Genomic DNA, 72,089 nt, shown 5'->3' with positions numbered 1-72,089 from the left:
CAGGAGATCCGCACTGGTTTTTAGACGATTTTTTGAAGTTCAAATTGGAGTGAAAGATTCAATACTACCCACCTCATCCATAGAATGTGGTCATTTTGCATGTATGACATCTGTTATCAATTAGTTTTTGTGCCATAAAAAAACCACTTTGTGGTCAGCTCAGCACTCTGTGTGTCCACAGTTTCGGCTGAGCTCGGGCGGCTGGTTCTTCTTGTCTCACTAGGCTCGCCCACACCTCTCTGGTCAGCTGTGGGTGGGTGAGGAGCTGCTAGTCTAGGGTAACTTGTCTGTGTTCCATATGGCACTCACCTCTAGCAGGCTAGCTTGGGCACAGATACCGGGCAGGGCTCAAGACCACTGGAGGGCTATGCTTACAGTGGTTCACCATCACTTCTGCTGCAATCTATCGGCCAAAGCAAATCACAAAGGCAGACAAAACTCAAGAAGTGGGGAAATGACCCCATCTTTTGCTGAGAGGAGATTCAGTCCTGATGACGGGGTTGCCAGTTCTAAGTCTTAGCCTCAAAAGGGCTTGCACACTCCTGCTCACCCTCTTTCTTGAGATCTTACCACAAGAGAAAGCCAGTGTTAACCTGCGGGAGAGGTTAACCACGTGGAAGAGAGCCCAGTGGTCCCTGCTGAGACCATCCTAGACTAGCCTACACTTTGCCAATTCTCACACGTGACGGAGAGTGCAACAAAGGCCAGCAGGGCTGCTGCCCAACCCACAGGGGACCACAGATACACGAGTGAGCTGAGTCAAGACCACAAGTGCAATCATAAACTCTTATTTTCAGTTTGGCTGTGGTTTGTTATGTGGTGATAGCTAACTGATAGATAACTTATCACCAACCTGCCAGAACGCTAATATCGACGTTGTTCCAAAGTAATCTTTCAGTTGCTGTTGTTTTTCATGTATTGTCAACAGTATTTCCTGGAGTCTCTCACTGACACACACAGTCCTCTCTTTCTTTCTCGTTCTTCCAATGTCCAGTGGCAAGTTTTTGCCTTCATGCTTTTTGAAAGGGGAATATATATAGCCTGCAGCTAGGGTCAGCTATGTTACCTATTTTTCAGCAGAATCAATGGGCAGGGTGCAGCCTCTGCAACCAGACAGACCCAGGATTAATCCTGGTTCTGACACCGGCTGGTAGTATATCTTTGGGCAAGTTTCTTTACCCATCACGTGAAGATGATGCAAACCTAGGACCCCCACATAAAGCTATCCAGGCTGTGTACTATACAAATCCAAATGTCACCAACTGCTGCTCTCAGCACGTGATCTTCATGGCTAGACATGGCAGGCCTATGTTTTGGGGGTAAATAAGAGATGCCTTGTACATAGCAGTCATTTACAAATTTAGCTCTCCTTCCTTCTGTCTCCCAATTTCCAGACATACTATTAAACCCTGGGACAACCAGCACTCCATGCTGTAACCCAGGGGGTTGGCGAACTATGGCCTCTGGGTGAAGTCTGGCCCATTTTGTGTTTTATAAATAAAATGTTATTCAAACACAGCCATACCCATGTCTATGGCTGCTTCTGCTGTGTAGTGACAGAGATGGCCCAACAAAGCCTAAAATACTTAACGATCTGGCTGGCCCTTTAGAGAAAAAGCTTGCTGACCCCAGCCATAACCTCCTGTACCTCATGTTTTTATTGCACATAAAAAGTACCTGGGGGCTTCCCTGGTGGCGCAGTGGTTGAGAGTCCGCCTGCCGAAGCAGGGGACACGGGTTCGTGTCCCGGTCTGGGAAGATCCCACATGCCGCGGAGCAGCTGGGCCCGTGAGCCATGGCCGCTGAGCCTGCGCGTCCGGAGCCTGTGCTCCGCAATGGGAGAGGCCACAACAGTGAGAGGCCCGCATACCGCAAAAAAAAAAAAAAAAAAAAAGTACCTGGAAATCTTATTTAAAACACAGATTCTTGGGTCCCGCCTGCCAGAGATTCTGAATCAGTACATCTGGGTGAGGCCTGAGAAGCTGTATTTCTAACAAGCACCAAGTGATGCTGATGCTGCCAGCTTGGGGACCACGCTTTAAGTCACACTGCACTAACCATCTGAGATAACTTAATTGTATTAAAATCCCTAGTTTTTAAATGGCGAGCTATTAGCACATTGAAAACCCATACAAACTGAAGCCACTTTGTGAAAAAGCTCAGAAAGCCTTAGGAATTGAGCAATTAACAACTATAAGACATTTTAAGTACAAGGTTCCTTACAGATAATTCATGTTTATTCACAAAAGGAAAAAGTTAATCTAGGCCAGAGACAGTAACCATCAGCCAAAGTCGGAAATCAAAACACAAAGACAAAATAAAGAATGTAAAGTAGGCTTTAATTATTAGCCTGTGCACAAAATGAAAAATCCATCTCAAGGTTTTCTTAAATTAGAAGGTTTGGCTCCTCCTAACTGTGCCATTTGTCCAATACTCTCGAAAATATCTAATAATGGTGCATTAAGTGACAACCACATACTTCATGGCTTGAAATAATTTATATTTTTCCCCACTAATAACAGAGTGCAGATGCTTGCCTGGCAGTCCTCAAGATTCCAGACTGATTGCTAACGAAGCAGCTTACTTAAGATGTACCAGGTCAGATCTGTTGTGATCCAATGAATGATATTTGGAAACCATCCTGTAATGAGTCTTTATAAATTATTATAATTAAGCTGGTTGTTATTAGCCTGCCCTTCCTTGACTCCTAATTTAATTTCCTTTAATGATTTCTTTCTTCTATCCATCTTTCTACTTCAGTGCTTAAAATAAAAAAGAGCAAATCACTTCCCTTTAAAATTGCATAATATACCTTCGTTTTATTTTGATCATTTAGATCATACCCCTTTTATTAGTAGGAAAATGACCTGAATACTATTTTGAGTCGATTTTAAATATGCAATAAGCCTCAAAAAGCACAAGGCTCTTAAAAGGCTATGGGAGAGTATACAGTCACTTTCATGTCCAGCCCAAAGGTATAAAGTTAAAAGTAAACGCTAGTTTCTGTGATGTCAGACCTTAGAGGAGCTACCTGAAACCAAAGTCCTTCAAACTCCATGTGCAGATTCAAAGATTTATGAAGTCTTACAACTAAACATGCACCCACACAGTCTAACGGAATTGTCCTTAGATCTCATAATGTGTTCCTGAAATAAATTCCCATGCCAACTGGAGTATTAAAATAAAGTGCTTTGGATGGAGAAGAACCTGGTTTACATCCTGGTTCTTTTTATTTTATTATTTTATTTTATCTCATTTAATATTTACTTATTTATTTATTTGGCTGCACCGGGTCTTAGCTGCAGCATGCGGGCTCTAGTTCCCTGACAAGGGATTGAACCCAGGCCGCCTGCATTGGGAGCACAGAGTCTTAACCACTGGACCTCCAAGGAAGTCCCTATATCCTGGTTCTACCTCCGCCTTTCTTCCCTCCCTTCCCCGCTCCTTTCCTCTCTTCCCTCCTTTTCCTTTTGCTGCAATTCCTTGAGTAGCTTTCCTAATGTGTTAGCTCTTTCACTTTTAAAGCAGATTAAAAATTCCTACCTCATAAATTTCACAAGTTCTATTGGGATCAAGATTTGACTGAAACAATGGTCTGAAATTTTATTCTCTCCTTTCTGCTTTTCTACATTTCCCAAATTTTCTACAGTGGACATCCATTTCTAGAATAAACTTGAGAGGCAATAAATAGCTTAGTATTTAGGAGTGTGGAACTCCTCAGGGTGCCTGGGTTCACACTTTGCTCCACTGCTTACTAGTTGCGTGACATTAGGCAACTAAGTAATCCATCCATGCCTTAATTTGTCATTCTGTAAAATGGGAATATAAGAAGCATCCTACCTCACTGGATGTTTTGAGATTCAAATGAATTAAACTTCGTGAAAAGCTCATGGAAAATACTCAATAAGTGCTAATCATCATCATAATCATTTTGGTTACTTTAGGTGATTATAGAACAGGGTGCTATTCATTTAACCCTCTTTTCTTACTGATTCTGCCTCCTGGACATTCCCATTTATCTTCTTTTCATAATGCAAATGGAGTTTGGTTTGATGGATCATCCAGCTTTATGGGATCACCGCCCAAATAAATACATATCTTTGAATGCTTGTCTCAGGGTCTGCTTCTGGGAGAACTCAGACTGAGACATAGATTTAATGCTGAGAATGCTAAACTGAAGGAAACACGGATAAACCTAAAATTCATAGCAGACTACCCGGGAAAGAGGAGAGAGTTCAGTGGAATGAAACAAACATTACCTAACTCTGAAAAGCAGGACTTCAAGGCAAGAATGAGCTGTTCAATAAGTCCCTGTGTGCAGGAAAAGGTGGGGTGGTGTCGATTTTCATGTTACTAGTGGTTCTGGGATGTAAACTAGCCACCAGAGATCACAGCGAGTGGAAATATCATCAGGACTTTTCTTTGAGCACACTTGGTACTATTGTCCAGCTTTAAAAAAGCAGGGGATGTGAATAGGAAATTCACACAAGTAGACTGAGATGAGTTCATCTGTAGAAGTCATGAGAAACACATACATTTATCATAAATTTAAATACCACTACAAACAAATGTCTGATTATCTTTCTGGCAGTGTTGAAATTTACAGAACCAGACTGACCCTCTTAGTGAAAACAATTTACAATGCTAACTTAAAATATAAATAACATATTTTTAAATGCAAGCACGAGTGGGTGAGAAAGTCTGGAATTCTCAGAGGCCAAACACTGATTGGGGGCAGGAATCCATACAGTCCAGTGGAGAGTCAAGGCCAGCTTCAGGCTGAGGCCATTTGCAAGTCCAAGGGAACTTGAGATCCGGTGGTTTTCACAGCCTGATTTGGGGGTAGGGTTGGCTGGGATCAGGAGACAAGGCCAGAGCTCACCCACATAGAATGGGGTCCTCAGAGTAAAGATAAACGAAGAAATAAATTGTCCTCACTGCCTACCCTTTCCAAACCCTCCCATGCTTCACACCACATGGATCAGCAAGGCAAGTGGATTACCTCAGACCCTGGCATTGAGTGGAAAGGACAAAACATCCCCTGAGAGTCTACAGTCACAAGATATTCCTCTCTCAGGTTTGCAATCCAATTCATATTACCTGTATGGTCTGAAAAACCTCAAGCTGTGAATTTAGCTTCAAGTTCTATTTTTAGGGTAAGATTAGCTGCTTTAATAAATAAACCCTGTAATATCAGTGGCTTAACACAATCCATGTTTATTTCTTGCTTATACCACATCCAGTTGCCAGAGAGCAGGAGCTGGAGGTGAGGTGCTCTCTAACAGAAGCCCCTCTGTCTTCATCACAGGGCTCAGAAGGGCTCCCTGAGCATGTGCATCTACCTGTCACGGGGAGAGGGAGAGGATGCTGTGTGGGGACGCTCAGGGGTGATGTGTCAGAATAGGAAAAATGGCCCCAATGAATGTCTCCCTGTGCCCATCTTATTGTGACTTTGAAGCTCTTCCCATAAAAGGTGGGAATCTACTTCCCCACCCCTTGAAGCTGAGCTGGACTTGAGACATGTGTCGGCCAGTAGAATGCGGGGGATGCGACTTCCTGGGGCTTCTGAGCTCAAGCTGTGAGGGGGCTGGCAGTATCCACATTTTCCCTCTTGGAGCCCAACTGCCATGTTCAAAGGATGTCCGGGTCCCGCTGGAAAGAAAGGCCACATAGAGGCCATTAGGGCTGGGACATCACACGGAGAGACAGGCCACAAAGGGGAGAATCATGACGCCCCAGCTCACAGTGGTAACAAGGCCCCTTATGTGCGAAAGAGACTATCTTGGACTTTCCAGCCCAAGTTAACTTACAGCTTAATGTAGTTGCATAACTGAGCCCAGGTAGGACTAGCAAAATACTGCCCAGTCAACTGACAGGTTCATGAGAAATGATAAAACAGTTGCTGTCTTAAGGCACTAGATCTTGGGGGTTGTTTGTGACACAGCAACAGATAACTGAAATGGGTGTTCATTCAGTTGCAAGGTTTCTGCAGGCCAGGTTTGGAGATGGGTGCACCACTCCACTCATATTCCATGGACAAGAACTCAGGCTCAAGACCATAGTCAGCTCCAAGGATGACTGGAGCAGTCATCCAGTCTCATCCAGTACATAACAGTCTCGTTATGTACCTAGGATGAGGAAGAAAATGTTTTGGTAGACAACTAGCTTGTTTCTAAAACAGAAATGATCCCTGTTTCACAGTTGCCAAGCACTTAGCATAGGCAGAAACAGATAGTGCCTGAAGAAATTTACCTATACTTCAGACTTCAAAGAATCAGAATAAAGTTTGAAATAAGCTGAAAGATGAAGGAGACATAACTCTGGCTATTATAGCTATTTAAAAAGAACCTAAAATAATGTAATGCCAAAAAACAAACAAAAAAAAATACTGAATATAAACCAGTTCCCCAAAATATGTTGTATCAACACTGATTCAAGAGTAACAGGAAATCTGAGTGCCCTATAACCACTGAAGGTAAGGAATAAGCACTTAAAAGCTTCTCCATGAAGAAAATCCCAGATTCTGACAGATCTGTGGGCAAAGTTGTACTAAACATTCAAAGAAATGATAATTTAAATATTACTCATACTCTTCTGAAGAACAGCAAGAGAAAGACTATCCCCTAACATTTTATGAGGTGTGTATAATGACGTCACGAAAACCAAACAAGAAGCTCAGGGAATGGAAATTTACAGGATATTCTGTAACATATGTCTAAAAATCTGAAAGAAAATTTTAGCAAACTGAATTGAGCAGAGTATAGAAAAGCTAACACATCATAACCATGTTGGATTTATTCTAGGAATAGGATGTTGGTTCAAAATTATATATAATTAAATTATATTTCATATTTATACATTAAATTATATACGTAATTATATACCTATAATTTACATATTAAATTAATTTAATAAAATTCACTATATTGACACATTAAAAGACTCTGGTTTCTGGTCTGGCATGTAAGGAGATCGGAAGTCATTACTCTGCCCTAACAAGTAAAATGTTGAACAAACTGAAAACCAACAACTCTTCTTAGATCTATCAGAGAATTCATCCATCCAGCAGGGCAAACTGCTGCCCTAAATATTGGAGACACAGACAGGCAGGTAAAGAGAATTGCAACTTACAGGAGCAGAAACCTCTGCAAGAATCAGTTGGGGGGTAAGAAAATCTCAACTGTAACTGATGAATTGTTGGAGCCTCAGGGTGGATAAGTCTGAGAGTTAAAAACTCCAGGGGGATGCAGTCTTGGGGGAAGAGGGACACCACATTTGTGAGTTTTACCTCCTCGAGCTCTACCAGGTTCTCATAGTGAAGGTAGGAGAAAAATCCCTTCATGCTTCCAGCAGGGGGAGGAAAAAAGTAGCTATTTTGAAATATGCCAGAGCATTCTATTCTTAACAAAGCCTGCCCTCAGGGTAAACTATTTAACCACAGCCTAAACTATTGGGGTTTTATCAGAGTCTAACTGACCTGGAGAAAGGGAAATACCCAGCTCCAGTTCCCTCTAGCCATCCTGCCCCATCTAAGTGCGGGGTGGGGGGGGGACCAAGAGGCCCTTGTAAAGTCCATAGTCCAGAGGCACAGGCTCATTAAAAGACCAAGACCTATCACAGGACCATGGGACATTTCCTCTCCCCTACCCCTCACCACCACATTACAAAAGCCTGTTTACTACAGTTCCTTTTACCTAGTATATCATGTCCTGCTTTCAACAAAAATGACAAGGCATACTAAAGGCAAAAAAAAAGAGCAAGTATCAGAACCAGGGTCAGATATGGGAGGAATGTTGTAATAACTAGATTCGCAATTAAAAATAACTATGATTAACATACTAAGAGCTTTAATGGGAAAAGTGGACAACATGCAAGAACAGATGGGTAATATATGCAGGGAGATGGATATTCTAAGAAAGAATCAAAAAGAAATGCTAGAGACTAAAACACTGTAACAGAAATGAAGAATGTCTTTGATGGGCTAGTTAGTAGAATGGACATGGCTAAGGAAAGAATCTCTGAGCTTGAGGATATGTGAATAGAAACCAAAAAGTTGAGAGAAAAAAGACTGAAAATAAACAAAACAGAACAGAATATCCAAGAAATGTGAGACAATTACAAAAGGTATAACATACCCACGATGGATACACCAGAAAGAGAAGAGAGAAAGGAACGAGATAAATATCGAGATAAATATTTGAACAAATAAGGACTGAGAATTTCCCCAAATTTCAGACATCAGACCACAGAATTAGGAAGCTCAGAGAACAACAAACAGGAAAAATGTGAACAAAACAAAACAAAAAACTACAGCTGGACATAGTATATTCAAACTGCAAAAAATCAAAGAAAAGAAAAACATTTGAAAGAAGCCAGAGGAAAACACCTTATCTACAGAGGAGATAAGAATTACATGGCTTCTCAGAAACCATTCAAGCAAGAAGAGAGTGCAGTGAAATATTTAAAGTGTTGAGAGGAAAACCCTACCAAGCTAGAATTCCTTACCCTGCAAAATTATCCTTTGAAAGTGAAGGAGAAATTTTAAATTTCTCAAACAAAAATTGAGGAAATTTGTTGCCTGTAGGACTGCCTTGCAAGAAATGTTAAAAGTTGTTCTTTAGAGAGAAGGAAAATGATATAGGTCAGAAACTCAGATCTACATAAAGAAAGGAAGAGCATTAGGGAAGGAATAAGTAACAGTTAAAAAGAATAACAGATTAAAAGAGAAAAAAATATTAAAATAATCTCAATAGAGTTAGGAAGGATGTTTCATGAAATTAAGCTTACATTTATTATGTGTTTAAGAAAGACTTCTGAACAAATTAGGAATGGAAAGAAATTGTGTTAATTTGATAAACTGTATCTTAAGAGGAAAGAAGGAAGGACTATGACAAGCATCTAATCTTATGTGAAAATTCTAATGTGTTTAAGAACAGGAAAAAGAAAAGACAAGAAAAAAGCCTGCTGTCACCACTTCTATTCGGTATTATCCAGTGAAATAAGGCAAAAACTGTAAAACATAAGGATTGGAAGGAAAGAAATAAAGCTGTCATAATTCAGAGTTAATATGACTGTCTAGTAAAAAAAATTCCTCCAAAAAAGCTACAGGCATATTATTATAATGAATAAGAGAGTTTAGCAAGTTTGCTGGAACAAAATCAATATGGAGAATTTAAATTTACTTCTGTAAATCATCAACAGTAGAGAAATAATGATTAGCCAAAAACCGACTTAAAATAAAATTGAGTACTAGCTTGTGACTTTCCATAAAACCACTAGCTGAAATATTGATTGAATTTACTTTGAATCTATGCATCTATTTTGGTCAGAATCGACATCTTAACAATATTGAGTCCTCTGATCCTTAAAAATGGTATAGCTCTCCTTTTATTTGTCTTCTCTTTTTCCCTCAGCAATTTTGGAGATTTCATTGTACAGGTCTATCACATATTATTTTGTTCAGTTATCATTCATGCTATTGTAAGTGGTAGATTTTTTCCAAATGGTTGATCACTAAATTCACTTATTTCTAGTAGTTTTTACCCTATGGTTATCACAAAGATAACATTAGAGTACATCAGCAGAGAGAGATCAATATTTTAACAACTGGTTATCCTTATGGAAAAAGAAATGAAATTGGATCCTTTACTACACACACACACACACACACACACACACACACACACTCACAATTTCCACTGGATTAAAAACTTTAGTTTGAAAGGCCAAATTATAATATTCTCAGGAAATGGTCCGGACAATCATATTTATGATATTGGGATAAGGAAGAATTTCTTCAAGAAGATACAGAAAATTCAGTTGAGAAGAACAAGGTTAATGAATTTGCATATATTAAAATTAGAATTTTCGGATTTTCAGTGCACAGAGAAGCAGCACTGAATAGGAGCTGGGATCTCACACTTGAGAGATTAATGCCCTGGGTTTGAACCCTGGCTCTGCCACTTACCACCATTGTGAACTTCGGCACATTACTTACATTCCCTGCCTCTCTTTTCTCAAAAGTAAGGTAAGGTTGATAATAGTTCCTACATCCTAGAGTTGATTTGAGGATTAAGTGAGTTATAATAGGTAGTAAGTGTTATGTCGTTATGTAAGTGTCTGTAAGATAAAGTTTTAAATAAGACATCAATGAGAGTTAAAAGTCAAGCTAAAAACTGGGAGAAGATACTTGCAGCACTTAATAACTGACCCAAAGTGTTAGGATATTTATCTGTTTATCTCCATCCATCCACCCATCCGTCCATCCATTCTCTTCCTACAACTCAAAATTAAAACACATTGAGCAAGAGACATAACAGGCACTTCACACAGAAGGAAACAAAGACTTTGAGGAAAATTTGTCATTGTTTAGGAAAGCTAAAGATGCTCTGATCTTATGACCCAGCAACTTCACTCTTTAGAATATACCCTGAAGAAACCATTATTCTTGCATGTCAGGTGATTTATACAAGAATGCTTATGGCACTGCCAATACAACACTAAAACAAACAAACAAAAACAATGCAAATTTCCATCAACAGTAGATTGGGTAAATAAGTTGTGTAATTCAATTTTTAGAAAATGAACAGTTAAATCTATCAACCTGGATGAATCTCAAAAACACAATATTAAGCCCCAAAAAGCAAGTCACAGAAAAATTAATGCAGTTTGAGTCCATTGATATAAAGTTAAAAACAAGCAATATGAAAACAACATGTTGTTTAGGTTATAAACATAAGTGGTAAAACAAAAAAGAAAACCAGAAGAATGATACAACACAACATTCAAGCTAGTTACCTCTGAGGGAAATGGTAGGTATGGGAATAGCATAGGAAATGGGGCACTTCAATTCTAATAGAAACGTTCTGTTCCATCTATCAAATTGCATTACTGGTACTAGGGTGTTCATTGCATGATTATTCTTTATCTGCTCATATGCTTTATACCATATTTATTGTATCTACTCAATTTTTGATAAAACAATAGCAATCCATGCTAAAGTTATCACTAGTAGTGGAGAATTATGATGTAATTTTCAAGTGACCACAGAAGGAAAAAAGGAACAAACAGATTTTGATCATGTAGCAAAGGGCAGGAGAAAGAAAATAAAGAAATCCCCCAAAACCTGGGAGTTCTAAAGTCAAAACAGAAGGTGGCACAAATAAAATTGGCCAAAACAGTTATAACAACTAATGTTCATTAAACTCGCTTAACATAAGGCAATGGTTCTCAGATTGTTTCAAAAAACAAAATTCAGCTATATAAAGAAGTGTATTCCAGGAAAATACAAATGAACAGAACAAAACAAAGAATAGCAATATAAGCACTAGCCAAAATAAAGCTTTTGAGACAGAAAGTTTTAATTTGGGCAAAGGGGTTCGTTTAATTTTCCAAAATTATAAAAACTTCATTGAAAAGAGTATAGTTATGAATCAGCCAATTAATAATCTCACAATATACAGCCGTTCCTTATTATTCACAGAGCCCATATTTGCGAATTTGCCTACTTGCAAAACTTTATTTATAACCCCCAAATCAATACTTGTGGCACTTTTGCAGTCATTCACAGACGTGTGCAGAGTGGCATAAAAACTGGGTCTCCCAATGTGCAGTTAACCGCTGAGGTCAAACAGGGTTTCACCTGTTTCAGCTCTCAGGCTGTAAACCAGTGTCCTTTCCATGGTCTATTTAGTGCCATGTTTTTCACATTTTTTTAATGCTTTTGTTGGTGATCTCCCCATTTAAAATTACTCTAAACAAAGAGCTGAAGTGTGAGTAACATCCCTAAGTGCAAGAAGGCTGAATGTGCCTTATGGAGGAAACAGGGGTTAGACACGCTTCATTCAGATGTAAGTTATGGTACTGTGGGCCATGGGCTCAATGCTAATGAATCAAAAATGCATATTCAATAAGGTGTCTTTAAACAGAAACACACATAAAACAAGCTTATATATTGATTGATGGACAAAAATGTTGTGATCAGAGGCTTGCAGGAACCTAACTTAACATTCCCCTCGGAGCAATGACTTAGTATTTGCTAATTCAGTCTCCCGTACTTTTAGAACGTAACTACTGCAAATAATGAGAATCAACCATATAAAGCAAAAAATCATAATCCCAGCAGGAGGATTTAACATGAATCTGAGACGTCAACAAATCAATTAGATTAAATTTACTTAAAATATAGAGAACCTAACAATAAAGTACAATAAACTGATTTTGGCCTCTAGCTTTCTTCTCTGCCCAAAGTCATACAATAACGTCCATAGAGATGAACTTTCCAACGCTCCAGACCCCTGGATCCTTACCCCTTCAACAACTATGTCCAACTCAGTCACCCCCTCCCCTGGTTACATTTTAGATAGTCATCACCAAAAACTGCACTGTCTCTAAAATCTTGAGTTTAAACACCCCACTCTCTGTCTGCCACCCTTGTTCTACCTACATCACTAAATCACAAACCCCCATGGCCCCCAATTCTTCAGCTCTTTGGAGGCTGCCAAAATACTGGCCCTGTAACTTTCTGATTGCTTATTTCTTCCTCCCTTCCCTGTCTAGCCCAAAGTCCATGACCTCTCATTGTAATCATTCCCTTGCAAGTACCGCCAGCTCCCTGGTTCTCTTCCGGTCTCTCTCCAGGGAAAGATCTCCCTCCAAGGCTTTATTTGGCCAGTAGCTTATGATCCTCTAGGACTTTGCCTGAGTGTAAGTTCTTCTGGTGGCCTTTCCTGACCACCCCATGCAGAGTGCAGTCTGCTATCTCTAGCTCAATTCCTTTTCCTTGCTTCTTTCATAGCACTCATAGCAACTTATATTTTATTTGAGGTGTACTCTTTTCTCCCTGTCTCTTGCACTAAAACATAAGTTCTATCAGGACAGGGACCCTGACTATCTTGTTCTCCCTACATTCCCAGTACCTACCGTGATTCCTTGCACATATTAGAAACTCAATAAGGAATGGTTGTACAAAGGAATGATTAGCAAATTTTCTAAGCCTATTAACAATGTACATTATTTCCAAGTGTCTGTCTGTGGAATGATTACAAAATTTGATAACATATAAGGACATAAATATACCTTAATTCAGTAATAGTATAAATTATACCATCCAATTCTTTCACCACAATGTAATAAAATCAAATATATAATAATTGACTCTAACCCACTGGAAATCTAAAAAACTCTATTTTCAGTAACTCTTGGGGAAGAAAAAGATAAAATGAAAGATTACAACTAAATGACAAACATTTTAGAAATTAAAGAACACTATATATCAAAATCAACTGCATGGATCCAAAACTATCTTCAGAAAAATGTATAGTCTTAAATGCTCTTGTTATTAAGCAAGAAAAATAATAAATTAACTATGTGTTCATGGGAAAAAAGCTGAGAAAAAAAAGCATTGAAATGAACAAAGATAAATGAGAGTTAAATTAATCAAGGTAAAAACAATATATTGGAGACAAAAGGGGAAAAAGAAAATTATTTGAACATATTAATAAAATAGATAAACTTTTGTCAAGTGCACTCAAGGTAAAGGAGATAAAGCATAAACAAGGAGAGATAAAATTGGGCACAAATGCACAGGGAGAAAATTAATTTAAGAGTCTTCTTTTAGCTAAACCTTCTTTTTTTTGCTTTCTCTAGATCTTTGCCTAGGAGCCAAGCTCGACTGGAGAGAGCTGTGCAACAGTCCACACAATGGTTTTTCATAAAGGCAAAGGTTCAGCTTCAAAAGGATCTCCCCAGTGCCCCCCCAAATGGAGTAAGTTTCTCTGTCCAGCCCTCAATGACAAGGTTTTTACACTTTCCGTTTGGGCCTCCTCAACTCCCTGCCAGCTTCCTTACAGCAATAGCCTGACCTTTACCTTCTCAGAAAAATTACAGCCACATTACCCTTTAACATGAAATAAAACCAAAAAGTATAATAAGGAAAAAGTAAGCAAAATTGACTCTAACTCCACAAGCTCTCTGTCTGTGTCATTCACTCAGGCATCTCAAGCACCTAAGACGGTGCTTGGCTCAAAGTTATTGCTCAAAATTCATTAGAGGAGCAAGTGGATACCAGGTATGCACGTCCCCACCCATTCAAACTCATTCTCTCACCACCCTCTTCTGATTCAGTGAAAGCAGTGGCCCTCTTCGCAACCAAGACCAAGTCTTCTCCCCATGCTTGAACTCCTGCCCCTCCCAGCTTCTCAGGGGTCTTACATTATCAGTTATCCTGTTTCTCTTATTCATAGTCTAAACCACACTCTTTCCAACAGCTTTTAAACATGCTTGAGAGTCTGTTCCACTGAAAACATAACTCTCCTTCAACCAACATCTCCCCTCCAGCTTGCATCCCTCTCCCTCCTGTGCGCTTCCTAGAATTCTTAAAGAACAGTTTCCATTTGCCACCATACTCTCCGGACTGTCTCCTTCTATCTGTTGTTCACATCAAAGCCTAACTGGGTTTTATAAGAGTGAAAAGTAAGCTCCACGTTTTTTCTTAATAATGTTTATTTTTGTATTATACAAATAATATGTATTAATTGTAGAAAAATTTAGAATACACATAAGGATGTATTTTTTTGAATAATATAAAACCATATACAAATGCAATAACCAGAGACAGCCACTCCTCCTTAATATCTTGCTGCAAGCTCTTCCTGGCTCTTTCTTTGTTTACGGTCCTTGATCTGCATGGCGTTGACATGCAAAACTTCCAGCTACCGTGGTTTAGTTATAACCAACAACATGGTTCAAATTTCAGTTTTCTTGTTGTATTAACTGTAATTGCATAAAGGGCAAACTTTGCTTCTCGCTCTTGGGCCCAGCAACCACTTCACAAATAATAGATATGCATCATGATCAGTGGCCAAAGATACTATTTCCTTCAAAGTCTGTCAGTGATGGGTCTCTGTGCATTTGTTATTCCATTCACACAGACAGCAAACTTTGCACCTGTGTTGCCTCCCTATCTCCCAGGGATAAAACCTCTGTTACATTTTTCAAAAATGAATAACTGAAAGAGGAAATTGGCCAAAAACGTGAAACTTCAGCAAAAAAATAAAAAACTTTTTAAGGGATGATGTTGGAAGTGAAATAAGGATAGAATGAATGTAACTGGGTTATGGAAGAAATAGCGGACCACTGGAATGTTGACACTGCTGCCATTGAAGAGGAACTAAGTGAAGGTACATAGAGACACAAATGTGGAATGTAGTTCTAATGAAAGGATGAAGATGTCCCAAAGGACGTGATGCCACCAAGTCTCTCCATTAAGGAAACTCTCAGACACATGTCATGACTTTGACGGTGCAAAGAATAAAATGCTGGAAGGTGACCCAGACTTTAAAAGGAGGATAACAATTCACCAAGACATAGAAAAGATGCTTGTTCCATATCATACGTTATATGACAAGAAGGCAAGTGATATTCAAACTACTACTGATAATTTTTTAAAGAAATGAAACACTTTAATTCCCAGTGCTTCTAATGTTTTAAATTAGAGTATACTAAATAGAGATTAATTTTACTATTTTTTCATTTCTTTATACAATTAAAACAGGTTGTAGGGAACAGCTTGCAAAATCCATTTTACAGGCTGCACTACCATGCAAAGCAAGGGCTGCCTGTTCTTTCATCCATTCTCTCTCTTCTCTTCTCTCTCTGTTTCTCTCTCATATCAGTACATGCACTGTAATAAAAATGGTACCATAATAGAAATGTTGTGAATCCTACTTTTTTGCTTCACATATATTATTTCCATGTCAACACCATTTGGCATTCAGTGAATGCAAAACATGCCACTGGCTCTGGCATCATTCATACAGTGATTTATTAAGACAACATTTGAATTATTACTTTTGCTTTATGATTATGAAAAGTGCTACAATACGCTGCCTAAAAGTAGAATTGCTAAATCAAAGGGTAGGTGTGTATATTTTTTAATTAGATAACACAATACTGAACTGAGTTTCTGAGAGTTACACCAATTTACACTTCCTCCTGGAGTGAAAGAGAACCACATCAAAAGTTGGTATTTGTAATCTTTCTAATATTTGCTAATCCAATCAGCGAAATATTTCTTTTCATTTTTTCAAATTGTTGGACTAAATTAAATTTGTGTTGGAGCAAAACACGACAACATGGCAAATTTCTATTTCACATTAGAAAGTATAAATGTTTAGGTCAGATAGTTTAGAGATACATATACTCAAAGAGGCCTTTTTGTAGTTCTCCAAAGACCTTAACTGTTGTATAGCAATCAGTGATACCTCTGTCTTCATGGACTAGAAAATAGAGGTTACACAGGAACAGAATACCAGTTTTGGATTCTGTTTATTGTTCTTTTCACTGGCCTGTTGGCTACAGATGTTTAGAAGTTCACAGTGATCCATATGGGTATCTATGTATACTAAAGATGCTTCTAACATTGGAATCCCCAGAAAAGAGAGTAGGGATAAGTAGATATTGGTTAAGGGACTGGTTTTACATTTAAGACTCTAAACATAACACTGAGAATGCAAAGGGGTGAGAACAAAAGTAGGTGTAAGTTAAAACTAAGCAATAAATCAAATTTATTTCAATATCAAAAGGTTAATTATAAACTTTAAAATATAATAATAACTTCAAAGATAAGCAATAACTTCATAGTTTATTCTGTTGTGAAATAATGTCCTTGCAATTTATGATATTTGGCTAGCAGAGTCGTTTTTTAATAATTGAAAAAAATTTAATATTAGAAGTGTTTAAATTTCCAATTATTCTTGAATCCTCAGAAGGTCTGATAACATGAGACCTCTCATTCCCACATGGCAACTGTAGACAGGGGTTGGAAATGTAGGTGCTTCCCTTACAAAGGGACAAGGTCCATAGTTTTTAGCTCACTTTCTTTATTCATTTATATTCCCTGCCTACCTTTTGCTCAAGAGAGTAAACCAATCTTGAATTTCCTTATGATTTATAATACTAGGGGAAAGAAATGAAAACTTATGATGAACTCTGATTAGTGTAGCCATTATACTTGAAAGGGGCAGCAAGTAAGTTTATCACTCTCTTTAGACATTTTATTTCAGGGAAATGATTTTTTTTCTTTAATATTTTTCCATTGAGTTCTTTCTGACTAGCTGCCCAATCAGATGACCTAACGCTTAAACACTGTGAGTTAACACAGTATCTAGGGGTTACATAGATTTCTACCAAATCTTCCATGGTCCTGATGCAAGCACTTATCAGACTTGATGCCAGTGTGATCTGCACTGTGGCTGAGAAACCTAGTCCTTTCATGTAGTATCCCCACTAACACTAGTCCACTTTTCCCTAAGAAAAGTGTATAATCTGCTTGAAGTCACTCTCAATACTTTGTGGGAAAGTTTCAACGTCCTCTGTGAAGGGTTAGGCTCTTCTCCTCTAACTGTAAATGATTTGCTTCCGAATTGACTGGGCTATGACAAAATTCTCAAAATACATGTTTCAGATAAGTAAGTCAATTTACTTAGTTACTTACTGTATGTTCTTCAAAACAACCATCACCAAGCAAGACGGGCACTGTGCTGGCTCTGCCATTTCTATAAAAAGATTCTAGAGAACTCTACATTCGAGTCTTATTCATTTTTCACACGTTAGAAAGAGAGAAAGGCATTTAGCTGGTTTTCCACGTGAGGAATAGGATCCATTAGGACAATTAATAGAGACACGAACAATGCAAGCTTAGAATGAGACTTCCCAGCCCCCTAAAATAAAAGCTAATTAATCAAGGTCATTCACCCCTTTCTTGATGATCTCATGGCACAAGGACTGTTCCTCAATAAGAGCTCTTTTTCTATTCTGTGACTTACTACAGCCACTCGTGTACTAATTGTCAGAGGCCTGTATCTTCAGCATCTTTAGCTGCACCACAGTAACTAGCTCCTTGGTCTGCCCAAAGCAAGCCTTCAGTAAATGCCAGCAATCCACTGACTGACTCACACAGTGCCTAACTGAATACTCTTTATGCTCCTGCTCTGGGCAGGTACATCTCTTTCCTCCATCAAGTTGATTCCTGTGTCCCATTAGCTCTAGTGACTTTCTGTCTGATCTACCCTTCTCTCTTCATCCCTCCCTCCTTGGCCCAGGATCAGGGATGGGCCACCTCTCACTTGGACCCTTGCAATCTCATTCCTATTGTCCTCCCTGACACTGTCGTCCTTCTAATACTAAATTCTGAACATGACACTCCCTTTCCAACTCTTCAGTGCCCTCCCCTCCCTGCAAAATGAAAATTCTTGGGATAATATAAAAGGTCTGCCCACCTGTCCATCTGTCTAACTTACATTTCCCGTTAAACCCAGGATCTTATTGTAAATTCCAGTATAACCAAACAATGTTCCAACATGCCACCTCTCTGAGATCCTTTCTTTGGGTAGGCTGTTTCTTTGGCCTGGAATGTGCACCCCTACCTGTGGGCCTGGGCAACTGCCACTCATTCCTCTCTGCTCCAAACAGCCTCCTCTGAAACCTTCCCCTTACTTCCCTAACAAGACACAGTTGATCTCACTTCACCTGGCGCACACCTCCAATAGAGTACGCCTCACATTGTAATTGAATTTGTTTGGAAGTGTTTCTCACTCATAGACTGTGAATTCCTCCAGGGAAGCAGCTGTCTCTCTTCTTATTTGAATCCTTGGTACTTGTTACTAACAGGTTGAGGGAGCTCTAACCAGAGAAGGCACTCAATTCCAATTCATCTTGATTGAATGCAAGAAAGGACAGGGGTTGACTAGTCATTTCCTTGAAAACTTCATTCATCTATTCATTCATCTATTCATATTCTGTATTCATCCATTTATTGACTGCTTCCTAAAAATGGGTAGATTATTGTAATGGACACTCCTGAGAGGCTTAGTAAAAACGAGGCCACTTCACTTGTCAGGCCAGAGGCACTGAAAGCCAAGCTAACACACTTCAGAGTTTTGCTCAGGGACAGTGTAGGCCAATTATTAGGGACAATACGTAAATATAATAAAGAGAATAATGCACATCACCATCATCATCATCATAATGGTATCTCACATGTGTACATCACTTCACAGTTTATAAAGAACTTAGATGTTTGCAACCCAGTTATCACAATTTAAATCACTAGAAATACTTGGGAGGGGGGTTCTGGGTTACGATCATCTCTAATTTACTAACATAAATGAGGCTTAGAAAGATTACGTGGCTTGTCTAAGTTTACTTCGTGTGATAGCCCAGTTCTTTACCCTTTCCTGTACACATACCTTTAGCCATCAAACTTTGCAGTTCTTCCACTTAGACTCTGGCTCTACCTACATAACTTACTTTGACTAATGGGATGTCAGCAAGCATAATACCAGCAGAGGTTTGAAAAGCTGATGCACACCTGGGCTTCCTTGCTCTTGCCCTCTGCCATCACCACGGGAAGCACCTGCCCAGGCTAGCCTGTTGGTCCCAGAGGAAGGAGGGAAAATACCCAGAGCAGAGACTAGTCACCTCAGCCATCTAAACCATGACTGTATAGACAGCTAAGAATCTAGACACGTGAGTGAACTGGGTCAAGGCTAGAAGAACTGCTCAGTTTGGCCCAGACTAAGTCATTACCCTCAGATTCATGAACTAACTATACGCTTATTATTTTAAGCCACTTAATTTGAAGGTGGTTATATATAAGGGATTATTATGACAATCTACCCAGTTAATAAAATTAAAACCAGGACTAGAGAAGATTCTTATTGCAGTCATTCTTTACAGATATTGGCAAATCTGTAGACATTAGGTGCCTGGGTATTGAAGGTTGAATATATCCAATTTCAAGAGTCCAGGTGCCTCTCCATTTCCTGGGGACTATCGACCTTGTGTAGTCCTGTGACTCAGTGAGAGAGTGCAGATATACTTCTTTATATCATGGACAGCTCATAATTTTCTAACTTCCAAAGTATCCCTCCTCTCAGAAAAACAATGTTTTTATAGCGTAATATCCCAGGCTATGCTAAATTGTGATTTGGAGACCAGTTGGAGTTAGATGAAGGCACTCACTCATGGGAGGCAGTTCCTGGGTCAGAAATGGGAGGAAGGAAGAGACGGATGAAGAGGCCAGTAGGAGATGTTTTTTCCCAGCCCCTCTAGCAATCAAGTATATTTAACCCAGGGAGAGAGGAAGGTCATGACACAGGATCCGGAACATGGGATTTGGCCAGCTGGGTCAGGACAAGAGGATGCACGTGGAGGCAGAGATAATGCTTTGGGGCCCAGGTAACAAAGACTCTCTTATAGTGGAACTCAGAATATGACTCTCGTGAAGGGAGAACAGAATGCTCTTCAGTAGCCCTGGACCTTGGCAGCATTTGTTGTGCTGGGCAGAACCGCTCTTGGTGGAGACATGGTACACTTAGGGGCTCGGCATCCGTGGTTCTGAGCGAACCACGCCTCATGCCTCACCACATGTCTCGTGGGTACCAAACACTAGCGAGTGGTCAGGGACAAAATCCAGAAGCAGTGTCCTCCGGGCTAAATGGAAAATCAGAAATAACCAGGTGGCTCTGAAGTGGGTGTTAAGGCCCTGCGTTTATGTATGTGGGAACTAGGGACAACAAAGCCAATTTTAGTGTGAAAATCAGCGTTTAATCTAGAGGCTAGGGATGCCAAGAGGCTCAGCTTCCAACTACTAAAATTAAAATTGAGAGTGCCGAGAGGTAGCACGCAGAGTCAGAAGGCACTGGCGGCGGGGTCAGCTTCCAGACCGTAGCAAGTATTTACTGAGCACCTGCCTAGTGCTTGGCAGTGAGGTTGATGCTTGTGAGAAAGACAGGACGAACTGAACCTGAGCTTAGTCCTCAAGGAGTTGGACTGGCCCAGAGGAGAGAGAAATTCAACGGAAGTAACTCTACACCAGACTTGACCTTGCCAATGGACCTGGTTGGTTTTCGTTATGCAGCCCTGGCGGCATCCGTAAGCATTTTGGGATATAAGCAGAGAGGTGGCGTTCCATCTTTGACTGCTGGTCTTTTTGTTGGATTTTCGGCTGGTTATGGAGCTTACTGTGTCTCCAATGACAAGCGAGGTGTAAAACGATCACTGTTTACAGCTTTCTTCCTGGACACCACAATGGGGGTGAGGTTTAAGAGATCCAAGTAAATCATGCCAGCTGGGCTGGCTGCAGGTTTAAGCCTCATGATGCTTCTGAGACTTGTCTTATTGCTGCTCTTGTCTCACTCTGAGAATTCGGAGGAACTGAAACCTAAATTTGTGTCATTCTGATGTAACGGGCAGAGCCTATTCTTTGTATTGAAAAGATAAATTTCAATATGGAAAGTTCAACATGGTCTTATTTTATGTTACAAACTATAAAAGACATACCGTCACCTCTAATATGGACAATAGTTTAAGGGTTTTTTTTAAACAAATGGTTTAACTGTTTTCTAATTATCACATACTGGTTTCATGAAAGATATTTAATAAATCGTGATACACTCTTTGATTTGCTGTCATGTTTTATAGATGTGGTATTTTTTTTGATAGTTCCAAATACTCATGTCTGAAATAAGTTTAAATTAAACTACAACTTATCAGATGATGGAATGCCCCTTAAGTGGGCTTCACAGAATGCTAATGTTATCTATTTGTCATTTGTGTTATATTTGAAATCATTTTTTTTCCATTTTAATTGTATTACTGCCTTTTTTTCCTTAAAAAACTTCAGCCTCAGCACACTCTGTACCAACAGAAAGTATTCAGTATTCAAATAAAACACATTCTGTTTTAAAAAATTAAGTTAAATTAAAATCGAAATGTATCTCCATGATGTAATACCACACCTAACGGAAGGAATCAGATGAAAAAAGATAATATGAAGTGTTGGCAAGGATAAGAAACATGCACTGTCACACAATGCTGGTGGGAGTGTAAATCTGTACAACCGCTACTGTTGAGCAATGTCTACCAAGGCTGACTTATTCAAATCCTCTGACTCAGCAATCCTCCTTCTAGGTATAAATCCAACAGAAATATGTCCCTCTGTCCACCAAAGACATGTATAAGAAAGTTCACAGCATCACTGTTCGAACAGGGAAAAACTGGAAAACAGCCACAATGCCCATCGATAATCACACTGGATGACTAAATTTTCAAACAGTCACACATGGGATACTATACAGCAATCAGAATGACCTACAACCACCCCCAATAATCTGAATGGAGCTCACAAACGTAATACTGAGCAAAGGATGACACCAAAGAGACTTAGTGTATGATTCCATTTATAGAAAATTTGAAAACAGCCAAAATGAGTCAACGCTGTCAGAAATGAGGATGCTGTTATCCTGGGGAATTGGGTAGTGGTGTCCAAAAGGGGCATGAGGTGGGCTTTTGGATGATGGTCATGTCCTGTTTCTTGGTGAGAGTGCTGGTTACATGGATGCTTTTAGGTTGTGAAAATTAATTGAGTTGCACACTTATGTATAGTTTTCCATGTGTATGTTATACTTCGATAAAGATTTTAAAACTTGGAATTAAACATCAAGTCGAAGTAATATGATGTGATAAAAATTTGGTTGTCTTACAAACAGCTGACACTGTGTAGTGTTGATAGTGTCGGCTATTTGTAAGACAACCAAATTTTCTTTTTTTGGCCACGCCTCATGGCTTGCAGGGTGCAGGATTGAACCTGCACACTCAGCAGTGAAAGTGTGGAGTCCTAACCACTGGACCACCAGGGAATTCTGACAACCAAATTTTTATTTCAACAAATAATGCTCTCTGAATTTTAGCTTTCTCATTTTAAAAGTGGGGAAAATGATATCTGTTCTATTCATATGGTTGATTTGAAAATCAAGTGAGTTAATGGATATAAAAAAACTTCATAAACTGTGAAAATGTATACACATGGAAGATATTCCTGTTGGAAAAAGGTAGGGGAGGTTTTGATTTTAATTTTTAAATGACTTTTCACTGTTAAGGAATAGCTCCCTTTGGCAAATGATAGTAATTGTAAATGTTTTGGATCAAATTTTAAAAAGCAGGTTTGTCAATTATATAATGGTCTTTAATGTACCCAGATTGTTGCTTTTGTTTCAGAAAACAGAAAATTACATGATAGCTTGTAAATGGCACATTCAATTTCACACACTGAGAATGCTTGAAAAGTAAAAGGTCCACGTATAATGCAGGAACTCAAATTTAATGGCATCAAATGATACATAATTTGATTCGTTCAGTCACGTTTCCAGAAATTAATCACTGAGTGTTAGTGTCTTTCTGTCCTTTGTGACTTGGTTTGTCAAGAGAAAACTGCCCTTTTTGCCATATCACTACTAATCAGCATTAGATGGTTCTCTGGATTTAGCATTTCAATCCAGTGCTCAGCATCTGGAAACATTTTAAAAGGTCAGACTGCTACTCCCTTATTCAATTTACTGAAGTTTCACAAACATAATGAGCTTCCCAAGATGCTTAGAAACACCTTTAGAAATCAATGGAAACTTTGTTAGAGCAAAAGTTGGGAGAAAACATTAGGAGAGGAAATCGGAATGAATGATATGTAGCTTCTTCCTTTCCCGCTGATGTTTTTTCTCTAGATCAGAGTGCCTGAACAGTACCACAATTGACCTTTTAGGATGGCTAATTCTTTGTGGGGTGGGAGCTGCTATCCTGTACATTATGTTTAGCAGCAGCCCTGACCTCTAACCACCTGATGCCAATAGTCCCCTCCCCCCACATTGTGACAACCAAAAAGGTCTCCAGCCATTGCCAAATATCTCCAGGAAGGGAGAAGGGGTTAAAATTTCCTCCAGGTGAGAACAACTGCTCTGAATGGAAATCTGCTAATGCCTTTGTCTTCAGATCTTCTCCAAGACGTTGACACCTTTGTACAATTTTCCCAAACTTTCTGGAAACAGTCTGGATGTAAGGTGCCCTGCTAAGGTGCGCAAGTAACCGGGTGGTTTGGCAAACCCATGTTGTTCTCTGGCACAGTGGGTCACTGCCTGCTGTGAACATCTTTAGAGCATACCTCCATTGACAGCATCACATTTTGAGAAGATCAGAAAGGACTAGAAATCAGAGGACAAGAGGCAATCACTGAGGGGAATGAAGATAATACTCAGGTCTGCTTGGGAAGGGACTTGATGACGCCTCTCCGTGTCTGTGTTTACCTGGTGCATGTGGAGCTGCCCTGCTCACATCCCTTCACACTTACTGGTGCAAAACGCCTGTCTTCCAGATGCCAGCAATTGAGATTCTTTGCCTTTTTTCTGGCCACTGAACCACCTTCAGCTCATAAGCAAAGGTTGAATGGAAGTGCAGGGAAATCAGTTTCCCTGGGAGCAGAACCTCAGTCTTTGATGGACTGGATGAGAATTGATGGATAACAATCCCAGCTCCCTCCAGCCTCGACTGGGACATCCCTGGTGTGTGTTCCCCACTCGGTCCCCCCAGTCCCCCACAGGACTGAGCTCCAGCTGGTAACCTGGCTGCGTCCCACTCATTGTTTCACTTCCCCGCTTCACCCTCAGTGTTTCCTTGGATCACCTCCAAACACACTACTTGCACTTGAATCCTGTTTGGAGGTTTGGTTCTGAGGAAAATCAAAGCTAAATGGTCTGGTGGCATATGACTTTTTGCTGTCACATTCTGGAATATTCCAAACCCACAAAGCTAACCTTGGGAGAATTAGACTCCACAGGGCTTCTCGGGGTCCAACTTATTTGATCAGAAAGAATACCTTCTCCAGCTTTATGGGGAGTTGCACAGTAATAACCCTTTTTAGAAGGGCAAACAGCACAATACAAGTAGGTGGTGTTTTATTCGTCTGTTTTTTGTCATTCACTCATGTAGGCACAGAATGTTGCATGGTAACTCACAGCTCTATGAACTGTAATTTACTCTTATAAGGTTATAATCTAGTAACAAACAATTCACAATGCCTGTTTAAAGGGAAAAAGAAAAAAGGTTTCTATAGGACTCTGAACCTCCACAGATGCCAAGTAAGCAAAGCCAGAGAAGGAAATGTACTTGCTTATTTCTTAAAAACATAGCTCAGTCATATAATCAAGTGATAAAACACAATGCCTCTTACTTTAATGTCTGGGTTTAAGAAAATCTCTCCATATAACTCTTTAGTATGTTTTCCTCAAAATTCAACCGGGAATGGTTTTACATGATGAATTGAGCGATCAATTACGAGGTGAAAAACACACGTGTGAACTACAAACGTTAAATGGATAACAGACAAGTAGGAAGTGTTTATCAACAGCTGTATGCATATGAGAACTTGTTACTTAATCTTTTTGAAATCAGGTTTAGAATTGTGATGAAATACATAGCATTTAAAACCTTTTTAGAATTCAAGACTGCATAGTGTTTTAAACATATCTGTTTACTGATTGTTGGGTTAATCAAAGACTGTATTCATTTTTGTTATTTACCCATATAATCAATTTAAAAAAGGTTTTAAAAGTGTAAAAATGACTAAACCTCAAAGAAAAGTTCTACAAGACAGAAAGATACTGATAAAACTTGAGAGAGATCCCATTTACAATAGGGAGAGATAGTCAACACTGCAATTACTGAAGAGATTAAAAAAGAAACCTTGCAGAGTAAGAACAACTGGAAATGTATGGAATCAAATGTGATAGGACTAACCAAATAAGACCTAGGCATGGCAGATTAAATTAAGTAATGCCTGTATCCATTCTGGGCTTGCCAATGTGGCTTACTTTGGCTAATGAAACAGTGTCAACTTGATGTAATCAGAGGCTTTAAAATGTGCTTGGGTATTTTCACAGTTTCTGGAGGGCCACCACTGCTCTGAGAACACACCTGGGCTAGCCTACTGGAGACGAACAGACCACGAGGAGCAGTGCTGAGCTATTCCAGTTGACCATCCTAGACCAACTAGTTCCAGGCACCCCACCTGGCCTAGAAGCAGAACTGCACAGCAGACCCAGAGATTCGATGGAAGCAATAAAGGTTGTCTTAAAGCCACTAATTCCTAGAGTGGTTTATTACTGAGAGGTATTAGATATACCTGATATGTTAGGTACAGATAATCAACAATGACTGGAGTAGAAAACAAGGTGGGAAATTTTTGTCATGAATGTGAGTTAGCTCTTATACTGGCAGTAGGATGTTGAGTGCAAGAGTTAAACATATTAAATAAATGTAGGCATCATAGAAAAGTTTTGTGATCCCATTGTCAGAGGTGTTTCTCTATTAGGAGGTTTTCTAAACAATCATAAAGTAAAAATTCCACAGAACAAATACAGAAGTGCCAACACACAACAGTTCTCACCAAGCACTGAAGTAAATCTTTACCTGGAATTGTCCATGTTACATCAGAACTCATGGCCTGAATAACCAAAGCTTGGAATTTTATTAGCAATTGTTAATTTTATTAAGAAATACTAGTGATGCACATGTGCCACGTATGCTATATATGCTACACCGCTAGTATGTTGCAGCATGATTTTTAAATGCTATTGGTTTCAAGTAAAGAACAACTGACACCGGTCTCATAATATTTAAGTTTTGATAATGCCTTAAATAAAACTAGTGATTCTCAAACTTAGTTGCATATTAGAATCACCCGAAGTTCTTTTTTCATCCCAGTGCCCAGGTGATGCCCTAGAGCAAATACACTAGAATCATGGGACCATGACACAGGCATCAACATTTTTTCATCTTTTCTCAGGTGATTCCAATGTGCAGCCACTTTTGAGAACCAACAACCTAGTCCTAGATCTGTGCTGTCCAGCTCAATAGCAACTAGTCACATGTGGCTACTAATTATTTGAAATTGCAGTCTGAATTAGGATGAGCTGTAAGAGGAAAATACAAACCAGATTTTGAAGATGTAGTATGAAAGCAAATGTAAAATATTTCATTAATAATTTTTTATATTTATTACATGATGAAATGATAATATTTTGAATATCTGGATTAATGCATTATTGAAGTTAATTTCACCTGGTTTTACTTTTTAAAATATTGCTAGAAAATTTTAAATTTCATATCTAGCTCAAATTTGTGGCTAACATTTCTTTCTTAGCACTGACCTAGACTGTCCCATTAAACTAGAATATAAGGGATATAAATAATTTTAATATTCATGTGACTTTACAAAACCTTGCTTAATGTAGTATGTGTTTACATTCTGGAAAACTGGATATAATTTTCTGTAGTGTAGGAGGTTCATTTTTAAAGAAACAACCCTCTATAACCCAGTACTGGGTTTGTCGCACAGTTTTTGTCGTTGCTTATGCAAAATAATTTACATGCATTTAATTTTTATGATTATACTCAATTTAATATTTTAAATGTCATATTGATGGAACATTTACTTAGGATTTAAAACTACAGGTATAATTAAAATGTGCAAAAGTCATCTTATTGAAAAGTTGTGTGTCAATGACATTTTGTCAGCGCCATAAAATATTAAAGGGAGGTAGAACTGGAAAAAATAATAGATATTGTGCCTGATAGCCATTTTATTTTATATTTTTATTTTTCATGATCAAATATTCTTATAATAAGAAATATTTATATTGCCAATCTCTTTACTGAGTAGGCAACATTCTACTTGTGATACTCAACAGGTTGAATTCTTTTGAATAGTATTAATTTTAAAAAATCATGGAGAAAAAAAAAATCATGGAGAGAGGATGCTGTGTATATCTGTAGTGCAGAGCTATGTATTAGTTCTAATTTTAAACCATTTAATGTGAGCACATTGGTTAATTCTGCAAGGCACCATTCCCGAGTTGGTAATTTTAAAAAAAAATTTGGCCCAGGATTTATTTTAACTTATTTCACATCTCCTATTATCATCATTATTATTCATCAGATGATAATTAACATCCATGGCTGGAGGCTATTCCTTTCAATTTTATTAAAACTCTTCCTTTTCTAGTATAGAGTTTCCTTCAATCCCAGATTAATTTATTTCCCACTCACTGTGGCAAAGCTCCTGAAATGAATATATTCACAAATTCTTATAATAAAATAACATCCTGATTATTTAAAAATTACTAAAATGCTGTGTATTTCCCCTAAATCACTTGCTTTTGTCAGTCCTGCAGTTGGCTTACTCTCATCCACAGTGGAATATTTCATTCTCAGCCAAAAGGAAAACGGGGGTCACAGCATGACAGCCCTGGCTACAGAACAAACATGATGGCCATCTCTGTCCACCTGGCTCATGGTTTCCAACTCAATTATTCCTTGTCCTTTTATGAACTCCAATCCCCACTGTTTGTTATTGTCATGTTAGATTTTTATGTATTCTCCTCATAAATCTTCATGAGGTCAGGGGAATTTACCTAAGTATTTTTTTTTTTAACTCTGAAGTTAAATTCTCCTTTAAACAAAACAACAGCCATGACGGAAAAAGAAAGAGGAAACGAGGAAAAGAGGAGTTTTTACCTCTGAATGGCTTGAAAAGGCCCCTCCTGCCTCGCCCTCTCTTATTATACCCTGTAAACCCTGAACTGAAGCAAGTGAGTCAGGGGAATGAGAATGTTATTTTATTTAACACTTACCAGCTTTGTTCAAACTTTTTTTAAAAGATGCTGCTCTACCCCATTGGCTTGTGCCAAACCAAACTGTGCAAAGTACAACTGGCTCAATCATTTATGCCCCTCCTAAGGCGCTTGCCACATTCTGCCTTACATTATAGCTATGGACTCATAGGCTCTTTGATCAATTCCCCGAGGGCAAGGAGGTTGCCTAGTACATAACAAATGGCAATATCTGTAGATTAAATGGAATATCTTATCCATTTTTGCATGCTCCCAATAGCTACAGGATTGCCCCAAAAGGGATTCAATAAACACACTGATTGAATGCTACATCATGCATCTACTCTGAGACTAAAAATTATTTCCAGTGTAAACTCTCCTTAGGTTGCTCCATCCTAGCAGCAAGTAGTTAATTGGCACTTAAATTGAAATAAAATGTTCAGACGTGAAATCATGTCACTGCTTTGCATGTCTGGTGTTTTAAGAGTACAACTAGAGTCTATCTTTAGGCTCATTAGGCATTTATTTGAAAATAATTAAAATATTCATACGTATCACCTTTTTGGTATATCATAGCTAGGGAGACCAAAATTGTGTTACCTCCTATATCAATTTTTAAAATTTAATAGTATTACCCAGTGAACTGAGAAAATCTCACAGTGCCAATATCCACACTCTCTCCTCTTTTGGTTTCTGCCTCTGGTATTCATTTACAAGTAATAGCAGTTGCCGTTTATTCAGACCCTAGCATGTGCTGGGTGCTTTACCCATTTTTATTTAATTTGTCATAACCTTATAAGTTAAAGATTATAATCCCCATTTTTCAGATTCAGATGATAATTAACTCATGTAATCTTCATAACCTTGCAAGGTATATTAGTCAGGGTTCTTCAACTAGAGAGAGAGAGAGAGAGAGAGAGAGAGAAAGACTTATTTTAAGGAATTCACTCACATGATTGTGGAGGCTGGCAAATCCATAATCTGCAGGGTGAACCAGCAGGCTGGAGGCCCAGGGAAGAGTTGCAGTTCAAGTCCAGAGGCAGTATGTTGGCAGAATTCCTTTTTTTTTTCAGGAGAGGTCAGTCTTTTTCTATTTGGGCCTTCAACTGATTGTATAAGGCCCACGCACATTATGGAAAGCAATCTGCTTCGCTCCAAAGTCCACTGACTTAAATGTTAATCTCACCTGAAAAAAAATACCTTCGCATAAACATCTAGACTATGTTTGACCAAATATCTGAGTACTGTGGTCTGGCCAAACTGACACATAAAATTAACCATCATACAAGGTAAATATTATGATTCCATGCTACTGTAGGGGAACAAAACTTGCCACCCCAAAATGTCTCTTTGGTATGCACATTTTTTTTAGAACTGAAAACAATCAAGGCCCAAAAGACTCAGGAAGAAATTCCGACCTTCCCCCCCAATTGCCTAAAAATTTTAGATATAGGGCCTATTCCAGGAATAGACCTATCACCAGAGATACCTGCAAAAAATATGGGCTAGGGATGGTAGCAGAATAGGGCTTAGAGATCAAAGTCCACTCTGTGTCCCATTGTCTCTGCCTGACCCAGCAAACAGTTATTTACCAAACATTTATATGAATTGCCTTCTCCCCCTTTCAAGTCCCAAACCACGACCCACAACATCTTCTTTTGCCTTTAAACTGAAGATACTATTTAAGATAAGGGTGTCAGTCATTTTGGTGAGTTACTCCGTTTTCCTGGCTCTCTCCCATGCACATAAGTTATTAAACTGTTGTTTGATTTTCTTCTGTTAATCTATCTCAATTGAATTCTTACACCAGCCAGAAGAAACTAAAAGGGAAGAGGAAAATTTCTTCCTCCCTGACATTACAGACGAACACAGTAAGGCTCACAGATATTGAGTAATTTGCATGACATCAGACAGTTTGTTTCAGAGCATCTGGACTTTATAAAAGGGGTTTTTGTTTTCCAAAGTCCATATATTTTTCACTACATATACTGTCTCTCAAATTAATGTTTTTTTAATTAAGTAGAAATGTATTCTCCCAGGACCAAACTCATGTTAAAAGAAGCATTTAGTGATTGTAGCTGTACATTTTAAAGGTCTAATTTATCCACTAATAAATATCTACCAAGGATGATGATCTAATCTAATGAAGTAGGTGTCTGTCATGAGAAACAATTCTTTACACCCAAACAGGCAGTGACAAAAACTAGGGAATCCTGTCCTTCACAATCTCACAATCTCTGAAAACGTTTCCATGTATTCTATTTCTGATGCCAACACTTGAATTCAGGACCCTTCTACTTCTACAGAATTTCACTGCTAGTCTTCACCTTATATTCCAAAATTCTGCATCTAATCAGACCGCCAGAAACACCAGACTCTTCTCCCTCACACCTTTAGTATTTATCAGTTATCCACTAAAAAAAGCTGAAAATTTGAAGTGAAGCATCAAAAATCTTTTCCAGACGAGCTTCAAGTACCCTTCCTGCCACCGTTTTTGCCCTTCACTATGAAAAACACATTCAGATTAAACTTGTCCCCAAGAAGGTTCATGAGCTCGTATATTACTTGATTTTTTTTTTTTTTTTTGCAGTTTCTGCCTTTGCGTTGACCTTTCTCCCAGGTGAGCTTATCTTCTAACTCCATCTCTTACCCTTCCAGGCTTCTCAAAGTTTTCTCATCACCCCAGCCAGAGGCAACTCTCCTTCCCCAAACTGCTTAAGAGTGTAGTTAAGGTTTGCAGTTTCAGGTACTGGATGATCTCTATTTATGCACTTTTCTCATCTGTTCAAAGAGAGGGCTGGATTCAGTGCCCGAAAAGGAATCCCAAAGCCAAATGCAATCGATTCACCATTACCTGAGGATGCCCTGTGTTCTGCACAAAGTCTCTGCCAAAGTAGGTGCTCAATAAATATTTAACACCTTAATTGACGAATGATACAGAGAAGACTGCAACTTGTGGGACAAGAGCGAACTTGCTTCTCAGCGAAGGGTGACTTTTGGCCCTCTTCCACTTCCCTACGTTTCACAGGTCCAGGGTCACAGCCCACTACGCCACCAGACCCTAGGAAGGGAAAGGCACTACGCATGCCCGGTATCCAGGGGCGCCTCCGGGCGCGCAGCTCGCTCGGCCCCGCCCCTCCCGTCGCTCGGGTGCGCGCGTGCGCGGCCCCGCGGAGCGTGCCCTGCGTGCGGGTGCCCGCCGAGCCCGCCGGGCGCTGGTTCCCCGAGTGCCCGGGCCGGGGCCTGAGGAGCGGGCACCGAGCCGGGGCAGCGAGCAGTAAGCAGAGCAGACGGCGGGCGCTGCCTGAGGCGACAAGGACAGCGAGCGGTGAGTGAGGGGACCGTGAGCGAGCGGACGGGCGCCTCCGCGCGTGCGCAGCGTCGGACCGCCGGGCCAGGGGCGCGCTCCCGGCCGCGGGCCGGAGGGGCAGAGCTTGGCTGGGCAGAGACGGGGCTGCCGGCCGGCGTCGGGACAGGGGTTGTGGGGGCGCCCGGATCCCCCGTCCCGGCTCGAGAGGCGCTGGCCGCGCGGGTGGGGTTCCGGAAGAGCTCCAGGCGGGACGGTGCTGGCCCCGCGCGGAGGTCCTGGCGTCCGGGCCCGAGGGCAGGGCTAGCTGCAGCTGAGGACGCCGGGGAGGGGCGAGGCGAACCCCCCGAGGCTCCTGCCGGCAGTACGGGCGCTCTTTGAGTGCGCGACCCCCGAAGGTGGCCGAGGTCCAAGGAGGGGGCGCGGCCGAGCAGCCTAGGCGTCGAGCAGGTGGCGGGGCCGCGCCCCTCTCCCGGGGAGGCGCGGGTTGGAAACGGGAGCAAAGTTCCCTGGAACAACTTTACTGGGGCGCAGCCTGCGGGGCCCGACCGACACCCCGGCCTTCGCCCAGCCCCTGTGGCCGCAGGACCCCCGCGAATGCTGGTGGGCTTCTGCGGGTTCAGTTTCTTTCTGGTCCTGGAGCTCGTCCTCCAAGTTCTGAGCTGTATTCACTGCCAATTCGCTCTTAAAATAGATGTGTAAGTTTGGTGTTTCGGTAAGAAGGATATTTGCTCTCTTGGGAAGAAAGGGCTTATGTTGCCAGTTTTTGTTTTTTTTAATCTCAAAGAAAGTATTGTTAGGGCATACCGGGGACTCCTATTTATCAAGAAACCTATTGTCCTGTGTGTGCTTGGAGAAAGCCAGCTAATTTCTATTATTAGCCGTAAAAAGACAAAGGGAGATAACTGTGCTTTCTTTTTTCCTTTCTTAGAGTACTGTAGTTCCTAAAACTGGCTGCACAAAAGGATCATTGGAGACTTTTAAAACTCTGCTCAAAATTGCACCCCAGACCAATTAAAACACGGTGTGTAGTTTATAAAGTTCCCTCGGTGATTCCAATAGTGCAGCAGAGTTTGGGAAGCATAGGTTTAATTTAAGAAAGTCAAGATTTTAGTTTTGCAAAGTAGCATTCAGTTTGTAACTGATGAGACGAAACTCTGGCTTCGTTTTCCATAGACAGGAACTCACAAAGAGTGGTTTGTTCCCGCCGGGGAGGGAGGGAGGGAAGCGCCTCTAATGGTTCAAACTTTAGCTGAACTGTATAATACGACTCCAGCGTCCAGACATTGTTCTAACTGGTGTTTTGAATTTCTTTTGGGCGTGTTGAATTTCCTAGTAGTAAGCCCACCTTCCTGACCCCTGCCGCACCCAAGGGGTTTCATCTTCTTTTAACCCTCTTTCCTCCTCCCTCCCCCGTTTCCCCTCTTAACCATCCTCCAGCCTCTGGGAGGATCCCCTCCCCTAGCATGTACCGACTCTGAGGGGTGACTGCAGGTTACCACAGCAACGGGTCTTCCAGGGGAAGTGGACGGGTCTACCTTTGGTTTTCTGAATAGGACTCTAACTTTTCTAAAGATTTTGAATGACCCTTTTCAGTTCTTGGCCTCAGCTCAGGTAAGGGTGAGTTCACGCAATTCCACTTTTTCTCACTAAGTAATTTCAGAATTATTTATTAATGCTGTTGTATGGAGTGATAATGCTAGCAGCTCTGCTGTTCTACCTTTACCAGTCTTTGCACTAAGAACTTGTGTAACAAAGTTCCAAAAGAGGTGGAAGCAACTTTTTTTATTTTTATTTTTTCTTTGGGGCACACAAATCTACGAAGTATATGCATCATTTTTCTAAACTCCGAAGACGTATTTAAGAAATTTTAAAAGTGAAATATAATCCTATATCCATGCAAAAGCCTTTGCTAATTTGTGGCCCAAAAATGTCATTGTCAGTTTGTAAATTGTTTTGTTCCTAGAAAGTGCTTTGCCATGATTCTTTGCAAAAAGTTAAACCACTTGTAACGTTATACTTTAAAATAACAAAGGAAAGGCACAGTTTGTCTACAGATTCACCCACTCCTTCCCTTCCCCAACACACACACATCCAAACGAAGATAATTTTTTTAAAATGTTCATTCTTTTACGTTCAAAACAGATATTCCGCAGCCAACTAATTCCAGTTTACCTTGCAAGGAACTCTTAAAACTGTTCCACACAAAATAGTACAGACATATTTACGTGTCTTTAGGCTTTTTGTTTTTATGAAACCTTTCCAACTTTACTGTGTAAATAATAATCAGAATTCGATCAGTCAGTTCAAAATGCTTATGGTAGTATAGTGACTCCCAGCATCTATTGGGGATTGCAGAGGTTTTCTTTACTCTTGTGTTATGTGCTAGTTAACTTTCTGGTTATCAAGCAGATTCCGTAAGGCTAATTTTCCCCATTTCACTCTGAGAAGAAAATAATAGTGGAAAATCCTCTCTCGTTTGATGGACCTTGTAGTTCAGCAGTAATGCTGTGCAGCTAAGGCAGTAACTGCTCACCTAAACTTTTCATTCCATGTTTAAAACTTGAGGCCTTCTAAGCATCTACAGTTGAGAATTTCTATTCTTTCTGTGGTTTTTAAACATTTTAAAATGAAAAGCCATTGTCCTTGTTGTAGACATTTTGGGAATTACCAAAAAAAGTTAAAAAAATAAAAATCACAGGTACATCCAGAAATAATCACCTGTTCATGGGATGATATGCTTCCATTTGTCCCGTTTTATTTGTCTGCGTATATATACTTTTAAGCAAAATTGGCACTTTAATTTCATTTGTATTTTTAAATGCTGCCTTTTCGCTTAATTTATCACAGACATTTCCTATGCCCTTAAATCTTCTTTGAAAGTAAGATTTTTAATGATGGGTATGCCAAAGTTTATTTAGCTAGTTTTCTCTTTTTTGACATATTTCCATTTTCAGTGTTTGGAGGTATGATATTAAATTCTGGTTGCAAATCCTAGCTTGGCCACTTCTGATCTAAGTGACCTTAATTACCTAATTATTTGATTGTGCTTCCTTTATCCATAGAATGGGGGTAATAATTGTGCCGGCAACATAGAGTTTTGGAGCGATGGCAAGAACCAGATAGAGGAAGGTCTTCAACAGAGTCTGGCAAAGGATGTAGGCTCAGAAAGTAGTAGCAGACACACAGGCAGAGCTGGGGTAAATGCCCTTGTCTGAAAGTCTTACTGTCTCTGACTTGCTCAGGCTAGATTTATAGCAGAATTCCTGGGGCAGAGGTGAACTCTTTTATGACTCTTGAGGCCTGTTGCCAAATTGCTTATGCTAGAGCACATCGATGCCCTTACACACTGAACGGTCTTTCCATAGTATCAGCACTCCAGTGTTTAATCTTTCCTAATCTTCTATAAAAATGTGGTCTTATTTTAATTCATATTTTTTTGGTAACTAGTGAAATTAATAATTTGCTTTGTATTTGTTCATTTTGCCTTCTGAGAGTTGTCCAGGTACTTTGTCCATTTTATTGTTAAATGATGATTTTTAAAAATGAGTTAAAGTATCTTTTAATATAAAGAGATAATATATGTATAATTAAATATTCTATATATATTATATAACATATGCTCGTAATATAAAGAGCATATAATATAAATATGCTCTTAATGTAAAAAGCATTGTGCCTTTATCATATTTGTAATTTTTTTTTCCTCCACAGCTCGTTATTTGTCTTTTAATTTACTTTATGGTATTTTCCAAACAACAGGATATTTTTACTTTTATGTAGTCAGCTCTCTCCATCTTGTCCATTATGACTTTTCCTTGTAAATATTTACGTTTGAAAATATAAACAGACGTGAGGTAAATGAAACGAAAATTTTGGAAATATATTAGACTTGTACATTTAGTTCTATATTAGCACATGGATGTGAATTGTTTTACAGCACCTTCTCCTCCTGAGCCAGCCCATCTAGTCTACTAGCACCATCTGTTAAACAGTCCATCCTTTCCTCAATGGGTTGTGGTCTTCCCTTTATTATATTTTAAGATCTTGACTAGCTTTTGGGTCTGATTCTGTTTTAGGTCTTACTTATCTATCATTGACCTCTTATCTTAATCAATGTTAAATCTTTTTAAATGTACATTTAGAATATATAGAAGTATCTGCTAGAGGAAGTCACACTGTTCTTTTAAAAATCATAATTATAGTCATCTGTCCTTTCAAATAAAAATTGTATTACTATCTTTATACTAATACATGCACATAATTTAAATCTAAGAATACTAAAATACTTATTGTAAAATAAGTGGTCCCCTATCTCTCATTGCCCTCCACCCATCCCCTTAGGCTCCTCAGTGTCAGTCTTTTGACTGTTACTGGTTTCTTTTTCACTGGGACCACATACGAGGTCTTTTCCTGTTGGGTTGGTCAGAGGGTGGTCATCAGGCAGCACCCTGCGCTGAGGAAAGGGTCCAGCTGCCAGTGCTGGGGAGACATCTGGCTGGAGTCTTAGCATCCTCTTCACTTTGGGGAAGGTTCTGGTGCTCTCACAGTCCAAATACTTACCTGTTTTATCTACTCTCCCAAGAATCAGTCTCCGGTCTTGCTGGGCTCAGGCAGGGACTGTGGGCCAGAGCTCCACAGCCAGGAGGTGGGAAGGGCATCCGGGAAGTAAGGCTGCTAACCTTATTTTAGCCCGCTACCCTTTCTCCAGTTTTGAAGCAAACTGGAGTGCTTCTCAGCTTTTCTCACTGGTGGTGGAGCATTTCACTCTTAGGGCTGCTGAGTTGCTACTTGTCCATCTGCTTTCCACTTTCATGATTTTGTTGTAATTTCCACTACAGTTTTTCAAGTCCTTGCATCTTTGTCTTCTGGAAAGAACTCTTTTTTATTATTATTATTATTTTTTGCGGTACGCGGGCCTCTCACTGTTGTGGCCTCTCCCGTTGCGGAGCAGACGCGCAGGCTCAGCGGCCATGGCTCACGGGCACAGCCGCTCCGCGGCATGTGGGGTCTTCCCGGACCGGGGCACGAACCCATGTCCCCTGCATCGGCAGGCGGACTCTCAACCACTGCGCCACCAGGGAAGACCTGGAAAGAACTCTTTACTGCCATTTTTGTGGAGTTTAGAGAGAGGATGTGCTTGAATGTTTTGTTAAACGTGCCATCTTAACCTGGAATGGTCTGCAGATAAATCCTTAGAACTGAGAAATATCCAGTTATTTTGGTTCGTTGGCAAGGACTGTCATGTACATATAAAGTAGTCAGTGTTTCTCTGAAGGGATGTGAAAAGTTATACAGACCTTCTGTCTCTTAGCAGAGGTGTTTTGTTTGTTTGTTTACTCTTTATATAAGTCCTAATATTTATTGTTAGGGTTCTTCTTAGGTATTTATGTTTTTGTTGCTCTTGTGATGGGTTCTTCAAATTGCCTATTGCTGACAGAGACGGTTGTTGATTTTTGTAAGTTTATTTTATAGCTGGTTCTTACTCTAAGAGCTTTGCAGTTTATTCTCTTGGGTTTCCTAGTTACGTAATGACACTTGTGTCTACTTCTTTCTAATAATTATACCTTTTATTTTGGTTTTATGGCAGGCTGCACTAGTGTTAGCATTCTGGAACATTATAAAATACATCTGGAACATTATCAAATAGTAATGGCAGTAATGTGCAAACTTTTGTTCTTTAATAGAAAAAACAGTAGTACAATATTGGCTTTTGTTTTATCATAATTCCTCATCAGGACAGAGGAAATCTATCCTTTTATTTCCAATTTACCTAGAGGTATTTTGATTATTATTTTTTAAGGGATAGGAATTGAATGGAATTCAGTTAGCAGTAATCTGTTAATAGGAACTAGCAGATTACTGTTAGCAGCTACAGTTTATCACTGGTATTTCTTAACAGATCTACTGACTTGAGTCCCAAATATTAAACTGGAGTAAATCCTTCCTTCTGAATAATTCTTTAGAAAAATGAATTCAGTTTGTGACAAAATTAAAAGATAACATCACATTCAGTGGATATTCATGTCTTCTGTGGTGGGGGCTGTGTGGGATAGAGTCACCAGGGCTTTTTCAAAAGAAAATATTGTAAATTGCAGAATCTGACAATCAATTCTCCTCTTTACTCTTGGCAGCACTTGATATAATTGGTCATTCTCTCTTTTGATTTGATTTTTCTTCATTTGATTTTGAGGACACCACAGTCTCCTGCTTTTCCTTCTGTACCACTGGCTTTTCAGTCATTTTTTTTAAAAACGTGTGTGGTTTTTTGTTTGTTTGTTTTCACACCAGCCTGTTAATTTGGAATACTTCAGGGCTCAGTTCTTGTGGGACTCTTGTCACAAACAATTGTAAGATTTTAATAAAGTACCATGTAGCTCCTTTAGACTCCCAATGTGTATTTCCAGTTGAAGTAGGTCTCTTAAACTCCTGATGCATATATCCAACTACTTTTTTGACTTCTTCACTTGAATACGTAAAATATACTTCAATTTTAAGGACTAAAACAGAATTTCTGATCTTCCTCTGTAAACCTGCTCTCCCTGTAGCCTGCCCTATTTTGGTGTCAGGGTAGCTCCATTTTTGGGGTTATTCAAGCCGAAACCTTGGAATCATCCTGACTCTTCTCTTTCTCTCCCACTTTACATCCAGGCTGTTAGCAGATCCTGCTGCTCTATCTTCCAGATGTATCCAGAATCCAGTCTTCCAAATAAATCCAGGAGTTCAACCCCTTTTCTCACGTCTACTGCAAGCACCTTCCTCCAAGTCTCCAGCACCTGTTGCCTGGATGGTATGCAGTGGCCTCTCCTTTCTTCTTCCCTGCCTTCCTTTAATATGTTATTGACATAACAACCATAGGTTGCATATGCTTAAAACCCTTCTCTGGCTCTCCATGTCACTCATAATGATTCACAAAGCCTGACACTTTCTGGTTACCAAGACCTCTGACCTCCTCCCCACTCCCCTCCCTGCAATGGAATGCTCTCCATTCCAGCCATCCTTACCTCCTTGCTGATCCTGGAACCCTCCAGGCACATTCCCACTTTTAGGTCTTTATGCTGGGTTTTCCCTCTGCCTGTAGTATTTTCTCCCCAGATGCATTCATGGCCAGCTCTCTCACTGCCTTCAGGTCTTCACTAAGCTACCAACCACCTCGTCAGTGATGTCTATGCTGTTTACAGTTGCAAACTGTGTCTGGTATCCCTCTTGGAATGCTTTACATTTTCCTTTCTCCATAGCATCTACTAACTTCTAAATTACCATATGACTTATTTATTTATTGTTTATTTTTGGTGAATTCTCTTTTCCCGTCCCTGCTAGACAGTAAGTTCCATGTGGCCAGGTATTTTATGTCTGTTCATTAATGTGTCCCAAGTGTGTGGTACATAGAAGATGGTCAGTAAATGTTTTTTGAATAAATGAACATAGTCTGCGTTCTCCATTTTTTTTCCAATGAATTTTTCATAAAGCAATGTAGTCCTTTGGCATCTGTGGATCTAGCATTGGTGATTTAGCATCCCATCAGCAACGGGGAAGTTGAAGAACATGTATAATTTATAATGGTATAATAATACAGAGAGTGGTTATGAGGATTAAATAGGATACTGTCTGTAAAGTGCTAAACTGTGCCAGTGTGTAGGAACAGGTCACTTAACTGTCAGAAAGCCTTAGCCAACTGACTCGATTCACATCTGAGTGATGTGAATTGAATTCTAGAACCTGCTCTCTTTGGATTTCAGTTTTTTAAGCAACGGTGGGCAGTGGGTTCACCTTGGGAACATTTCAAAATACAGGGAGCCGGAGCTCTCTGGTAAATATCAGTGATGTGCTCTTCCTTTGTTTATTCTTTAACCCATCTGTTAAAGTGGAATGCAACCACTTGTTTTCTCCTTTTGTGCTTTCTTGCTGTTCAGGACATCTCCCCATCTCTCAATCTCCTTTAAGTCCTTTTATCCTCTGAGGTTCTAGCTGAAATAAATTCTTTTATAAGGTGATTTTGAAATCCTTCAGAGGCACAGAGAAGCACATAGTTGAACATGATATTAAATCCACAAAGTCAAAAGCTCTCAGGCCTTTAGCTTCAGTTCCCCGGACAAGATGTGTTGTGACCATCCCTGCAGCAACCATCTTGCTTACAGAGTTTCTAGAGTCTCCTTTTGTGTCCTTTAAATCTGAGAATACCTCAGAAACATCAGGCTCCCTCTCCTCTTTTGATCGAGCAAGAAATATTTGTAGGCTTTTTACTGTGGCAATTACTGTGCAAATACGGTGAGTCATGTGCCAGAAAAAGATGATTATTTTAGAGATTGTGAAGGCAGCCAAAGAATAGACAATAAACCAAAACCACGATGTATGTATCTCTAGAAATGTGTAAACCCAATGCCAGTAACCTGAACACAAAAATGTGAACATTTTCTTCAATTTCTAATTTTTTTCCTCAAAAACTATCTAATTACTTAGTTTTTTAAAAATCTACTTTATTTTTCTCTAATAGTATATGAGCAGGGGAGGTCCCCATGTTCAGAGAGTGTAAACATTTTAGCCTCAGTTACCATACGTATTACAAACAAAATTTCACAAGCACCACATTCTGAATGTATCACCTGATGAATTTGCCTTGTCTTTGAAGATGGGATCATTGTATTTATGCTTTGTTTTTGTTTTGTTTTACTTTTTTATACAGCAGGTTCCCATTAGTTATCCATTTTATACATATTAGTGTATATATGTCAATCCCAGTCTCCCAGTTCATCACACCAGCACCCTACTCCCCCGCCACTTTCCCCCTTTGGTGCCCATACGTTTGTTCTCTACATCTGTGTCTCAATTTCTGCCTTGCACCAGTTCATTTATACCATTTTTCTAGGTTCCACATACATGTGTTAATATACGATATTTGTTTTTCTCTTTCTGACTTACTTTGTATGATAGTCTGTAGATCCATCTACGTCTCTACAAATGACCCAATTTCATTACTTTTTAAGGCTGAGTAATATTCCATTGTATATATGTACCACATCTTCGTTATCCATTCGTCTGTCGATGGGCATTTAGGTTGCTTCCCTGTCCTGGCTATTGTAAATAGTGCTGTAGTGAACATTGGGGTGCATGTGTCTTTTTGAATTATGGTTTTCTCTGGGTATATGCCCAGGAGTGGGATTGCTGGGTCATATGCTAATTCCATTTTTAGTTTTTTAAGGAACCTCCATACTGTTCTCCATAGTGGCTGTGTCACTTTACATTCCCACCAACAGTGCAAAGAGTTCCCTTTTCTCCACACCTTCTCCAGCGTTTGTTGTTTGTATATTTTCTAATGCCCATTCTAACTGGTGTGAGGTGATACCTCATTGTAGTTTTAATTTGCATTTCTCTAACAGTTAGTGATATTGAGCAGCTTTTCATGTGCTTCTTGGCCATCTGTATTGTCTTCTTTGGAGAAATGTATATTTAGGTTTTCTGCCCATTTTTGGATTGGGTTGTTTGTTTTTGTAACATTAAGCTGCATGAGCTGTTTATATATTTTGGAGATTAATCCTTTGTCCGTTGATTCGTTTGCAAATATTTTCTCCCGTTCTGAGGGTTGTCTTTTCGTCTTGTTTGTAATTTCCTTTGCTGTGCAAGAGCTTTTAAGTTTCATTGGGTCCCATTTGTTTATTTTTGTTTTTATTTCCATTACTCTAGGAGGTGGATCAAAAAAGATCTTGCTGTGATTTATGTCAGAGTGTTCTTCCTATGTTTTCCTCTAAGAGTTTTATAGTGCCCAGTCTTATATTTAGGTCTCGAATCCATTTTGAATTTATTTTTGTGTATGGTGTTAGGGAATGTTCTAATTTCATTCTTTTACATGTAGCTATCCAGTTTTCCCAGCACCACTTATTGAAGAGACTGTCTTTTCTCCATTGTATATCCTTGCCTCCTTTGTCATAGATTAGTTGACCATAGGTGTGTGGGTTTATCTCTGGGCTTTCTATCCTGTTCTATCGATCTGTATTTCTGTTTTTGTGCCAGTACCATATTGTCTTGATTACTGTAGCTTTGTAGTATAGTCTGAAGTCAGGGAGTCTGATTGCTCCAGCTCCGTTTTTTTCCCTCAATACCACATTGGCTTTTCGGGGTCCTTTTTGTCTCCATTCAAATTTTAAGATTTTTTGTTCTAGTTCTGTGAAAAATGCCATTGGTAATTTGATAGGAATTGCATTGAATCTGTAGATTGCTTTGGGTAGTATAGTCATTTTCACAATATTGATTCTTCCAATCCAAGAACATGGTATATCTCCCCATCTGTTTGTATCATCTTTAATTTCTTTCATCAGTGTCTTATAGGTTTCTGCATACAGATCTTTTGTCTCCCTAGGTAGGTTTATTCCTAGGTATTTTATTCTTTTTGTTGCAGTTTTGAATGGGATTGTTTCCTTAATTTCTCTTTCATATTTTTCATCATTAGTGTATAGGAATGTAAGAGATTTCTGTGCATTAATTTTGTATCCTGCAACTTTACCAAATTCATTGATTAGCTCTAGTAGTTTTCTGGTGGCATCTTTAGGATTCTCTATGTATATAGTATTATGTCACTTGCAAACAGTGACAGTTTTATTTCTTCTTTTCCAATTTGTATTCCTTTTCTTTCTTTTTCTTCTCTGATTGCCATGGCTAGGACTTCCAAAACTACATTGAATAATAGTAGTGCGAGTGGACATCCTTGTCTTGTTCTTGATCTTAGAGAAAATGCTTTCAGTTTTTCACCATTGAGAATGATGTTTGCTGTGGGTTTGTCATATATGGCCTTTATTATGTTGAGGTAGGGTCCCTCTTTGCCCACTTTCTGGAGCATTTTTAGCATAAATGGGTGTTGAATTTTGTCAAAAGCTATTTCTGCACCTATTGAGATGATCATGTGGTTTTTCTTCAGTTTGTTAATATGGTGTATCATATTGATTGATTTGTGTATATTGAAGAATCCTTGCATCCCTGGGATAAATCCCACTTGATCATGCTGTATAATCCTTTTGATGTGTTTTTGGATTCTGTTTGCTAGTATTTTGTTAGGGATTTTTGCATGTGTATTCATGAGTGATATTGGTCTGTAATTTTCTTTTTTTGTGGTATCTTTGTCTGGTTTTGTTATGAGGGTGATGGTGGCCTCATAGAATGAGTTTGGGAGTGTTCCTTCCTCTGCAACTTTTTGAAAGAGTTTGAGAAGGATTGGTGTTAGTTCTTCTCTAATTGATAGACTTCACCTGTGAAGCCATCTGGTCCTGGACTTCTGTATGTTGAAAGATTTTTAATCACAGTTTCAATTTCATTACTTGTGATTGGTCTGTTCATGTTTTTTATTTCTTCCTGCTTCAGTCTTGTAAGGTTATACCTTTGTAAGAATTTGTCCATTTCTTCCAGGTTGTCCATTTTATTGGCATAAAGTTACTTGTAGTAGGCATCTTAGTATGCTTTGTATTTCTGCAGTGTCTGTTGTAACTTCTCCTTTTTCATTTCTAATTTTATTGATTTGAGTCCTCTCCTTCCTTTTCTTGATGGGTCTGGCTAATAATGGTTTATCAATTTTGTTTATCTTCTCATAGAACCAGCTTTTAGTTTTATTGATCTTTTGCTATTGGTTTCTTTGTTTCTATTTCTGCTCTGATCTTTATTGTTTCTTTCCTTCTGCTAACTAGGTTTTGTTTGTTCTTCTTCCTCTAGTTCCTTTAGGTATAAGGTTAGATTGTTTGAGATGTTTGTTGATTCTTGAGGTAGGATTGTATTGCTATAAACTTCCCTCTTAGAACTGCTTTTGCTGAATCCCATAGGTTTTGGGTCGTCGTGTTCTCATTGTCATTTGTCTCTAGGTATTTTTTGATTTCCTCTTTGATTTCTTCAGTGATCTCTTGGTTTTTTAGTAACATGTTGTTTAGCCTCCATGTGGTTTTTTTTACATTTTTTTCCCTGTAATTCATTTCTAATCTCATAGTGTTGTGGTCAGAAAAGATGGTTGATATGATTTCAATTTTCTTAAATTTACTGAGGCTTGATTTGTGAACCATGACGTGATCTATACTGGAGAATGTTCTGTGCGCACTTGAGAAGGAAGTGTAATCTGCTCTTTTTGGATGGAATGTTCTATAAATATCAATTAAATCTATCTGGTCTGTTGAGTCATATAAAGCTGGTGTTTCCTTATTAATTTTCTGTTTGGATGATCTGTCCATTGGTGTAAGTGAGGTGTTAAAGTCCCCCACTATTATTGTGTTACTGTTGATTTCCTCTTTTCTAGCTGTTAGCAGTTGCCTTATGTATTGAGGTGCTCTTATGTTGGGTGTGTATATATTTATAATTGTTATATCTTCTTCTTGGGTTGATCCCTTGATCATTATGTAGTGTCCTTCCTTGTCTCTCGTAACATTTTTTATTTTAAAGTCAATTTTGTCTGATATGAGTATTGCTACTCCAGTTTTCTTTTGATTTCCATTTGCATGGAATATCTTTTTATATCCCCTAACTTTCAGTCTGTATGTATTCCTAGGTCTGAAGTGGGTCTCTTGTAGACAGCATATATATGAGTCTTGTTTTTGTATCCATTCAGCAAGCCGGTGTCTTTCGGTTGGAGTGTTTAATCCATTCATGTTTAAGGTAATTATCGATGTGTATGTTCCTTTACCATTTTCTTAATTGTTTTGGGTTTGTTTTTGTAGGTCCTTTCCTTCTCTTGTGTTTCCCACTTAGAGAAGTTCCTTTAGCATTTGTTGTACAGCTGGTTTGGTGGTGCTGAATTCTCTTAGCTTTTGCTTGTCTGTAAAACTTTTGATTTCTCCATCGAATCTCAATGAGATCCTTGCCCGGTAGAGTAATCTTGTTTGTAGGTTCTTCCCTTTCATCACTTTAAAGATGTCATGCCACTCCCTTCTGGCTTGTAGAGTTTCTGCTGAGAAATCAGCTGTTAACCTTATGGGAGTTCCCTTGTATGTTATTTGTCATTTTTCCCTTGCTTTCAATAATTTTTCTTTGTCTTTAATTTTTGCCATTTTGATTACTATGTGCCTCGGCATGTTTCCCCTTGGGTTTATCCTGTATGGGACTCTCTGCGCTTCCTGGACTTGGGTGGCTATTTCCTTTCCCATGTTAGGGAAGTTTTTGACTATAATCTCTTCAAATATTTTCCCGGGTCCTTGCTCTCTCTCTTCTCCTTCTGGGACCCCTATAATGTGAATGTTGTTGCGTTTCATGTTGGCCCAGAGGTCTCTTAGGCTGTCTTCATTTCTTTTCATTCTTTTTTCTTTATTCTGTTCCACAGCAGTGAATTCGACCATTCTGTCTTCCAGGTCACTTATCCGTTCTTCTGCCTCAGTTATTCTGCTATTGATTCCTTCTAGTGTAGTTTTCATTTCAGTTATTGTATTGTTCATCTCTGTTTGTTTGTTCTTTAATTCTTCTAGGTCTTTGTTAAACATTTCTTGCATCTTCTCAGTCTTTGCCTCCATTCTTTTTCCGAGGTCCTGGATCATCTTCACTGTCATTATTCTGAATTCTTTTTCTGGAAGGTTGCCTATCTCTACTTCATTTAGTTGTTTTTCTGGGGTTTTATCTTGTTCCTTCATCTGGTACATAGCCCTCTGCCTTTTCATCTTGTCTATCTTTCTGTGAATGTGGTTTGTGTTCCATAGGCTGCGGGATTGTAGTTCTTCTTGTTTCTGCTTTCTGCCCTTTCTGTATTCCTGCTTTGTTAGTGTGACAATTCATTCTTTAAGACTTACCACTGCTACAGTTTATTTTATTTTGAACTGGAAACAGTCAGTACTGTTGGCCAAGACTGAATGGAAAGCATTGACCTGCCTCTCTGCTGCTGAATTGCACAATATCCCTTAGTTTAGGTTGTTAATGGATAGCCCAGTTGGAAAACACACCTTGTTTTTTATAGTTCTACAGCTGGGCTGAGGACCTGTGTAAGTATTTGTTTTCATTGTGAAGTTTTTTTTTTTTTAATTGCCACCTTTTCCTGTATTATCCAGTTTTTCGGCAGCAGCACCAGCAAACACACGTACTCTGTAGTGAGGGACTGAGTTTGGCCTTCAGGCATTACACTGTAGGTCTCTGGAAAGACAGGGCTCACATCTAGACCGCCACCTATTTTCATACCTTTGTTCATGGGACGTGTAGTGGCAAGTCAAGTGTAATAGTCAAACTGCATTTAGATGTGTTTTGGGGGGCTTACTGGGGAATCACTTACATTCCTAGGAAGTCTAGAAAATGATAAAATTCTTAACTAGAGTTCAGCAGGCCTCTCTTCTTAAAATAATCCTACTGTCCACATTAAAAATATGAGAAGGGGCCCAGAAGCACCTCCCGCTCCAGATGCAGGTTCAGATGCCAAACCCGCTGTTCTAGCTGTTGCTTCCTCTTTTGCATAGCCCTTCCCCCCACCCCCGTGTCAGACACCCACCCAGGCAGGGGTGCATCCCAGAGTGCTCCCTCCCTGTTCCTGGTTTCTTCCCTCATCCCTCCTGTAGCCTCAGGAGATGAGGTGAGTAGGAGCTAGAAGCTGGCCCGGCTGCTGGAACAGGAAGGGCAGTCACTCCCACTCCCTACCAGTCTCTCTGCAGACTCCCCACCCCTCCCCCGAAGGATTTCAGCACATATTTCAGTAAATGCTGTAGAATATCTTCACAGGAATTAATAGATTTTCTAGTTAATTTAACACTGTTCAACAAGTATTTCTTTGGGACTTACGGGATCAGCCCATGCTTACCTGACATTCTGGGTTACTTTATTATCTCCTTTCTCCTGTCACTGCCATGAAAGACTCCTCAAAATGCCAAAATCAATCCTGAACTCTGGGCTAGTATACAGCTCCCAACACATTCTCAAAATCGTCACCAGCCAGTGTTGTGCTCAACCAGGTGGGTGTTTGTTAGGGATGTCGATACCTAATGGTGTTTGGGTTGGGTTATATGAAAATCAGATGCTTGAGGTCAGATCAACGAGTATTTTGATTTTACAGTCTTTCTATAATAATATATAATTACTGAATGTAAGGTAACTAGGAGGATCACAATCCTACTAACATGTACAACCTCTAAAATCGTTTCAAGAATGAAGCTGAGGAAGTGTTTGAACACCAGCTTTTTAAGAAAAGGCAATTTTTAGGGCTTCCCTGGTGGTGCAGTGGTTAAGAATCCACCTGCCAATGCAGGGGACACAGATTTGAGCCCTGGTCCGGGAAGATCCCACATGCCGCGGAGCAGCTAAGCCCTTGTGCCGCAACTGCTGAGCCTGTGCTCTAGAACCTGCAAGCCACAAGTGCTAAGCCCACGTGCCCCAACTACTGAAGCCCGTGTGCCTAGAGCCCATGCTCTGCAACAAGAGAATCTACCAAAATGAGAAGCCTGCACACTGCAACGAAGAGGAGGCCCCACTCGCCGCAACTAGAGAAAGCCCGCAGGCAACAACAGAGACCCAACACAGCCAAAAATAAATAAATATATATATATATATATATATATATATATATATATATATATATATATATTTTAAGCAATTTTTAAATGAAAAGTCACTGCTGTATTTCCTTTGTCTGGACTTCTTCAAAGTCCTAACCTAAACTTTATTTCCAACACACTGTTTTCAATTACTTATTATAGAAGAATATTTTGATATTACATAATATCAAATACTGTACTATATAGAAATAGTATATAGGAAGATATTAAAATGGTGTGTTGGAGGGGGAGGCAGTTTCTGTCTAATGTGTGTCTCTAAATGAAGGAAAAAAGTGAATAACAAATTCTCTTAAATGTTGGCAGCTGTGCTTACCTTGCAGCAGTTGCTACTTCTCATTTTCCTATAGCAGAGAGCAAACTATCAGAGAGAGAAACTTGCTTCTTTCTTGCTAGTTTATATGAAGCTAGAGACAGTTGTCTACTCAAAGTTCATTTAAATTTTTCTCTTAAGATCTTCAAAGAAGGTGTCAATTGATATATCTTGTACCTTGTATTTGAATTTTCTGAGGTTGGGGTAAAGGTAAGGTGCCAAACAATGTAATAGAACAAATACAATATTAGCTCCTTGACTGCTGTTAATTTTTTTTAAGTATTTTTTAAAATTAATTAATTAATTTGTTTATTTTTGGTTGTGTCGGGTCTTTGTTGCTGTGCGCGGGCTTTCTCTGGTTGCAGCGAGCGGGGACTACTCTTCATTGCAGTGCACAGGCTTCTCATTGCAGTGGCTTCTCCTGTTGCAGAGCATGGGCTCTAGGCATACGGGCTTCAGTAGTTGTGGCACATGGGCTCAGTAGTTGTGGCGCACAGGCTCTAGAGCGCAGGCTCAGTAGTTGTGGCACACGGGCTTAGTTGCTCCACGGCACATGGGATCTTCCTGGACCAGGGCTCGAACCTGCATGGCCCTGCATTAGCCAGTGGATTCGTAACCACTTGTGCCACCAGGGAAGCCCCAACTGCTGTTAATTTTTTTGTGTCAGAGATTGTCATTTTCTCATGTCCTCCATTCTGTCTACCTAATGTGCAAAAAAATGGTTGAGAATTATGCTCTGAGAATTATTATTTTCTAGTAGAGTAGAACCAAAAAGCAGGTATGTGTAAAAACCTGGCCCTGATCACTTACAGTTTTGTTTTTTTTTTTAAAGGATCTTCTTTGAAAATGTTTAGTAGCTTACCACAATCATACTTACAATAAAATCCAAACTCCTTATGATGCCAGGTGAGGCATCAGTGGTTCCTATACTTTTTGACCTCAGGACTCTTATACTCTTGAATATTTTAAGAAACCCAAAGAGCTTTTGTTTATAGGGGTTATCTCTATTAATATTTACTGGAATAGAAGTGAAAACAGAAAAAAATTTAATATTCATTTACTTGTTTAAAAAATAAATGTTTTGATTGAAGCTTATGAAGAAAATCTGGCCTCACACATATAGCTGGAAAAGGAAGGAGTATTTTAATAGTCTTTTCAGATAATGGTGGATATTCTATGATAACTTCAGCAAAACTTGAATGGTAATTTCTTAAAGGTTGATTGCTATGTGGAATCTAAAACCATCAGTGAACTTTTTGTATTCTTTTTATACTAAAATCCATTGATCTGTCTTGTACTTTGAATGGACCTTTTACCAACATGCATGATTCTGTAATGTAATAGCATTGTTATTAGAAAACATTGGTTCACTGAGTTATGCAGATCTTTAAAATGTTGACATGTATTATTATACAATATAAAAAATTACATTTACCTGATGTCACCTGTGTTAATCAGAAACAGTCTTTAAGAAGTCTTGATAGCTTGGGAAGCTGTCAAGCTCATGGTGGCAATAATCAAGATTTCTAAAATTCTAACTTTTGCTTTTTCATTGGCAATAAATAGTCACTTTTCCTTGAAGTGACAGGCTCATTTCATTCATTTTTGAGAAAATGTCTGCTAAATACCTAAGTGTGAATAAGCATACTTTGCATATTTTCTCAAGTGCAGTGGTGTTCCATGAAAAAAATGGCTGGTTCAGCTCTCACACAGACATTTGCACAAGTATTTTTTTTCTCAAGGCAACCATTCTATTTCAGTTTCACCAGAAATGCTTTAAGCATACTTCCCATTTCATCACATAGAATATTAAGAAAATGTATACTCAAGGGCTGAGATTTTAATAAAATCAACAGTTTTTACTACTGCATCTCATAGAGATTCCCCAATGAAATAATATATGGATTATGGCAAAGGAATGCACAGTAGCTGATCTATTCACACAAGCTGTTTCATCACTGTTCCTAAATCCCCCAGCCCCCCACCCCCGACCCCAGGTGTGGGTGGGGAGGCATAGGGAAGGCAAGGCCACTTGACAGGTCCTTCAGTGCTGTTCACTTTGGCTGCTTAGGGTCCACTGGAGTGACTGTCCAGGCATAGGAACCAGCAGCTTCAGTTGTGAAAAGGCAAGAGTCACAGAGCCTGACTGTGGACCAGTCCTTATCTGTTTAAGCCTCCCTTTTCTGTTGGGAGCTGATGGCTCCTCCTGTGATGGCTTTTGGTGATGTATCGCCACTGCCAGATGTCACAGAGAGGTTTCAGAGGGCCTCAGCCACTGCATCTACTTCAAGTACCTTCTGAACCAGTGCAGTTCAGAATTGCTTAAAATACTTAACACAGTAAGACACACACTTTAACCAACAGGCGCAAAACAGTGTGTTTACTTCATCCCACCTTCCAAAAAATGTGCTTTTATAACCAGTTGAATACGTTATTTAGAAATTCAAGCTATATTTTTTGCCAACACACAATTCAAGCCACTACATTTTAACAATTTGTTTACATTATCAACCCTACTAATGATTTTAAAAATCATTGCTGCTGGTAAGTTTCCTTTCATAAACACACCAACCCAGCAAGAGACTTTGCAGCCATGGCTAGGGTATTCAGCTCCTCCACTATTGATATGACCATTTCCATTTATGCTTACTCCAGTAATGTAAGATGATATATAGACCGAAGTTGAAAATTCTTTATTTTGGGGGAAGAAAAATAAAACATGTGATTACTTAACACTCCAGTTTTTCTTAGTAAAGTGTTTCACCGAGACAGACACGTGTTAAGAAGTGCATTTTTCTGCTTGTGCTTGTGCCCTGCAGTAATCTGAAATGTGACGTTGCCCATCTCTAGCAGTGTGGTTTGTTTGCAGGGTAGGGGTGAGTTTCTAGACTATTCATATACTCAGTCCTGAACACACAGGCCTGTTTTATTACTTTGTTTGAAGATTGGGTGTGTCTAATGTAGTAGAAATTCTTGCATTCAGCGTTAAGTACAGACGAAACACGTTTCAAAGCCACATATAAAAGTCTTCTTAATTATCCATTTTTTAAGATTATTCATATGACTGCTTTCCTCCTTTCAAGTGAATTGCTGAGATTTATTATCCTTTCTAGTTCATTAAATCACTAAAATTCTCTACTGGTGCTATAAATAAATACGCCAGGCCATGAATTGAGACCAGTTGATAAAGGCAGCTTTGTCCTGGGTAACTGAGTCTTGCTCCTCATTAGCCCATACTTCTCTCTGACTATGCGAATATCTATTAAATTTTAGACTCTAATGAAGCGAAGCCTTGCTCTGAGCACCTATGGGGACTTGCTTTAAGTCATGCTTTAGTATTTTCAGCTGGACTAGATGCTAGATGGATGCAATGTTATAAAACCACATTTGTGCTTAGACATGTTCGGGAAGCCTCAGGACACAGTTCACAGATGTCTCAGTTCTTTACCACTGTACCTCGTGTAAACCTGCATCTCGGACAGCTGGAAACTTGACAGCCCTTGGTTTCAGACCATGTTAGCCCAGGACCAGTTGCACTCCACAATGCAATCTAAGGTTCTAGATGGACTTATAAGTGCTGGACTTGATCGTTCCTGTTACAGAATGATTGTAAGCCAGGTGTGAGTGTGGTGCTTTTATCTCTTGTTGGGAGGCATGGAGGTGAGGCCCTTGGAGAACTCACCTAGTCAGACTGCCTAAGGCAGGATGAAATGTGGGAAAGTGCAGCGTGGAGAGGCTGGGAAACCTTCCTTGTAGAGGTGTCTGTGGACTGCATTGTGAAGGATGGGTAGGCTTCTGACAGGTGGGCTGTAAGGAAGAGAGGGCAGGGAGGATGGCGGGAGGCAGAGGGCTCATTTCAGTTCAGGAATAGTCTTGTTTGCAAAGTGAGTGAATGAGGAGTACAAGTCACAGGGCTTGGAGTCAGGTCATGGAGATCCAGAATGCACTGCAAACTGTGTGGCTTCCTCTCGCTGAGAAAGATGAGACAGAATTTCTTCTTTTTTTTCCTAGATAGATGCTTGGTCTGCACTCCTAGCATGCTGAAGCAACAGGTGAGACCATCCTCCTTTCACATGGTAACCTCTTTAGGAAGAGCAGCACAGAGTAGTTGGTTAAGACTTGGCCACATGCTGGGACTCGCCTGGTGGTACAGTCGTTAAGAATCTGCCTGCCAATGCAGGAGACACGAGTACGAGCCCTGGCCTGGGAAGATCCCACATGTCTCGGAGCAACTAAGCCCGTGTGCCACAACTACTGAGCCTGCGCTCTAGAGCGCGAGCCACAACTACTGAAAGCCGCACTCCTAGAGCCCGTGCTCCACAACAAGAGAAGCCACCAAAATGAGAAGCCCATGCACTGCAACGAAGAGTAGCCCCCGCTCGCCACAACTAGAGAAAGCCCGCGTGCAGCAATGAAGACCTGACGCAGCCAAAAATAAATGAATTAATTAATTTTAAAAACTTGGCCACATGCCACTTAATAAATACCCCTTTTCATTTCCTTTTTATGCCATATTTTAAATTTTATGAGAGAGTATTACATTAAACAAATACTGACATCAACCAGGTCTCCTGTACTGAACTCTCAGTGGATCATGGCATCCCTACAGCTGGCTAGTAAAATGCTTATGCAGAGACCTGACTCCTTTAATTTTGATCACCCTTTTCAGAGACTGTCAACTCTTCATTGGTTTGGTTCCAGTCATCATCAATACCATGGATCTTGTATGAGTCTAGGCAGTTCTTGACTGTGGTAAAACCGTTGCTTCTCTGAGTGTTACTTAAAAAATTTGGAGCACTAATAGTTGAGTGGCCACTTTTCGAAGATATATTTTCGACTCGAATGCTTTTAATCTACTCATTTTACTTAGGTACACATGTAAATACTGTTTACCTATTGTCGTGTGATGCAGAGATTGGGGAAACCCAAATTTGAGAACATATTTTCACGAATAGTCTTGACTTTCTAAATGAAACTTACTTGAGCATTATTTTATGAGCAACTAAATTTTATACTATACCTCCGGGCAGTTGTACTGACCTATAGTAGCTCTTAATTAAAAAAACAAACAAAAAGAAAACTTGCTAAATATATTATTAGAATTGAATTTTTGTTTAAAGTACCTCATTTTCTTAGTTCTGACACATGCAATGAAACTGTATAGAAACCCCTCAACTTTTATTCTGGTTAGAACAGCATGAGAGATAGAAGCAACAAGGGGTACTTTATTGGTGCCAAATAATTATTTCCTGCAGCAAATGGTGGTCGTCTCTGAATGTTACTTGGTGTTGATATAGTTAAGGTTATGCCAGCGTTTACAGTACAGTGTGCCTTTATATTGTGTCCTTCACAACAATCATGGGGAATTGTAGACTTTAAAGCTAATTAAAAGTAGCGTAAAACATATTTTTTTATTTGGACTTAAAACAGATTTTACTTTGAGTTTTTGCCAGAAGCTGGTTTCTATAATAACCCTCCATCACGGGCTTCTAATTCTACGTGGATTTTTTGTTAGAACATGTTTTTGTGACTCAGTTTAGAAATGTATGTGCTTTTTTCACTTTCATTTGGTGGTCTCTACTCTAGAAAGGATATATTAAAAATTGGGTTTGAAGATGCCTGGTAATTTCAGATGTGTTTGTGTTTTCCTGTAGCACAATTTCTCTCAGTATAGCAGATCTCTTATTTTTAGATCTTGTATTGTTTGCTTAAAATAACTATATTTCATTCTAGTCACATACATTGTAAAAATGAAGGAAGGCGTTTCATTAAATAGTAATTAACTAAGGCTCTTGTGGATACGTGTATGGTGATAGTCAAAACACAAAATTGGTAACTTGTCTTTTCTATGTGACTTTGCTAAAATAGGAAATTAAAGCTTTTTGGTTTTTGTTTTTCTCTCGCCTTGCCTTTAACAAAACTATCCTACTGATTTTACAGTGATAAAATTTTTTAGTGTAAGATAATGTATATCATTCCCTCAAGTGTTTTGGGGGGCTGTAGTATGTTGAGGGAGAGGAGAGCAGTGCTCATTTCTAAGTACCCCTGAGTGACTGAGGGCAAATGCACAGTGAAGTGACTTATGTTTGGGAATCTTGTTTTATCTTGCAGAGCTTTTTCACTAAGTTGTAGATGTTGGGGAAATTGGTTTGTTACATCTACCCTGTTAATAAACAGGACTGATATAGAATGGTATGAAGGTTGGTTTGAAGGTGGTCAGGATTTTTTCTTCCTGTTCCATGTGCTCATTGGAAAAGTGTGGCTTTATCAAATAAAGCCAGACATTCTTTGGTTAAGTACGTAAGTGAAGAGGGCCTTTGGATTTTAATGATCTGAGTGTAGAGATGAGTTTGGTTATTATCTTCCTAATATCAGAAAAAAATATACTAGGCAAAGTAAAAAATATCTATGAAAAATATTTTTTATTTGACTAAAACATATTTTCCTCCTCTGTCAACTAAAGCCAACAGCCGACCTGGAAAAAGCCGCAGCTGTGGTCAGGCAGAGTCCTTCTTTCCAGAATTTCCAATAGGTTTAATGTCCCCTGTTGGGTCAGAACAGCCCCCCTTCGGGCCTTCTCAGAAGAGACCTCCTGAGGCCTGGTTTTACTTTTCTTTGGATAAATTGTTTTCAAGTACCTAGGAGAAAGTCATACATATAATGGGATCATTGTAATATGATAATAATATTTCTCCCTCTTAAAACTAATATTTTAATATTGATTCTATTTGTTTGAAAATTATTAATAATTTCAAAGGAGTCATTTAGCTCCAGGTTTAACCTATGTATCACATTGTTGTAGGTTAATAAATCTTTGATTGATTGATTGATAAAATATCTTTAGCAAATATTACCCAGTTAATAGGCTTCTATTAAGGAGTTTTAAGTACATGTATAGTTGTGTGCCATGAGAATTTAGGAGAAATACATTGTATTAATGCTGAAACTCTTACCAGTCCTGGCAATGGAAATTCTCATTTTGGAATTTCCATGTAGACTTTTTACCATATCATCGGTTGTCATAGTAGCAGTCTCAATTGAGAATTGTGATTATATACTTTATCAAATGACTGGTTGATGAAAGCTCAATTATTCTAATGTAGTTCAGCCAGAATTCTGAGCCGGCATCTTGCCTGGTTAGGGGAATAATTAACCAACCTAAAGAAGAGAGCCCTTTTTTTCTGTTGAATTATATATATTTTACCTTATTTCACTGATTGTAAGGTGCCATCAATTGTAAGGTATGCCTTTATTTTATGTACCAGTGAGAAAGGGGAGGAGCCTGAAGTTATACTCATAAAATGCCATCAATTGTAAGATTCAGCCCAATTTCAGAGATGTTAAAATGTTGCAGTGGGGGGGGGGGAAAGGAATCTTATAACCAATTAAATGTGGCACATGTCTATATATACATACATAGAGTTTTAGTTGGGTTTTGGTTATAATCATAATATTAAGATATAAAGAAAATTATATTAAATCATTATTTCTAACAAACATTATACAGATTCTTTAATTCTAGAAATCTAGAATTGGAAACGATAAGAGATATTGTGTAGTCAACAACTTTCACACACAAGGAAACTTAACATGAGATCACTCAGAGTATATAAAAATTAGCAATTGATTATCTTGTTTACTAAAGGATCTTAAACTTTACGAAAGAATTTATAGTATTTTTTTAAATACCTATCATTAGAGTATCTCATATGATATATTTTATATGTTCCTCTCAAGATCACCTCATTTAACACATGATAGGGAATGATACGGCCTTTAGCTGAGTTGTTTAATAGTCCAAACAAGGTACCCATAGACATAGCTATAATCATCAAATATCATGTTAACTGCTACATGAAATTTTAAAAGAATCGTCGTTCCTGCCTTCAAAGAATTGTCACATTCTACCTTTGGGCATTTTTTCCAAATTTAATGTACAATTTTAAGGTTAACTGGAACTTTGTGTGGTGAATAGGAAATGACTTAGTGAAACAGCCCATGAGCCTCATCCCTCCAGCCACACAGAGGCATGCCTTGCCCAAGTGTTTGTCTTAGTTATCATCACCCTTGGTGCTAGAATTCAAATTGGGTCATTGTTGAGAGGCCAAATTGAGTTGCTAATGTAGACATTGCTGGGTGGCTCTGGACTAATTGCCACTTTGGGCTCTCTCAGGAGGTGGGTACAGCTGGGTATCCACCAACAGGTGGCCTTGAAGTCCAGTGGACACCCAGCCTGGAATGTGGGTTCCAGGTGCACACCTGGCATTGTGTGGGACCTGATCACAATGCACAACAGAGATCTTGATTATTGAACCTCACCTGCAAAATCTGAACAAGAGCCCCAGCAAACCGGAGCCTGCTTGGTGGGGCTGGAGCAAGCCTGCAGATGGATGAAATGTCAGTAGCTGTAAGCCAGGAAGATTAGGAGGGCAGGGAGCCAGATGAATCTTTGGGTTTTTGTGTTTTGGAAAATTGTATCACAAATATTTCCTGCTTTGGGTACAATTGTTACTAATAGTGGAAGTTTACCTTTGCAGAGCGTTTTCAACTTCTATCAAAGTGCTTTCACAAACATGTAATCTTGCCTTCAGGAGAAACCTGAAAGGGATGAGCTAGGTAGAATCACCCCATTTGGCAGATGAGTAGAATGAGGTTTACAGATTCTAAGTAACTAACCCTAGGTTCGCTAGTTATTGGCTCTTTTTTTCCCACTATACGGTGCTGCCAGCGCTTGACTGTATTTGTTTCCAAATTTAACATGCATATAGTCTGTTTTCCAGCAACTGTTGCTATCTTTAGGGATTGCCACCATTTTGTCACTTATGTTTTATACCTCCCAGATCAAAACATAACTTTCGCTCAGTACTGAAGAGAAAGATAAGCAAAACCAAAACACTCTTCCGTCATAATTTATCAGGTTATATTACTCTCCTCTGTTAGGTTCTGGAGGTGTCCACCCTGTAGCTGTTTAGGTGTCTTGTAGTAAACCAAATACAAGTCCAAACAAGGAGTGCAAGGTTGGAGCAAGTTAAACAAGAGTTGCCAGCATTGTTAGTTGTTGACATCGCATTTGTTGGTATTAACCATGAATGGCTGGCTTTCTAATTTTCATTTTACTGGAGAGCCTCTTCTGGTTTTGAGTGGCTTCCTCATGGCTGCTGCGCTCCTGTGTTCCTTCCTGTTACAGTTCCTCTCCGTTTCTTCCCAGAAAGTGTCCTCCCATTCTTCTAGCAGTTGCTTCCTGCAGGGTACAGAGTATATATATGTTCATGGTTTTCATATCTGTAAATTCGGACGTGTGTTTTTCTTTTGAAGTAGATTAGAAATGTGAAGATAAAGCATTACATAAGATTGTGGGGTAATTACTGTGGGTGAAAACTAGAGCGAGTGGAACAGACACAATTAAGCAAGCAGTCAGGAAATCTGCGCTCTAGTCTGGACATTGCCCCACAACCTAACTGTGGACTTTTCACAAATCCCGTAATCTTCTGGACCCCTAGTTACCTTATCTGTGGGACAGAGTTGCATTAAATGATTTCTATAGTCCCTTTTAGTTCCAAACCTTACTCAAGTCCCCAAACTGAATAAACAAGATTCTGTAATACCAAATAAAGACCGGATGTCTGGCAAACCTTCCAGTGGTGAAGAGGATGATTTGATCTAAGTGAGCTTAATTCTGTTCATAATTTTATTATTATGGGGAATTGAATGGGAAGAGATAAAGGTGATTGAACTTTCCGGCAGTTATAAAATTATCTGAAATCCACTGCTATTCGCTAACCTTTTAAGCTTGGTTCCCAATCTTGCTCACCATTGCATGCCCGACACCTAATACACTGCATGATCAGCATGTTTGTATTTTGAGAATACTTTCATAAAAGATTGATGGGCTTCTTGACTTCACCTAGTTATTTACTTAAATAGGGCAAATTAACCATGTCTCATAACAGCTTTAAAATTCAGGACGTGTAGGAACAAGTGGTATGCTAGCCAGAAAGAAATTTTAGACGTGAAATTTGACAGTAGATACCAGACTGGTATTCTTTATTCTTCAACCCAGTGGGTGATGTTTATGGGTTACAGATTCAATAGATGGGATTTTAACTATTTATATTTAATTTCAAGGGGGGGGAAAGAAGCCATAATTTGTGTTTAATGAGATAGACTATAGAAATGAAAGCAGAAAATAAAATGATACAATGAATATTTTGACTATTCAAATTAATGTGCGATTTCCATAACATTTTATTATGTTCTGCATCATGAATTACTCTGAAAGACAGATATGGCTTCTGTTTCCAGAAAAATAAACGCAGACTCCCAATTTTGCATGTGATTTGAGGGGTTTGTTTCATGGGCTCCATTAAGTTGATGCAGCCTTGCCTTCTTCCTTGTCTAGTGGCCCCTAGTCCAAATTCCTGATAGGAAAGAACCCTAGGATGTTAAGCCTTAAAAGTCCTTGGAAATAATCTAGACCAGTGTTACTTAAACTGTGGTCATGAAATCAATGGACTGTATCAAAACCAACATTAAAAAGAAAAGAATAAAACAGAAAATACCAGAGTGTTTCATAACATGCTAAGCATAAGTTTTGTTTTGTGACCTTCTTTCCATCTGTATATAGATATATGTGTTTGTGGGTGTTAGTACCGGGTCTGAATACAAAATGGATTTCTTACTGTGGATTGAGGGTAAAGTTTGAGAAACACTCATCAATTCTGGATGAACCTCTTCATTGTGTAGGCGCTTTAAAGGCTAAATGATGTGTTCCGACACTCTCCCTCCCTCCCCCTCCCAACACACACACACACACACAGCTCTTTAATTTTTAGTGGCTGAGCCAGGACTGAACTAGACTATTTGATCGCTAATTGTGCTGTACCACAGTGCTAATTTTTTGAAATAGAATTTGAAGTAGATTATTTTAAAATATTAGGTGGTTCATCTGTTTCACACTTGGCATTTTTTAATCCTTTATTTTTCCCCCTAATTGTCTCTGTCACTGCCCTTTAAAATAATTTGGGCTTGAGCTTCTTTTCCTGAAAATTGAAAAATATTTGGGGACCTCTCAGTTGGCTGTCTACACATCTGAATCATAGAATTTGACACTTAGGGGCTGATCAGAATTTCAGAACAAGACATGAAGGTTCAAAATTAAATTATTTTTAATTATTTGTCCATTCACTTGAATGTGAAACGCGGCTCCAGATGTTGATACCGGAACATTGGGAAGACCTTGTAACATTCCCTTAGTCATGTGTATGAGGTTTTCTCAAACTTGAATGTAATATAGATTACTTGGAGAGTTTTGTTAAAATACAGATCCTGATGCAGAGTCTGGCTGAGGCCATGGGTTCTAACAGGCTCCCAGGAGGTGCTGCTGCTGCTCCTTCGACCACACGTGCAGTAGCAGGGACCTTATATTAACTGTCTTATTATCGTGGGAAGAAACGGTGTCTCTCAGTAAGCTTTTCATTGTCTTGATTTTATTCACATTTTCATGCCTTTCCAAATTGGCTACAAAAATTAAAATATCTTTCTTGTTTTTTAAAAAACTGGATCATTTTTTGTAGTTAAAAACATGTCTTTAGGGCTTCCCTGGTGGCGCAGTGGTTGGGAGTCCGCCTGCCGATGCGGGGCACATGGGTTCGTGCCCCGGTCCGGGAGGATCCCACGTGCCGCGGAGCGGCTGGGCCCGTGAGCCATGGCCGCTGAGCCTGCGCGTTCGGAGCCTGTGCTCCGCAACGGGAGAGGCCACAACAGTGAGAGGCACGCGTACCGCAAAAAAAAAAAAAAAGTCTTTAAAACAACTGTGCTCATCGGTCCTCACATCCATGAATAAGGACAAGGCCCCTCTCTGCAGCACTGTTCTAGGTGATTCCAGTTTAATAAATATTTCCAAGCTTCTCCACAAAACTTAATTTTCTAAATAACTGAAACTTAATTTTATAAAGAACATTTTCTAAAATATTATATAATTTTCTTTCTTAAACTATTACGTGCACTTTTTCCTTTATTTAGTGGTATAAGAGCAGTGTTTTTTGGAGGCTTCTGGTAAAGGGTGTTGAACTATATGCAAAATGAATAAAAACCACAAAACTTCTAAGTTATTGTGTCTGTCTTTAATGCTTTTTGTCTGTTTTGGCTTTCCAGCTGCTGGTAAGTCTGTCTCAAAACCCTTCATTTCCCTTCCATTCTAATTGATTACTTCTGACCTGAAGGAGCCAGCTACTAGGTTTGTTAGAAGTACACAGGGAATTAATCCCAGTCAAAAGGAGCTCCCTGTCCTGGGGACTTTCCTAGGATGGTGATGGTCAGGAAGTTAAGTAGCACTTGAGCAGGAGAGAAATCCTTTGCTTTTAATCATATTCTGAAAAGTTAACTCTAATAGGAACTCACTTGTTTCTTCTTTGTGCCTTTCTCCATGTGTTTCTTTCTCTCTGTTTCTCACACACACACACACACATTGTGTGGTGAAGTGTGTCTGCAGGCAATTGGAAGTGTGTGTGTGTGTGTGTGTGTGTGTGTGTGTGTGTGTTAGCCCTATGACTGGGAATACGGTACTTGTAGTAAATACATGGCACTTCAGAGTTTGTACGAAATGGGGGTGAACAACCTGTGCTAAAGACCATGGTTCTCTTTGCACACAGTCTGTCCTGCAGTGGCTTTGTAAACAGGTTTAAGAATAATAATGATGACAATAAAGAGGATATTCCTTGGTTCAGTTTAGTGATTCCAGGTCCCAGGGATTTAAAGTCTGATTTTAGTTGTGTTATCTTTAGTAGATTGTCAGTTATAACAGCAACCAAAGCTCCCATTTGTTGGGCCCTCGCTCTCAGGAACTCATTATTCCGATGGATGTGGTGCAGCAAGCAGGGCTGTGGTCATGAAGGTGCATCAGGTGGGGGCAGCACGTGGCTGCCGCCCTTCAAGCCAGTAGGAGTGATAGTGCTTCATTCTCCTCATTAGGCCCCCCTAGAAATGTATGTGCATGTGTGGAACCTGCAGCAGGTGTTTTGGTTTTTCCTTACTCAGCAAAGCTAGAAACGTTGGAGGATTCACATCTATAAAAACCATGTAGTAGTTAGTACTGTTCTGATTCAAAGCCGAGAGAACCTGTTTGCATCTTAACTGTGCAGCATGTATCATTTTGGGTAGCCTTATTATTGGTTTTGTGTTAGAATTTGTGAATTACATTCTTTAAAACTGTGATGAGGCTACATGTAACCATAACATTTAGGTTGAATTTTTTTGAAGTCCTGAACAGGGCCCCATTTCACATATTTTTAGTGAATTACAGCCTTTAAACACTGATTACCAGATTTGTCTCATTTGAATCTTATTTTTACATCCAGAATGTGTCTTATGTTTCAGTGCAGCTAAACCTACTGGTATCATTTTAGTCTAATTAACAGTATTTTGTGATCTGGGACTCCTGTCAAAGATCATTATAGGAGCTAGAAAACACTGGGGGGTAAAATGAACACATGACCTCATCTCTTATTTGTACTAGACTATAACTTGCATTCAAAGAGACTAAAAAAGGAAAAAGAAAAATTTCATTCCTTCCCATTAAGCCGTAATAAATGTGTTTAATATGGTTTTGCTATTAATAATCCCTTTTAGCTGGTAGAATGGAAGATTTTGTTTGAAGTACTAGAATGCTGCCGGGATAAAGATTTTACTAGAAACAGTAGATATCAGTCCCTGCTTGTTTAACTGGGGGAATAAAAATGCACATCTACTGAAGAAAAATCTGTGGACATAAACTCTTCTCTTCCTGTTTTCAAATATATCTCATAGGTTGTTTATCTTATTTAAATGTACAATAATATAGTAGCCAAGAGAATGCAACTGCTGTTCCTTTAATATCAGAACTATGCACACTACAATAGGTGTCACTGTTTTGCTTGGTCCAATCATGACTGGTGACTTCAGCTATTGGCTCCGAGCACTGGCTGTCTGACTCCATCTGCAGGGCTGTAATACCTACTCTCCTCCGATCCATTCACCACACAACTTCAGCCGGCCGAACAGACTCACGCGGCTCCAAGCACATCTTGCTAACCTAATTCAGAAAACAAGTGCTACGGCTCTCTGCCTGTCACCTTCGCGCAGTGTAGCATTTTCAGGTGATCTAGGAAACTGGGTTATTTTTATGAGCAAATAAGAGAAACAGGAATCATGATGGGGATGTATTTAACAGACCCAGTACTGGATAAAACTTAAAGCCAGTTTCTAATTCAACATGGTAAAAAGGTCACCTTGCCCGGCTGAGAAAAGAAGCAAAATATCAGCTTGCTGGTCTCTGCTCTCATCTTAGCTCGTGCTAGCCTCTTTTCCTTGATGCTCACACCGATTTGGAATATCTGGCTATAAAGAGAGACCTACTGTACTCATGGTAGATGACAAGGAAAAGAACATGAAATGTCTCACCTTCTTCTTGATGCTTCCAGAGACGGTAAAGAACAGGTCCAAGAAAAGCTCGAAGAAAACAAATCCCAGCAGTAGCAGCAGCAGCAGTAGCAGCAGCAGCAGCAGCAAGTTGCCTCCAGTTTGTTATGAAATAATTACCTTGAAGACTAAAAAGAAGAAGAAGATGGCTGCTGATATATTCCCCCGAAAAAAACCAGCCAACTCCAGCAGCACCACTGTCCAGCAGTACCACCAGCAGAATCTCAGTAACAACAACCTTATTCCGGCCCCGAATTGGCAGGGTCTTTATCCCACCATTAGAGAGAGGTAAGTGCCGGGCCAGCATATTTACTTTAAAAGTTTTCCTGTGTTGAAGTTTCTGCTTTTGCACAACGTGTAATGTATTTTAACATAAATCTGTGTTTCCTCTTTTCCCAGAAGCTTTATTGGTAATGGAAAACTGCCTTGTATCTTTTCCAGAATAGTACAGCTGTTTTCCTCTTAGATAAAAATGTTTTTGTAAGCTGTAACATTTAGGTGACAGGGTTGTGTCTGTGGGTTATAGAAGATAGAAACCTTTTATTTGTCCTTAAGTCTAAAGAAAAGTTTGGATAACTTTTTTTTTTTTAAAACTTCAGTTACTTCCATGTGTTTGCAGTGATTACAGACGCAGTTGTATAGTTGGAACCTTTATTTGTAGCTTTACCCTGAAGTTATTAAACTGTTGTTTAGCTTGTGAATCTTTTGTGGGTTTTGTATGTTGGGGAGGGGGTGTTCAAACGCTGTGAATTAATGAATTGCCTCTGTTTACAGAAATGCAGTGATGTTCAATAATGATTTGATGGCAGATGTACATTTTGTGGTTGGGCCACCAGGTGGGACTCAGCGGTTGCCAGGACACAAAGTAAGCAACAGATGCATTACTCGTTTAGTACTGAGATTTACAAAGAGGGACCCTCTCCGTGAGCCTGGAACTTGGGGTGGGCAGCTTGCCAATGGCAGGCAGTGCGTGTTTCACCCGATCACAGAGAAAGTGCAGCGTCTCCAGAGGGCCTTGGCCACGCTTAATTTTTTTTCTTTGTTTCCTTTTACCCTGCTTTATGTCTCACACAAAAACATGCCCTCTTAACTCTACAGTCATGGGAAGTTGTTGTGATAGGTTAGGAAAGTCATATGTTTACCCTTCTCCGAGAAATCTGTTAGATAAGCTTTTATTTTATTTATTTTATAATGAGGGAACTTGAGCATCAGTCTGTTAAAGCCTTGATAATTAGCAGCATAGAGACTGGTTTGCGTGAACTTCTGTCTTTTGCTTTCATGGCCAGATCCACTGTACCTTGGCTTTGTCAGTAGAGCAGGTGTTAGGTGCTCTGTGTCCACTAAAGCTGATTGCTTAGAGTTGTTTTTCTGGATTGATGTGCTGAAAATGTTTTCAATTTAGTGCATGAAATAAGATTTCCCTTTCTCCACAGTATGTTTTAGCTGTTGGGAGCTCTGTTTTCCATGCAATGTTTTACGGAGAACTTGCCGAGGACAAAGATGAAATCCGTATACCAGATGTCGACCCTGCTGCTTTTCTCGCTATGCTGAAGTAAGCATCTTGCGTATGTTTGGAAAGAGTTTGTTCATGCTGTTTTTGTGCTCTTATGGCTTCACAGTTAAGTATAACTTCCAGGTAATAGAAAAGAGAGACTGATGAAGAAAGTGGGTGCTGCTTACCTTGTAAGTGTTTTTGATGAAAACTCCTGTGCATCTTTCATGGGGAGCATGTGGAATGAAGCAGGCGTTTACAATCACACCTTGACATGGAATTTGGGGGCAAGTGGCACGTATAGTGATTTCATTTTTAATGACTTATAATTAAAGAAAAAGAACTTTCTGGTGTGTTACTTAATAGAGCATGTTCTCTCTGAAAGTATTGTGTGTGAAGAAGTCTTTAAAAAGACATAAATTATATTTTTGCTTCACAATTCCAGAAATTATATACATTATTTAAATACTACCAGTTAGGAGGTTTTTAAGTTTTCTAGGAGTTATTGTCTCCTATCAGCAATTATAAAACTTATTATCTGTTGAAATTGTCTGATCTTGATGCACACATACGTACACATGCTGTCACATGAAGTCAGATGCTATTTCTCAAGGATAAGAGACATTTGCATTTTGTAGTAGAGGAGAAATTTTTGAAAGATGAATAATTTTCTATAGATGTATATGGATATGTTCAGAAAAACTTAAATTGGTCATACAGAAATGTAAAGTTATAAGATATAAATTTATTTAAAAAATAGTTTTCTCTCTCCTGGGTCTTTTGCAGAATCCAGTAAATGTTGACCAGATAACTAGAATCCACTTCTGTGACCTGTGTTGGTGCTGGACAGTGAGATAGTCTACTGTGTGGTTAGGGTCCAGCGATTATTCTAAGTAATGTTTAGGTGATTTTTCTTGATTCTTATTCTAGCACACCAAAGTGTACCAGAGTTCAAGGTTACCTGCTGCTGTGGGGATTTTGAGTCACTGGAATAAATTACAATGTTTGTTGAAAAAAATTATTCATTGGCTCAACAAGTTGGACAGTAATCCCACAAACATTTAAAATGCTGATATATATTGTCTTCTGCCTACTGAAAAATAAGTATTATAGTTAGTTCCAGAACTTTAAAGTGTTTAATTCTTTATGTGTAGTATAGTTTTGAAATCCATTTGTTGCTCTCTAGAACTTTCATAGTGGGAGATAGGGAAATTAAAGGCAAGTGAGCACGTGAAGTACCAAAACATAAACTAATCCGCTCCTTTTAACGAACAGACACTTTGTGACCTTGGTAATGTTTTAGAGATATACATACAGAACTCAGTTTTACCTGTAGCGATTTTTGTGTGTTGTTTTTTTCCCCAGTGAAGTTAGCTTTGTATATTTGACATTATTTCTGTTGCAGAGGAGAATGCTGACACTAGTTCGGCGTTTTGTCATCACTGTAGTCAACTAGACTGTTGTGTTGCCGCAGATATGTGTACATAATTAGGAAACCCGAGTACGAGTCACAAAATTCCGTTTCACCTAAGCCATTTGATTCATCATTTGACAGGCATCTTTTCTTATAAATGTGTTGCCTAGAATATATCTTGATACAGCTTTTTAAAATTATATGAGCAGTCCACGTAAAGTGGTAAGAATCAGAAATGTAGCAGGTGCCATTTACTGTCATGCTGGGCTTGATCAGCACAGTGTAGTTGCCTGGGATAGTGGAGGCCAGGTTTTTCTCACCCCTGCATTGTGGGTGAGTAGCCAGTACTACTGGAAAGGGGGCTGTCAAGGAAAAGGGAAGACTGCTCATTTGCCAGTTCTAGGGTAAGAGCTACAAAGTGCTGACCGTGCTGCAGAATCCTCCCCATGGTCCTGGTGCTGCAGGTATTTAGTCGAGCAGTCTTGCCATCTTGCCAGTGGCTGGCTTAGTCTATCAGAAAAGAGTAAAGGCTTCCTGGGAGAAAAAATTCAGGTTCCATTCATGATTGTGGTCATTTTTCTCATTGCCATCCTTATATTTTTGTACTTTGTTACAGAAGCTATTGCTTATTTCCTGTTATATGTGTTTCAGTAAGGAAAATGTCACAGCAAGTAGCTAGAAACATTTTTTAATTATGTTATTGGTATGTATTTTTTACTCATGTGCAGTTATTACTATCTCTTAGTCAGCCACAGCATCTAAAAGAAGCAGATGATTTCTATCTTTACATAGCATCTTGGGAGACTGACACTGTCCCCCAAAACAATAAGAAGTGTCTTATCTCCTGAAATGGGGACACTTCACACAAGCACACAAATAGCGCATACTTAGACTCTCTTAACTTTGTTTTTTAATTAAGTGTATCTGGAAATAATGTATTCTTTAATTCTGAAGGTGGAAGGAATGTGTGGGGGAGAAGAAAGAATTTAGAGTTTAAAAAAAAAAGCCAGATACAAAGCCTGCGTTGGATTCTATGTAAAGTTAACCGGAAGATAGCATTGGAGCCCATATTTAAAAATCTATTGAACTTGGAACTACTTGAAAAATATCTTAAGATCAGGTTTTGTTTTGTGTTTAAGGAAAATCCAAGTCATTCTTATATAAAAGCGTCAAGATGCAATCATTGCTAACATTACAGTATTGATATTAAAGATACTTGTTTCCATCTGAATTTGCAGAAAAATTAAGTAAGTCTACATACATATATTTCTCCTAAAACATATAGGGGTTATTTTTAACTAAATATACTATAGTATATATAATAGAATTTTGCTATATTTTTTCCTCATATTCACTATGTTTGATTTCAGCCCTTTCTTGAATGTTCTAGTATCTTCTATATTTTGTAGCTTTAAAATAGAGGCTAGAATGGTTACATGAAGTTAATGTCTTTAATTATACAAACTTTCTACTAAGTTGAAATATTAATAACTTATGAATGTATTTCAGATGTTGTTTTAATGTCTAATCATGTTTGTAATAACTGTTACATAAGATTTTCTTGGAACTAACTTGAAAGTAGTTACATCTTTTCTCACTGGACACGCTCATTTTTGTGAAAATTCCGTTTACATGCAGCGCTGTTTCTTGCAGATACATCTATTGTGATGAAATTGACTTGGCTGCTGACACAGTCTTGGCCACTCTTTATGCTGCCAAAAAGTACATCGTCCCTCACCTCGCCCGGGCCTGCGTCAATTTCCTGGAGACCAGCCTGAGCGCCAAGAACGCCTGTGTCCTCCTGTCCCAGAGCTGCCTGTTTGAGGAACCGGACCTGACCCAGCGGTGCTGGGAGGTGATCGACGCCCAGGCCGAGCTCGCTCTCAAGTCTGAGGGGTTCTGTGATATTGACTTCCAGACACTAGAAAGTATCCTCCGCAGGGAAACTCTGAATGCCAAAGAAATTGTGGTTTTCGAGGCAGCTCTCAACTGGGCTGAAGTGGAATGCCAGCGACAAGATCTGGCTTTGAGCATTGAAAACAAGCGCAAGGTCCTCGGGAAGGCGCTTTACTTGATCCGCATCCCGACCATGGCCCTGGACGATTTTGCAAACGGTGCTGCACAGTCTGGAGTCTTAACTCTGAACGAGACGAACGACATCTTCCTTTGGTACACCGCGGCCAAGAAGCCCGAGCTGCAGTTCGTGAGCAAAGCCCGCAAGGGCCTCGTCCCGCAGCGCTGCCACCGTTTCCAGTCGTGCGCCTACCGGAGCAACCAGTGGCGCTACCGGGGCCGCTGCGACAGCATCCAGTTCGCCGTCGACAAGAGGGTGTTCATCGCGGGCTTCGGGCTGTACGGCTCCAGCTGCGGCTCAGCCGAGTACAGTGCCAAGATCGAACTCAAGCGGCAGGGTGTCGTCCTGGGGCAGAACTTGAGCAAGTACTTCTCAGACGGCTCCAGCAACACCTTCCCCGTGTGGTTCGAGTACCCGGTGCAGATTGAGCCAGACACCTTCTACACGGCCAGCGTGATCCTGGACGGCAATGAGCTCAGCTACTTTGGACAGGAAGGCATGACAGAAGTTCAGTGTGGCAAAGTCACTGTCCAGTTCCAGTGCTCGTCGGACAGCACCAACGGCACTGGGGTGCAGGGGGGTCAGATCCCCGAACTTATATTCTACGCTTGAGCACGCTTCCCGGAGCAGTGCAGGCTGAGGTGCACACCACACTCCTGCTTGCTTGATGCTTAGCTCAGCTGCAGATATGCAATCAGCGCAGGTAGTTTGTAATGAACGGAGCTGTAGGCAGGTTCTGATTTCTTTCAACCTTTTAATTATGTACAGGCAAAAATGCAGCATTCAGCTTTTAACTCTATGCCTAAAAGAGCCAAGTTCTCATCAAGGCTTGTGGTTCTTAGAGTTGGATCTATACATCTGGGGAGATTTTGAGTTCTTTTCCAACTGCCCCACTGACCTCCCAGTTTTGTCCCTCTTAGGACAATTTTCAGATCACCTCAAATTCCCTTTTGGGCTTTATTTTAAATAGGAATAAATAGTCTAAAATAACAATAACAAGAATTATTTTTAAACAGAACCCTTCACTTCCCAAAAAACAGATAAACCTCAGTGTACAATTTTGAAAGACGTTTTGCTTGGTAATTAATAATTAAGAAAGTAGACAGTAGTCACTTTACCTTCTTATTTTATTTCCTTTTAAATATTTTACTTTTGGGCATTGCTTTTTCTTAAATCCTAAATTCATAAGATTGTTAAGTTTTAAACTGCAAAGTGTCAATGTAAAGTAAGAAATTGGAAGTTTTAGGTCATGACTTTTGCTACAGACAGATTTATATTCTTTTAGTTTAGAAGACAGAATATTGCAGTACAGAGACTTCTTTTAGAAGTAACTAAATTATAAAATTTTATTGTCATTAGGAAAAAGTTGCAGGCCTATTAATTTAAACTAAAATGGTTTTAAAAGGAAGCCTAAAAAAGTCCCATACGACAGATAGTTTAATTGATGGCAAATTATAATACAGAGTTTGAAAAAGTCAGACCCTTTTCCCTGCTTAGCTTCTGATCCCTGCCATTTGCTGGTTTTCAAAAGTTGTACTGTATAGAATTCCTATTCCCTTTTTCCCATGAAAAGAGGACCAAACAATTCTTTAGATGAATGGAATAACAATTAGTTTTGTAGCACCACATGTTAATGTAATGAGATATTTTATTCATTGATTTTTTTTTTCTTAATCTGTAATGTATTTCACCGGATCTACTTTGACCACATTGTATCTTCTTAGTTAATTATAATTCTGTCCTGTTCCTGGACTGCTAGAATCTGGCCTCTGGCCATCTTAAAGTGCCAATATATGCCTGCAGGGTTTTTAGAAAATGGTCTAGAGCGATACACTTGGTGATACCTAATATTCACTGCCTCAGCATCACATCCAGCTCTCTTATTTGTCCACGGATAATGTAAACAAAGGAGGGAAAAGCTCATCAAAACATTCTCCTTCAGCGAAGGCTTGTGCTGGCTTAGTGCCTGTGACCCTGGTGGTGTCCACTGTGTTCACTCCCAGTTGAAGTATCCATGTGTTTCTGGGCAGCTTTTCTGCCCAGCGTGATCCTGAGATGGCTTCCCCGCCACCCAGAGTGTGGTCACTGGCCGCCTCCTTCTTCTGCTCTGTGAGCCCGAAGCTGGCTCTGGAGCAGGGGTTAGTCCTGGGGTGGGTGTGTGCGTGGGTGCCCGTGCGCGTTCAGGTGCGTGCCAGCTCAGGAACTGTCTCCTCCCTGCCTGGTCAGTGAGGGCTGGGACAGAAATGGTCCCCCTGCTGGCCCCAGCCGGGCCCCAGTGAGTGACTGCCTGTGCTTCTGGGCCACTTCTCCCCCTGTAGACATGGGCTTGTCGCTTCGGCTGGCTTCCCTGATGGAGGAGAACACTGGATTATGGGAAATGTTTTAATCACCTTTACCATCACCTATGTCTGTTAGCGTAGATGATCAAAAGCTATTACGGTGATTATAGATGAGTATTCCCAGGACAACTTTCCAAAATTATCTAACAGTTATTTCTTATTAGCAAGATGACAGTAGTTTTGGCAAACTATGAAATAAAGGTACGTTTTCAATTTAAAAAATACTTCTACAAAGGGTTTTATTTATAAATTATGGTTAAACATTTCGGTAACTCATAGTTACCTTGCAAATTGGTAGACTATATACCTAATTGGAAGGCACTAATTTTTAAGCCAGAGGAGAAGAAACTTTATTTAGCACTAATTTCATCATATCAGGTTGTTGGCGATGGGTGTGATAACCTTAGAGTGAAGAATGTTCATTCAGTAACACCCATGGTCAGTGCTCCTGTTAGTAGCTGCCCTCCAGAGGCTGGGGAACCGCTGGGTGAGAGCCACGTGAGATCCTGTACACTAGGTGTGGAAGAACTTAATTTTATATTAGTTGCTATCACCTGAAAAAGAAAAAAAAAAAAACCCATCCATCATCTGATTGGCTGGTGCCAAGATCTGTGGGTTAAATTTGAAAGTTGTATTTAAAACAAGAAAATTTTATCTTTTAAATCCTATTCTCCCTTCTGCATTTTCAGTGACATGGAATTAAGGCTAATGTGCTTGCTTTATTTTCTTTGGTAATCTCAAATTTTGTAGCTTTTAAAACTAGAAACCATTGTTCTGACAAGGCGGGCAACTGTAGTGTATAAATGCAACTTTATTGAACAATGCCCTATAGATGCTTTTCCCAATGTACCTGGCAGTCTTTGTCATTGTTTATATCCTGGGGATGAGGGGAGCTAGGCTAGCAGTTCTAATGTAACATTCTTTAAGCATATCTTAATATAGTATTTAAGTAAATGGTCTAATTTCTACATAACTGTTGCACTGAACCGTCTTTTTTTTAAGGTGTTTAAATAAGCTCGCTAATTCAAGACACTAGCCACTTGTGCATCAGAGTGCTTGAATTCAGTAGCTTACAGCATTATTTATGAAGGAAAAATATATAAATGTGAAGTACCTCATGTTGAATGTTATTGTACTGTATTTTTAATGTTAACAGTGCAGATCTTGTTAGACACATGAATGTATATAATCATGTTAAGTGAAAATAAAATAAAACTGGTTCATAGATTTTGTTTTCCTTAGCATTTTTGTAGGTCCCTTGAAATAGTAAAAAAAAAAAAAAAAAAACTCATTTTGGCACTTTTGGTTCCACTTATATTTTACAGAGATGGTTTTTTCAGGAGCATTTGTTTGCTAAGTTATTCACATATCCTTGATCCCTAAAGAAGTAAAAATCTGAGGCAAAAGCATAAAAGAACAATGAATATGTTAATCAGTTGCATTGTGGAAAGCCTGACTGTTAAGTTGATGAGAGGGAGTGAATGAAGTTGATGAGAGGGAGTGAATGGATACATTTATATTCCAGGAATGGAGTTTGTGGTTGGCTGGCATTCTGGGTAGAGTTGCTCAAATGTCTAATAGATCTCCCTGTACTCTGGGCTATTGATACCAGATCACATCTAGCTTTAGATGTGACCAGTGCTGCTGCTTATTCCTGCTTTGTTATAATTGCTTACGTCTAGGAATAAAAAAGATAAATGTCATATGACAATCGTGAATATAATTTTTAAGTCCTCAACTGTTTTCCATTATATTTCCCTATATCAAGTACATATACACACACACACACTCATGTATAATTACACACACACGTACATATGTTTTTTGCTTTACTACAGCTTTCTGTTACTTTTATACTAGAGTTTATTGTGAAACCCTGGGTATTTGCTTAACTACTTCATCTACTCATAGTTCAGTTTCTATAGCATACCTACTCAAAGGATTTTTGGAATTATTCCAAAGAGTAAGAGAACTGGAAATACCCATTCTCATCAGCGTAATTACAGATACAACCTGGATTGCAAAGATCCTTAATCCAGGAAAGTCTTAGCCATTATCTCTTCTGGTGCTCTTTAAACTTAATCCACATGTGTTTGTTTTCAGTATCCCAAGACAATTGGAAATGATCCTCCTCTTCTGTCGGCACTCAGGATCAAAATGTCATTGAAATTACACTTTCTTCCCAGTTGACTCTTTGGCTTGCCTACAAAAGCCATGGACTTAAACTTGGGAAAAAAAGAGGAAGGAGAAAAGCATTCCTGAGGAACTAAATAGCATGAAACTTAGAGGCCGAAACAAGCAAGTGGCCCTGAAAACCGGGGGTACCTTAAGTGTTTGTTAGAGAGGGCTGCGCGTGCCTTTGAGATGCTGCAGTAGATGACTACGCTTTTGATTTCTATCAATAATTAATAGATTTCAGCATTTTTTTCTGAGCCATTTACATTTATTGACCAACTACTTCCTTTGCTCAAAACTTCACGTTATCCTCCACTTTTTAGAATAGATCATCTAACAAAACTAAAACCGGGGGAACATTTCAACAACAGAACCTCTTCGTTAATTTCCATAAACAACCTAAGCACTGGTGAGAAAAGTTTCTCAACCAAGATATGGTCAGGTAGGTGAGACGAAAATACTTTTGAGGAAGAGAGGAAGACAGTGGTTCACCTTGTCACACACCAAGCAGTGTAAGACACTAGCATCTGTAGATCAGTCACT

General features: G+C 39.3%; 1 protein-coding gene and 1 pseudogene across 3 annotated transcripts; both read left to right on the top strand.

The window, feature by feature from the left end:
• Window positions 1-20,892: 20,892 nt before the first annotated feature.
• LOC309832727 (transmembrane protein 14A-like) lies at window positions 20,893-21,243 on the top strand (annotated as a pseudogene). The gene has a single exon. The product of its transcript is annotated as a transmembrane protein 14A-like (transcript).
• A 10,455-nt stretch (window positions 21,244-31,698) lies between these two features.
• BTBD3 (BTB domain containing 3) lies at window positions 31,699-70,497 on the top strand (the record flags this gene model as incomplete). 2 transcript variants are annotated; one of them, XM_082670566.1, is made up of 5 exons in its annotated part: window positions 31,699-31,824; window positions 62,055-62,340; window positions 62,827-62,917; window positions 63,486-63,604; window positions 66,612-70,497. In XM_082670566.1, the coding sequence occupies 4 exons, from the start codon at window positions 62,198-62,200 to the stop codon at window positions 67,642-67,644; spliced, it is 1,386 nt and encodes a 461-aa protein (XP_082526692.1). In that variant the 3' UTR covers window positions 67,645-70,497. The 2 variants fall into 2 exon arrangements, with proteins under 2 accessions (XP_082526692.1, XP_082526691.1); XM_082670565.1 differs by lacking the exon at window positions 31,699-31,824 and having other exon boundaries at window positions 61,997-62,340.
• Between the last annotated feature and the right edge of the window lie 1,592 nt (window positions 70,498-72,089).

Source organism: Grampus griseus, assembly GCF_964374135.1.
Source record: "Grampus griseus genome assembly, chromosome: 14".
NCBI classification, from domain to species: domain Eukaryota; kingdom Metazoa; phylum Chordata; class Mammalia; order Artiodactyla; family Delphinidae; genus Grampus; species Grampus griseus.
Note: the sequence above shows the minus strand (reverse complement) of the source record. Positions and strands in the feature narration are given on the sequence as shown.